Source organism: Hevea brasiliensis, chromosome 5 (genome assembly GCF_030052815.1).
Source record: "Hevea brasiliensis isolate MT/VB/25A 57/8 chromosome 5, ASM3005281v1, whole genome shotgun sequence".
Taxonomy (NCBI): domain Eukaryota; kingdom Viridiplantae; phylum Streptophyta; class Magnoliopsida; order Malpighiales; family Euphorbiaceae; genus Hevea; species Hevea brasiliensis.
In genome coordinates, this window is record NC_079497.1 from 108577841 (window position 1) to 108649929 (window position 72089).

Consider the following 72089-nt stretch of genomic DNA (forward strand, 5'->3'; position numbering starts at 1 on the left):
TAGAAAACGCGGTGAACACAGTCGTTTCAAAGCATGGAAAGCTTGACATAATGTTCAACAACGCAGGAATCACAGGGAAATACGATCCAAGCATATTTTCAACAGAAGCTGAAGATTTCAAGAAAGTTATGGACATAAACGTTTATGGTGGATTATTGGGAGCAAAACATGCTGCCAGAGTAATGATACCAGAAAAGAAAGGCTGTATTCTATTTACGGCAAGTCTTGCTGCGGTGATTTACGGCGGCGTTCCACATGCTTACACAGCTTCAAAGCATGCAGTTGTTGGGATAACCAAGAACTTGGCTGTAGAACTGGGGCAGCATGGGATAAGAGTTAATTGCATTTCGCCGGTGGCTGTGTTCACCCCTTCGGTTGGGCGAGCTATGGGTTTGGATGAGAAGACGTTGGAGGCAGTGAATTTAGCTATAGCAAACTTGAAAGGAGTAAAAATAGATGTAAACGATATGGCTGAGGCGGCTTTGTATCTTGGAAGTGAAGAGTCTAAGTTTGTGAGTGGATTGAATCTTGTAGTTGATGGAGGATTCAGTTTGAGACACTCAGCTTTGGGCTTTGATAAATCTTGATTCACCCATATTTGAGTTCTTGAGTCAGCAGATTGAGAATTTGTTGGTTTTGAATAAGCAAGGGAATAAGGTCTTCAATAAATAAATATTTTTAGCATTTACAATCTTCATTTTTCACCGTTTCTAATATTTGATTCAGATCAATTAATATATTAATTCATTTTTTTTTTCTCATAGCGAATGGAGATGAATGGCTAGTTTCAGACGCCATATTCAACCCAAGTAGCTTCCTGATCTAGATCAGTATAAGGATAAGCAAATTCACGAGCAAACTAAAAAGATTTTTAAGGTTTACCAACAAATTTTTGTTTTATTGGTAATCTTTTAAAATCCATTGATAATTTGTCAACAGATTAGGTCGGTTATGGTAAACTCATTGGTAATTCTTTTATCAACAGATTTCAAGTCCTTTGTATTTACTAACGAATTTTAAATTTTGTTAATAAATTGAAAAAAAAAATAAATATTATAATATGTTGGTAATTTTACCTTCATTGATAAATTTATTGGTAATTTAAAAAAATATATTTTTAATTAAAATAGTAAATTTTATTATTATTTTTAAATTAATTTTTTGAGATTTAAAATTATTTTATTATTATAAATATGTTTTTATTTTGTGAGTACTAATTATTAGAAATACATTATAATGAGTGGAAAAAATAGTATTTAAAAAATAATATAAAAGAGAAGAAAATAAAAGAAAAAAATTGATTAATAATTTAAACAATCAATTCTTTTTATTTCATAAGATTTTGAAAATCGCTGATAATTTATCAATTGATTCGTAATTTATTAATAAATTAAACATTCATTTTTTATAAATTAATAATGAATTTCAAAATTCATTAATAATTATCAACGAATGAAAATTTGTTGATAAAACCATTGCCACAAGGGTTGTAGATTTTTGTAATGCTTAGCAAATGAATATCACATCAGAGGATTTTATCCGCACAATAGTCTGTGAGCATTACCAATAGTGTCGCTATTAAAGTCGTTCCCAAGAAGGAAGACTATGGAATTTTCTACTTCGATTGAAGCACAATGATAGGTAAAATAATATCAGCCACAACATTGCAAGTGACCCCATCACTAAAAACAAACCACTGCTCATAGTCATACTCATGCATACTGTAGACAGAAGGCCTACCTACGTTGATAGGGCCTCGGCTCATAGGAATTAGTGGGGGCAAAATACGTCAAATCGATTTAATTTCATTTTTCACTTTATTTTTCAGTTAATTCAATTTTATTTTATTAAAAATTTTAATTTTTTTATTTAATTCAATTAATTGAATAAAAAAATCATATTATTGAAACCACGGTTGGAAATTTGTTCAATGTCCCGATACTTAGCCCTCTTAAACGATGATGAATTAGGTCTCGCTCTATGATGATTTTTAAAATAGTGTATAATATTTTAATTATAATTAAAATATTATTAAAGTATTATTTTTTATTTATATTATTTAATTATTTATATTAATATAAAGAGGTGAAGAAAATAATTTATAAAAATTTATCTCTCTTAATTTTAAAAAATTAAAAAAATATTTTAATTAAAATTAATAAAATAATATTATTATTTTTATATTTAATAACTAATTTAATAATTATTTTTATTAAATATTTTTACTTTTAATTACTATATAAATAGTTAATCATTAACAGTTAATGGCCTTATCTGATAATAATTTTTAAAATAACGTTTAATATTTTAATTAGAGTCAAAATATTATCACTCTTATTTATATTATTCAGCGTTATAGCATTTATACTGAGGCTAAAAAAACATTTTGAGCAGGATCAACAAGATTATATCATAGTTTTTATATTTAACAGCTAATCTAATAATTATTTTTACTTAGCATTTCAACTTTAATAGCTATATAAACAGTTAATATCTAAATGGTTACTAAAACAGGTAACAACTAATATTGCTAAATATGATTAATATCCAATAAAAAATAACTGATAACTAGTAAAATGACTAACAATTATTAAAGCACTTAATATTGGCAAATAGTACCTTAGTCTCTCTCCACCATGATCTTCCGAAATCCTTCCTGAACTCTCCTGAAATCCTTCCCAATATTCCCTGAACTCTCACCGAGTCTTAACCAGGATGCAGCCTTTCACCCATCAGAACCTAATAAACACCATACAGTTCTCAAAATCACAAACTACATTAATTCCATTTACTTTGACGACTTTCCTCTGGACTGGGATGCTAAATTCCTTAGACAACAGCATTCTCAAAGTTTGATAATGAAAGAGTTATGAAAAATGTATGGGAACTAATTAATTAAGTGGATGATAAACAAATACTTGGGATGTTATTTATTTTAACCTTCTCGTCATATTCATTTGACTTTACACTATTCCAAGATAGGTTTGGTCTTAAAAAATATTATTTTTATAAAATAAAAAGATAATTTTCATCTATAAATAATCATACAACATTAAAATGATAAGATTGGGAAGGTTATGGTATGCCAGAACTATCAAACTCTTTCCAATCCCTAATCAGTGGACACTGAGTTGGACTGTGTATGTGCTATTGGCATGATAAACGAGGCCATCAGAGGCCCAAGTCCAAATGGTGGCTGGCGGGACTGATTATGGATTTCATTATTTTAATTCTGAAAAGTGTGTTTGTAGCAGCTAAGAATAATCGATGAAGGAAACAAAGGACTAAGGACATTCCCTTGTTTTTATCATCAGTGACAATGTTGTATACGATTTTTGAGAGTTTCAAATCAGATCGAAAAATCGTAGTCAAATGATAAGAATCATATCGAATTGAAGTTATTTTAATATTTTAATTTAATTTTAATTTTTTTATTAAAAATCGAATTAAAATTATGTAGGAATTGAATTGAAAACTAAATTCATACATATATTTTTTTTTATGTATTATATATTTTCATAATGATAACATATATTTATATGTATATATATATAATTATGAACTAAATATAACTTAATATTATATTTTATTTTATTTTTTTATATTTTTTTAATAATTTTAATTATAAGTACATTAAATTATCTTATAATTTTTAATTATAAATATATTATTATATTATATATATATATATTAATTCATAATTATATTTATATTTTATAGTTAAATATTTTATAATTAATAATTAATTAAAATGCATCTTATATGATATATTTACACTATTATATTATATAATATATTTAATCTAAATTATATATATATATAGTTAAAGATTATATAATCTATAAATAGTTAAAAGATATATTATATAATATATTATGCATTGATAACCCAATTCAAAATTTAAATACTAATTAAATATGACATTTTAAAAAAATAATTATATAAAATTGATTTACGAATCGAGAACTGAATCAAAATCGTATCAAATCAAAATAAAAATGTATAGTACCGAATCGATATCAAAAAAAATTAAAAACTGTACTAAATCAAAATCAAAATAATAAAAAATCGAATCAAAATCATACTAAAATTTCAATTTGATTTTAACTTTTAGACAAATCTCAAATTGAATTGAAACTGCACAGGATGTATAAGCCGTTTTAATTTTGTAAATATTAAATTAATTAAGCGATTCTCTTTTCTTGCTTGTTTTTTTCTCGGGACTCAGAGCAGTCTCTTATCTGCCAAATTAAAATTGATTTGAATATTAATATATACAAGGCTAAAAATTCTTTAAATTAAAATTTGCAAAAAAAAAAAATTAAATTTTAAATATTACAAAAAATGAATAAATAACTTTAAAAGTTAAAAATTATAAATAATTAGATTTATATTTTAATTAATCCAGTTGTGACCTTTGCTTGAAGTTTAATTATCTACTTATAAAATTAAATCTTTAATATATCTTTTCCATAATTAGCTTAGATAATAGATCCCAAGAAAGTGCCACAAAGTTTTGCTTATCTTATAATATTAGGCCATTAGTAATTGCAGCCCAAGTGACCTGCTCACTGAATTGAATTTTTTTTTAAACAATTTTTTTAATTATTTTTAAAAAATATTTAACTTAATTTATAAAAATATACTCAATGCATATAAGTTAATTTGAATTTATAAATATTTAAAATTTTAAATAATTATGTATTTTATTAAAGTGTTTATAAGTGATTAATAAATATTTAATTTATATTATAAAAAATAGCTTATAAGTATATTTATTATTAAATTAATTAAAAAAATATTAAATAAGATTTATTTAAAATTTTAAAAATTAAATAAAAATAATTTAATAAAATTTTTAGTCAAATCAATTTATAAGCACTAAAATAAAAAACTGAGTTAATTTATTTTTTCAAATTATAAGTTCAATTTATAAATTTAAAAATAATTATAAACAATCAAGTCAATTTATTTTTAAAACTTATAAAATAATTTAATTAATTTATAAATTAAGACAAACACCTTTTACCCTTCATCTATAATGGAATTTTATGGAAATACAGGCAGCTTCCTTTCTTGTTAATGCTAATGATATCCAGCTATATGCAAGTGTCATGGAGTTTGTCCAACCTAGCTAGCTACCAAATTAATGATACTCATTAATTTTATTAATTAATAGTTTTATTATAATTAAAAAAAAATTAGTTACCCACTTGCGTTTTGGGTGCCTTCATCACGCCAAAGAATCTAATTGTGATTATAAACCTAAAGAAGATTGTTATAAAGATTATATTTTTAAAATTAAAAATAACTATATTGAACAAGATCTAATCATCCACTAATTAGTGAAGACAAAGAATATATAAGGAAACACTAATCCACTTGCTTAGTGGCAATCCCATTTAACTCACACACTTATTAATTTTTAGTAATTTAAAAAAAAATTAAATAAGTTCATGTAATTTTAATTAGCATCAAATAAGTTTTAAATTAAATTTTAAGTCAAATAAGAATTGAACTTTTTAATTAAGTACAAATAAGTTTTCACATAATAAAATATTATTTATATAATAATAAAATAAATTTTATAATTTTAAACAATAAAATTATTTATTATTTTTAATTAAAATAAAATTTAAAAAATTAAAGAATATAATGAACAAACAATAATTATTTTTAAAATTGAAATATAAAATTAATATTTTAATATTAAAAAATAAAAAATAAAAAATTATTTTTTTTGAAAAATTAAATTTATTTAACATTAATTAGACAGTCCAATTCTTTTTTGTCAAAACTTAATTATGAGCTTATAGCACTGATTCTTCATTGATATATATTAATAATAATTGATATTAAATGACAATTTTTTTTAAAGATGTTCAAGAAAACATTTACCAGTTGACTCGTCAGTGTAATAGCTGTAATGTGTATATATATATATATGATATGCATGAAACAAGAAATCAACGGATAAAAATAAAGAACAGAAAAATAAATAATAATTGATATATAGAAATAAATAATATATAACACATTGCAGAGAAATAATGTGGAAAGCAATGCATTGAAAGTTAAAGCTTCTGGCTGCCTCTTTTTTCTTTCTTTTCTTTTCCTGTCATAGAAAAATCTCCTATGCTGTCTCAGTCATTTTCAATAATGATCAACTTAAAAAAATATATATTAAAGTTAAATATTTTTATTCTATTTATTAGTTCTTAATTTCCTTTTTTTTCGAGAGTTTTTTCTTTATTTTTTTAATTCTTTTCTTAGTTAGATTTTTTTTATAATAATATATTATAATTTTTATTAAAAAATAATTTATTTTTATATATTTTATAGTTACTTAAATATTATAATTTTAATAAAAATATTTATATTCTTAAAATTATGTATAAAATTTAAGTTTCTTACTTATAATTTGTTTTTTTAATAAAATAAATTTATATTGTATAATAATAAATTAAAATTAAAAAAATAAATTGCTATGTCTCACTTTTCAATGGAAAAGTTTTCACACCAATCCCAAGTTCATGCAAGGTGACAATTGGGAGTGTGATTTGCATCCGAGGCCGCCGGTTGTCATTCCTATGAGTAAGAAAAATTATATAATAAAATCGATATATGTATTATAATTTTAATATAATTATTAATTATAATAAAATTTTAAATAAATTTTATTATTTTAATAATTATAATTAAATTATTATAAATATAATAATTATATTAGATAAAAATTCTTATAAATAGTGAGTTTATGCTCTTTGCTTATGCATTAATTTTACTCTCATTCGAGCAATTTATATTTTTTTTTATTAGTGTGTTCATTAAAAAAATATGCATCTCAATAATTTATGAAATATATATTATAATGTTAATGGGTGACTCAGTTATCAAAAGCACCACCCTACTTTGGCACATTAATTATTTTTTCTTTAAATAAATTAAATTAAATTAAATTAAAATAGTTATGATGTATAATTTATTTTTGAAATAAAAAATATATATTATATTAATATGCAAAATTGGCATCTTAACATATCCCCATTTCATCACCTCCTCCTAGCTTGAAGACAATAAAAACAAGAACTTCTATGCATGCACAAGGACTTTACTTGAACCTGTCATTTTCTATTTCATTGTTCCTTTTTAAAAAGACTTGAATTGCTTGATGATTCCCCAGCTGATGGAAGCTCTATAACTTTAGAAATGCACATCTCCTTCGCACAATCCCAAAAGAAAAGAGAAAGCTTCTAACATATCCATATGAACCCAATAGTGGTGGAGTATGGTACATGTGTAGCTATAAAGAAATACAAAAGGTTGCCAAATCTGATGTGGATTGCAAATCCAACAGTAACATAAATACACAACTGCCTTTTTTTTACAAGAGACTTCCACTTGGAAAGCTCTCGTGCATGCCAAATGGGCACTATTTCTACTATTGCTCGACCGACACGTGTTGAATGTGACACCCTCATAAGAGTGGAGTGACTTTATATATATATATATATATATATATATATATATATATATATATTCCTCTTCTGTTATTATCAACACAAACCTCAAACAGATAAAAGACATTATAAGAAAAATGAAAATTAAAGCTGTAATATAAAAATATTTTAAAAAGAGTAAAAAATATCTTAAAATATTAATAGGAATGAAAATTTTCATCACATGAGATGTTATTATAAAAATTATAAAGTTTAATTTTATGATATTGAAATTATTTTTTAAGTTTTGAATTGGGATCTTAATTGAATTCATGGGTAATTAAAAAAAAAAAAAAAAAGCCCACAAGGATCCAAAGAGTGAGAGTGTTAGGACCACCTATGTTTGCTTAAAGGAGAAAAGTCAATTAAAAGAGTCTCCACTACTAAATTTTGCTAAAAACTATTGAATGATTGAGGTGACACATGTGGGTCAATTTTGTCTTTTTCATTGGTTGAGGAATTTTTAGTTAATTGAGATTCATTGGAATGGTTGTGGAAAACCATGTTTGTTTAACAAGAAGGTTGAATTTCAATTGTCCTCAAAATTAAATGTCACCTAATTTTTCAACATTTCAATTCATAATATAATTAAAAGCTTTATTTATTTTATAGAAAATATTTTTTTTTAAATATTTTTTATATTTATTTTAGCATTAAGACATAAAAAGTAGATCAATAAAAAAATTTCCTCATAAAAAAGTTAATTTTTTTAAAAAATAATTTTCTTTTTTTAAAAGATAAAATTATTTTCTAAACTTTGATAATTTTAATATGAAAATACTTATAAATATATGATATAAATAATTAATTTCATATTTTTTTAGAAAATAATTTTTATTAAAAAATATTTTTATACATAAATTATTTTTTACGAAATAAGCAAAATCTAAATCACATCTAGATAATAAAAAGATTCTAGATAAAATTTCGAGTTTGAATATAAGAAGTTTTTAACTCAATTGATTTAGATATTTTTAATTAATTGAATTCTGATCGAAATGAAAAGTAGAAATTGTATAATTTCAAAAATAATTTTAATTTCTTAAATTTCATAAGACCACATTTGTTTTAGCAAGAAGGTTGAATTTCAATTGTCCTAAAAATTAAATATCACCTAATTTTTAGCATTCCAACACATAATTAAGGCTTAATTTATTTTGTAGAAAATATATTTATAAACTTTTTTTATACTTTTTAATATTTAAGGAATATAAGAAATGAGCCAATGAAAAATATTTTCTTAATTAATAGAAAAATTAAGTTATTTTAAAAAAAATAATTTTTTTTAAAAAGAGAAAATTATTTTTTAAATTTCGATAATTTTAACTTGAAAATAGTTATACGTGCACAATATAAACACCTGCTATTAATTTAACATTATAATTAAATAATTAAAAATAATTTTATATTTTTTCAAAATATAATTTTAATAATTTTTTTTATGTGCAATTTAATTTTTACGAAACGGACAGTTTAAATCACATTCAATGGTATACATCAAGTAGTTAAATATTTTCAATTAATTTAATTATGATGGTAATTAAAATTAAAAATTTTATAATTTTAAAAATAATTTTAATACTAATTAATTAAAATTTATTGAGACATGATATGATTTATTTCATAAATGAAAGTTTTTATTTTTTATATTGGTAGATGATAAGTCAATTTAGATCAACAACCTTAAACTACATAAGCACGTGTCAACATCACGGAGAAATTAAGGAATATTCACAATTTAAGGAAAACCAAAAATGACTTTCAAGACTATGCCATTTGTATACTTTGTTTCTGTTTTTTTATTTAATTACAATTAAAAATCAAATTTTAAAATTTTTCATTTTAAAATAATTATTAAATTATTAAATTAAATTTATTATTATTCTAATTTTTCTTCTTCACAGTTGTGGTTTACCTTTTTTTTTTAAGGCTAATTTGAATACATATTTTTAATATAAAAAATAAAGAATTTCGATTTAATCAATTATTTCTTTTAACAAATTTTAAAATTAAAAATTAATATTAATTTATTAGTATCTCTCATATATCCCTTTTTTATGAATTAAAGCCTTTTATGTTGAAGTTTGAAATTTATTTTTTCAAAAAAAAAATATCATTTGAAATGTTATAAAAAAAAAATTTAAAAATATTTAACTATTTCAAAATTTTTATAATTAAAACGTGTTAAATATAATATAAAAATAAATTTTAATAATAATAATAATAATAATAATATTCATCGGAATTTTAATTAAATATCACGAAAGGTGTTTTGTTTAATTATTATTAGAAACAATTAATAGCTAATAGACATATAAATAATTAAATTAACCTATTTGATCATCGGTTGATTCCATTAACACCATTTTTAGCGCTTTTTAGCTAACTTAAATTAATTTTTTATTTAAAATATATTATTTTAAAAAATTTATTAATTAATTATTTTTAGCAGAAGAATTATATTTTTAATTTTTTTATAGTAAATTAATAATTATATATCTATTTCATTAATAAAATAAATAATATAATATATACCTTATTAATTATTTTATATATCAAAAGCAATTATTAAACATAATTTCATAAAATACTTAGATATATCGATTATAATCAGTCATTAACTATCAGCTATCGACCATCAATAATAATTATCAATCATTAATTATATTCAATAGTTAAATTAAATAGGCGAAGGGAGCCGCTGCAGGTTTTCCAAGATGGTGCCTATGGCTGAATCAAAATAAAAGACAAAGGAGATTGTCTGATCCTCAATATCGTGTGATCAATACAAAGCAATAGCTTTACCTACCCTGAAAATGGGACACTAAGTGAAAAACATAAAGAAAAAGTAGGGATGAAAATGAAAGATGTGGACGTATTTCTTCAAGACTGAGTTTCCTATTCCTAATCCTACCTGCACTTGTAAAAAATCCCAATCATGGACCACTAGGATTTAAAGCATTGATTACATTATTATTCATTTTCCTAGCAGTGCCTGCAATTCTTGCTTTTCATTATTTCATCTTGACAAAGTATTTTCTTTTAATTAATCAAGAACCCACTTGACAATACATAAAAATCTTAAGAGTTGGCAGATGTCAATGAGAAAAGAAAGAAAGAAAAAGAAATTGAGAAGAAACCAAATCTTTTTTGACAACTAGAAGCCTCATTCCTGAACTTGCCATATTTAGATGAGCTATCCATTACATTTTGAGACCAATGCAAGTAAAGAGAAAATGGACTTTAACTTGCCTTTTTTTAATTAAGATAATTCTAATGATTATCAAATTAAATTAAAAAAAAATATTAAACTAAAAATAAAAAATATAAAAATATAATTTTTTTAATAGGGGAATAAAAAAAGAGTAGAGACTCAAATCTGATAACTTCAACTGCTGAATAAGTCAGACTAAGTAAGAATGAAAATTCTCTTTTTTTTTTTTTATAAGTGAAATTTTTTTTTATAATATAAGAAAATAAAAAGGGAGGAAAAACCAGCTATTGGGAATCCTAGATCAGCAAGTTTACCCAATTATACCAACCTAACAACTAAATCCAAAAGAAGATAGCAATAAGAATGACACATTACCAAGGCAAAAATAAAGTAAACCAAACATTACATGATAGCAACAAAATCCTACTGTCTTAAGGACTGTTTTTGATAGATAATCAGTAATGTGATTAGCTTTACACATAGTGTGGATAAAAGAGACATCCGATAACATAGCCACCAAATTTAGAACTTCTTTAATGCTTTCACAAAACCTCTAAAACTCCTTTGAATTGCTATTTAATCATGATACTGCGTTTTGAAAATCAAACTGAATAACCAGTCCTTGAATGCCATTTGAGGATGGCTGCATTTGCTTGGTAACGAGAAATTCAAAGTAATAGTCAGAACTCAAAACAAAAAAATTTCTGCCACACCTAGGTATACTCAGTAACTCACTACTCACTACACACAAAACTCTAGAAAGAAAAGAGATCTGGACATTTTAATAAGCAAAGAGCCACGAAAATAGGTGGTGAAACCAAGGTCTAGTTAAGGGCTGATTTGACGATAAATGGTTTTGGAACTCGAATCAGTCGAAATTTAGGGAGAAAGGTTGATTGTGGTTCGATTTGAAACCAATCAAAATTACTAAACTAGAATCACTTCAAATTGATTTAGAACCAAACTAGAATCATAAGAGATCGGTTTCTTTCAATTCAGATTCACCATTGATTAGGATTTAAAATCAGCAATTCTAAATCAAAATTAACCCATGACTAAACCTAGTGAAACCACAACAAAGTTAAGATGGTAAGAATAAGATGACAGAAATAAAATTAACATATAATAGAAGTGCAATATAATACTTGTTTCTCATATAAAGGTAAGGATTTGAACACAGAAATTCCTGGGTATGATTAATTAGAGTATAATAATAAATTATAAATTTCTGATTTGAGAATTGATTTTGTTTTATTTCCAATTAAAAAATATCATAAAATATTAAAATTGCTTGTTGTGATATACTATGGCATGGAAAGCTAATGCTGTGTGTTAGCCGGCACAGCCATTTCTATATATCATTTCAACCGTCAAGATATTAATTATCCATCTTCATTGTTCACGCTAATATTTAAGATTCCCAATTTTGACTGCCAAGAGAATAAAATACTTATAAAATTTCACTTAATTTTAAAATAAGAAAAAAAAAAACACTCTTTTTGGAAAGATATATATATTAGCCAGTATCTATAATAATACAATCGTTTATTTTTATTTGTGGTATTTAAATTTTTTTATCTAATATTATTTATCGCATTTAAAAAATAAAGAGTATTATTTTTTTTAATTTTATCCTTTATTTTAATTAAACATAATAAATATCTATATAATTTTTTATGTGAAATAAATAATAATTTAATCAATTATTAGGATGTTTTTTTTTAAAATAACGTTATCCAATCATTTCTTTATTCACTGAGTGAAACTCAAATGCAACAAATAAAAATAGATGAAAATAGTAATTATTCTCATAATTGTGAATTAGATAATTTAATTGATTTTCTTCCATTTTTAAGGTGTAAAGAAACTTTTCATCTATCTATTCTAAAATTTTTACATTTAAGATGTGTTTGGTAGAATATTAAAAAATCAATGATTAAATGTTATCTTTATAGGTTTTAATCTTTAAAGAGGGTAATTATTAACCTAAGCCTCTTAAGATTAACATTTAACCCCAATAAGGCATAAATATTAATGAAAATAAAAGTTTACTTATTTTTTTTTAAGTATCCAAATAACATTAATGAAAGTTAAAAGTTATAAGTTTAATAATTATCTTTCATTAATCTTATACCAAACAGTAAAACCCGAAAGACTATAACTTAATTAACTCGCTTCTATTAAATAAAGAAAATTATTCCAAAAGTTGGTGAACCCATATATTTTGATTAGCTCCTCCAAGCTAATTAGACTTATTCCAGCTGCCTGATGATTGTTACTCTAAATTTGATATTTGATAAACGAAAGTTGACCTCTCAACATATATATAATTAGAGAACTTCAAGAATTCGTCAAATTAATTAATAGTGAAATTTTCTTTTCATAAATAAAAAATGCTAGGAATTTATAGTTATCATCACCAACCTATTAAAGACAATTTACGAAAATTATTGATATATTCAGAGACAATCAAGATATGAAATTGTGAGTGAGAATTTATGTATAGTGGAAGTATTTAATAGTATTTTAAAAGAATAATAATTATATAATTTCAAGTATTTTTTCAGTTAAAAAATATAAAGAAAAATCTTATGAATGGGATGGGAATTAGAATGGTGATAATAACAATGATTTAATGATGCGAATATATATTTTAAGGATCTTTACACATATGTGAATTAAAAAGAGAAAGAAGACGATGCGTAATGGCTAAGCGATGTTTTTTTTTTTTTTTTTTTTTTTTTTTTTTTTTTTTTTAAAGAAAAAGAAAATTGAACTACCTTCCAAGTCCAACAATAATTCTATATATATATATATATATATATATATATATATGGAAATGATATGGAAATGAAGCTTGAAGAATCCATTTTTATTTGTTAGATACTGCTATCCAATGGGTAGAGGTTGACAATCATCATAGGATTCCAGTTTAAATATAATATAAATATATACATTATGATCAATCATTTATTTTGCCTGCTTGTTGCTTGATTTAGCTTAGTATTTGATTAATAAATATATTTAATTAAAAGAGTGTTTATCTTAATTTATAAGTTGGTTAAATCAATTTATAAGTTTTAAATATATGATGATCTGTTTGTTTATAATAATTTTTAAATTTATAAATTAAATTTATAAGTTAAAAAACAAGTTTGATCATTGAATAATAATTTTTATTTATTTATTTATTTATTTATATAATGTATTTGTAAGAAGTAAATTCTAAATAGTTAGGTGTTGAACCACTGAATTATTTATCTTAATTATTGAGTAAACTAAAAATATACGTGCTTTCATTAATTTGAAATTAATTTTAGAGAAATGAAATTATTTGTATGGTGCCTTTTGATTAATGATAACAAAAAATAATTAATAAGTTTTAGTTTAATAATATTAAAATTATCTATAAAATTAAAATTTCTCAAATCTAAATTTAATTAAAATTAAATGAATAAAAAAATTAACAAAATTTAAAGTACAAATAGTTTAACCAAAACAATAAGGAAGCATTTTTCAATACTTTCTTCTCCAAGGCATCACCTCTCTGCTTAGCACTTTTCCTTTAAAAAAATTTAAGAACAAATTTTGTTTTATATCTTTAAGATGTAATGAGTGGAAAGTCTCGAGTTTAGTTTATCTATTTATTTGTCTAAGATTATTTATTCTATAATAAAAAAAGATAGCTAATCCTTATTATATAACCTATTAATTATTACTCAGATTATTGTATATTCACCAAATAAAAAAAAGAAAATTTATAATTTAATTCTTAAATTTTAAAAAATTAGTTATTTAGATTTTCAGTTTTACTTTATATTACACTTTAGTCTCTAAATTTTTTAAAAATTAATTATTTAATTTTTAAATTTTGTACTATAATACACTTTAGTCAATGTAATTCTAATATTAATCTTTCTGTTAATAAATAAATTATTGTAAATATTAAAATTTCTAGGACTAAATTTATTTTTTAAAATTTAGAAATTATAGTATAATATAGTATAAAAATTAGAGATTATATAATTAATTTCTAAAAATATAGGAATTAAAGTATAACGTATGAAAAAATTTAAAAATTAAATTATAAATTTTCCTAAAAAATTGAAGGGGAAAAGTGATAATATTGGTCACCACCCAATAGTAATTATTAATTCATACACTAATTTGAAGCAGGAATGGATAGTGATGGGCATGCAAAAACCACTGAAACTAGGTGAAATTGTCTGTAACCCACTTGTATTAATTTAGAAAAGTTAAGAGAGTACAAGGTTGCCAAATATAGATGGCAGGCAGGTAGTTATGCAATTCCAGTTGCTTGGCCGCAACCACCATAATCATCCATTTTTAGATTCTTCTCATACATAATAAATTAGAGCCCGAAAACTGGATATTGCAGGTACCAAAAAAAGTGGGGGAATTTGTTTTTGTTTCTGTATTAAAATATTTGGCAGGATTTGATTTCTGCGGAGATCTTAAGTTATTGATTTATTTATTGAAAAAAAAGGTTTTTTTTTTAAATTTAATAATATTAAAATTACCTGAAATTATGAGATTATAAATTTAAATTTTAATAAATTTTAGGAATTGAGTGATTTTGTTTCTGTTTAGTATTAAATTTAAAGAGTCAAAATTATTTATTTAAATAAAAATATTATTTTAAATATTATAAAAAATATAATTTAAAAATTATTTTATTATTTTAATATTTAAAATTTATTAAATTTAATTTTAAATTATTTTTTAATATTTTTTAATTAACATATTTAAAATGATGATATTCTCTATTATAATAATAATAATAATAATAATAATAATAATAATAATAATAATGCCAAATAAATCTTATGATTATGAATTAAATTCTACTCAAAAGAAGTTTGACAAAAAAAAAAAAGAAAGCCTCCCCACTGCACAATGTATTGTCGTGTTTTAGCAATAGTGTAATGTTATATATACTATGTTATTGCATGTAGTACAAAAGCCTTGCATGAAAGCTAAAGCTTATTGGTGGCTGGCCTGTAGTTCCATCACACTTGTATGCATTTATCGCCCATGTCCTTTTTTTTTTCGTCTCTCTCCTTTCTCTTCGTCCTCTTTCTCTTTTCTCTCTCTCTCTCTCTCTCTCTCTCTCTCTCTCTCTTCTTTCTGTTTCCAGCTTGAAATTATGCCGACATGGCTCCTAACAAATGGGGTTTGTCTCTGCTTCTGTTTCTGTAAGACTTGAAGCTGCTTCTTCTCTGCTACTGTTACGTGAACTCTGCATCTTCAATCTTCAACTATTTCTTTCAGTTTTCTCTTTTATCTGAATCTTTTAGTTCCTGTTGGTGTTCTTTCTAGGCAAGGTTGGTTTTTTGGTTATCTCTGGTTCATTTATCACTATCTTAATATGTACCCTCATACTCTTGGTTTCTTCCCTTTTTTTGCCCCTCTTGTTTTGTTAGTTCATTTGTCACTATTTCTTTTTTTGGTTTGTGTTAAATGGTTGTTCCAGTTTGGTAATGATCTACTTCTTTTTGCAGATTTTGACATTTGGTTACATCTGTTTTCTTCTTTCTTTTTCCTTTTCGGCCCAAGATTTTATTTTCTACTTCACTTGTTTTTGATTTTGCAATTTAATACGGTTGTCCAAGCTCAGATCAATGAAACTGATTGGGTTCCATTCTGACCTAATCTTGTTTTTAAGATCTTTGGTTATGTAATTTGTTAAGAACAATATTATGTGTTTTTTTCATATCTTCTTGAAGTAGAATATTGCAAAATATAGGTGGAAATTTTGATTGTATTCTGCAAATTGCAGGATTTAATTTGAACTATCAAGATATAGCCTATAAAATCCATTGTTGAGATCATTTTGGTGGGTTTTAATGGCGGTGAAAACTCTGTATTTCAAAGAACATGAAGGAATTGTCCATAATCCAATTGGGCAGCTGTCGTCGGTGCCATCAGTGCCTTGGTGGAGTACTTTTGGATCTCAATCTGTTTATGGCGAATCCTGTGGGCTAGTCAAGGCTTCTTCAATAGAACAATCATCAACTGGTGGAGACCAACTCACTGCCATTAAGCAAGCCAGTCGCTGCACTGAGAAAGGGCTAGATAAAGGGAATACCACTCAATTCACAATCTTTCCAGGTAATCTCCTCCTTTATTGTGCAGAACTTTCTCATATGTCTTTCCCATGGATTGCTTACGTTTTTGCAGTAGATCACAGAAATATAACTTTGAAAAAGTTACACTGTGCATCTTCTTTTGAGTTACTGTTACTCTTCAAAATCTTTAGAGAAGCAAGTTCTCCTGTTATCTGAATAAGAATATTACTGTATTTGAAAGGTCTTGAGTTAAATTCAACTAAGTATATTGTTATGTGGTTTGGTAGATTGGTCCATTGAATTGGATGGAGAATCATCCTACTCGAGGACAAGGAGGCAAAGCAGTTCTGAAAAGGGAAAAATAAGTTTCTGAAATGAGTTCATATACTTTTTATCCCGTCAATAAACATTTACACAAGGGGCTGGTACAAATATGCTTTTCTATGCTCAAGGATTTTTATTTCCCTTATTTGGTACACTATGCTTAGGGATTTGGAGCTTATGGCTCCAAGATTTATAATAGCACAGTTGTCAAATTAGTTACTGTAAATGCTAGTACAAGGAGTAGTTGTCATTAATTTTACTTGTAGGTACATAACAGTAGTGTGTTGGGGTAATGTCGGGGTAAGGAACCTGACACCTAAATTATTTAATTGAGACAACTCTCAAATTATTCGGTGCATTCGTTGTTTGTACAACACGTTCACCATGACATTTGATTACAGTGGGATCCATATAAGATCCACTATAATCAACAGTTACGATAAATCCGTTATATATACAAGGAATATACTTTATAGTCTAATTGAATGGAATGAAAATTGTAACAGTCCATATTGAGAATGAATCCTATAGTAGAAGAGATGATCATAATGCTAACTTTGTGCATTCTGAGCTGTTTGGTGATACCGATTGTTTGCCTTTAAGTTTTACTGTTTAGCTTCAAATTGTTCAAAAATTTTATAATTTTAAAGCTGTAGGTTTCTGTTAGTGATATTATGTCGAAGTCTTTCCTTTTTTTTTAGGGGGGTCCATTAGGAAGCTCATTAAGCTTTTGGCGGGAAGCCCTCCCTCTCCTTAAACACCACCCCACCCACCTAAATCAATTAGAACAACAACTCCCCTTATTTACAAGGAAGTTGTTGACTTTTTGATGTGATCACAGTAGTCCCTCACACTAAAGTGCTTTGGCTTGTGTCACTGAACCACATTGAAGCTTTTCTTTTTCATTTGCTAAGTCAAAATTTTTCCTAAGATACATATGAACATTGTTATTTGATGCTAGAAATATAAGCTAGATATATGCGTTGTCACTGGAATAATTGTTGGTTCATTCTTATCATAAATTTAAAGTACAGGCACCGAGGTAGCTTGATAATAAGATAGTCGTATGCTTGCTGAGAAAGATGGAGAGACTATGATGATTGTAAATTAGATCTATTTGCATTGACAAATACATGGTTCATTGGATGAAAGGAATCATGATGAATGAAAAATTTCATCTCAAGGTCATTTCATCACATGAAAAAGCATAAAGAAGCAAGAAAAAAAATAAGTTTATTGTCCATTTCCATTCCTCCAAAGTTGTGGTGCTTTTGAAAGTTATGGTAGATTTTCTGTCTAGCATAGTCATTGGGACAAACAGAGGCTCTAGTTCTTCTTTGGTAGTCCTAATTTTGTAGAGGAATGGATGAAGTTTTGCCTAAAGAGTGAAACTATTTTTTTCCTTGTATTTCTGCCTTTCCCAATTTGTTCTTGTTCTCAATTTAGCCCCCAACATGAATTTGTTCTTATTTTGTAGCAAGCCACTTCTTGTTGACAGAGGCTTCAATTTATGAGAAGATTTTTATATACCATATATTTTACTATGACTTTATTAACTAGACAGGTCATTTTTCTTTCAGGTGACTGCAAAACTTCAGATGAAGGACAAAAATCTCCTCAGACAGCCATCTCTCTGCAAACAACTTTGCCAGAATATCGTTCTCATATTGACCTGGGATTCGGACAGCCAATGGTACGGCCACTTTTCTCACAATAACAATTTCTCATGTACGTCATTCCTAATTACTAATTAGTTTCTAGCTCTGATGACTGATTGCTGCTTTTTGCTTCTGAAATGACTGCAGATCTGTGCAAAATATCCTCATATGGATCACTGTTATGGAGTATTCTCAACTTATGGACCTCAAATATCAGTAAATGCCCCTTCCTTTCTAGCTCTCTTGCCCTATATGTGAAAATTTATCTTATGCAATTATATTTATATAATCAATAACCTATTATGGCTAGAAATATAACAACTGCAGATAGCTTCTTCTTCTTCTTCTTTAGTACATGGCTCATGGTAACATGTAATCAATAACCTATTATGACTAGAAATGTAACAACTTGAACTCATTCATATATTTTATCATCACAATATAGGGACGAATTATGCTGCCAATGAACATGACAACAGATGATGGACCGATATTTGTAAATCCTAAGCAGTACCATGGAATCATCAGGCGTCGAAAAACCCGTGCAAAGGCTGTACTGCTGGAGAATAAGTCAACAAGAAAACGCAAGGTATGTTCTATCAGGCTATCAACTCAATCTAGTAATTCTGCTAGATTAGAAAATTCCATATCATATGAGGTTTATTTGTGGCCACGCAAATTGGAACTTCTAGGTAACTCCATTTCTCAATCCTTGCTCTTCCCTTCATCTAAGATGCAAATCAGTTCAGTTTTTATTTTATATCAACTTTAACAAACATCAAATGGAAAAAAATGACTAGTTTTAGCCCTCTAGTACATAATCTTCTCTGTTAAATCAACCACCAAACCTGATATGGCCATTTAAATAAGTACCTGGGTTTGATGGTCATTGATCTGATTGGTCAACATACGATAACTTGGGTTGAGTAATTTTTATTTTAGGGTACTTACTATGGTTTTCACAGTTAACATGAGATTCAACTCTCAAGCTTGTCTGAATGTTCAACCAAATTCAACTTCCTAGCTATAACATCATGTACATAATTCTGGGTTATTTCATTTATCAAGTTCAGTGTGTTGTAATTCTGGAAAGATTCTAGTCTTCTTGAAAATGAAGGTCCCCCTCTCCTGAAGTTTTATTTTTCTCCACAGCCTTACATGCACCTTTCACGCCATCTTCATGCAATGCGACGACCAAGGGGAACTGGTGGCCGTTTCTTGAACACACAGACTTCCAAAAATGGAATACATGAAATCGAGGCAAAGAAAGCTACTGGTGGTAAAATATTTCAGCCAACTGGTTCTCAGAGTTCTGAAGTCTTGCAATCTGACAGTGGAACTTTGAATTCATCAAAAGAAGCAAATGGTGGTGGATCAAATCTTTCAGGGTCTGAAGTCACAAGTATGTATACTAGGAGAGATCTCGATCACTGTTCACTCAATCGCCTTACATCGCAAGTACAATCTTTCTCAATCATGATGGATAGTGGGCATAGCATTGTTATGCCCAGTAAGTGGGTTGCAGCAGCAGATAACTGTTGCAACCTGAAAGTTTAGTATCAAGGGCATGGGATTGGGGCTTGGTGCTTGCACTATGTACCAACCCCATCCCTCGATGCATCCAAATGAAAAAGGTCTGTTGTGTTGGCAGGGCTTTGTGTGGAGATTGACTTCCGCCATTTGGGTGCTGGGCAAATCATTCTTGGCTCTTACGCATTAAGGTCATCTCTGTCTTTCCATGCAATCCGTTAACTGGTTGATCAGAGGTGAACATCTTAATGTGGTATTATATTAAAAAAAGAAAAATTTAAGGAAAGAAAAGGACTAGAAAATAAAATGGGTCTATCCCATCTTGTAAGAATGATGTGAAAGTCTGGTTGTGTGTTTGTTATCCTACATTATGTTGAAACATGATGTTTTAGATGTTTAATATCTTCTGTCTGGCTTATCACTTCTCAAAATAATGTATTCTGGAACTGAACTTGTGTTATCACCTCTATTTCTGTAATCACCATGTGTTTGTTATCCCATGGAATTTTATTTGTGTTATCACATACTTCTTGTGTAATCTCCATGTGTTGTCCTATTTATTGAAGGAATACTTCAAGTGCAGAGGACAGTATTAATTGGTGAATTCTTTTTGATTCCTCCTATTGGAACAACAAAAGTTGAAGTAAAGAAACTTTGCAATTTACGTAAGGAAATCATGGATCATTTGGTTATTGCATGTGCAGTGTTGTGATTGATTACTGGGAATGAGCTGAACCCTCTGATTGACTTGCACAAAATGATAAAGAATCTTCTTTCAGCCTTCCCCTCCTCTGAAAGAGTGTTGTTCTATTTGGTTCAGGGTTCAAACGTGTGGAAAGAAATGAATATTCTAGCCTTAAGTTGATAAGTTTTTCTGATCCAACAATATAAACTTAGATAACTGCAGCTGCTTGACGGCATGGTCCCTCTTAGGTGAACCAAAGAAAAGCATCAACAAAAATAACATGTTCATATAAAACTAAGGTGAAAAGGGAGGTAGCTAGTGATATGCTTTTCTTGAAATGCAGCATGAAGAAGTATATAAACGACTCGAGATGTACCCGAAAAACCATGGCAGTTGCATATAAAAGATATAGTAAATTTAATTAGCAAGAGAAACATCAGAAGCAGAGGCTGCTGTGTCATTCTTATCTTGCTGTTTTGCTTCTCAAGGACGCAGTTGTGGTAATGAACAAGCTGGGAAATGAACATCCACTGCCGGTCACATGAAGATGATCTCGGCTATCTATCTGTTGCAGAAGGCTTGGAAAATCCTGGGTAAAGATAATGGAGGCTGTAGATAAGGGTGTACAAAAAAAACTGACAAACTGATCAATTCGGCGAACTAGAATAAATCTAAACTGAAATTAATGATTTTATATATTTAAATATTGATTATAATTTAAAAATAATTATAAATTAAATTTTCGATTTGAGTTTTTGGTAAACAATATATATATATATATATATATGAGAAATACTTAAATAGTTTTATTTTATTTTTTATTTTTATTAAATAATACACTTTAAATTAATATTTTATTTTTCAATTAATGCATGATAATATATATGAAAAAGATTTAATAAGAGTTTGAATTATAAAAACAAAAAAGGCATTAAAATAAGTAAAAATCACTCAAAATAAACCCAACTCGCTTATTGTAAAAATCAAACATATATAGTTTTATAATTTAATTTATTAATTTCAATTTAAATACTATCAAAATCAACTTTCTTAATTTAGTTTGGTAAAATATATCGAAGCCGCTTAAATTGCCCCATGTACACCCCTACTTGTAGATAAGTTATAAGCATTGAAATTGAATATTTCTCATGTTAACGGCTTTGAAATTTGATAATTTGTTGGCCTGTATAATCAAGGCCATCCTCCTCTTTTCCATAAATTTTCATTATAGCTCCAGCTAAACTTGAAATACTAGTAAAAATTTTGACATTTAAACAAGAGAGTCTCTTTTGAAAGGAGATTATTCAATTCACTCAATTTACGTGCATAATTTTTATAATTATATAAAGTTTTTTCTTCATATTTTCAAATGAATTTCATATATTTGTGAATATAAAATAAATTATTTTATGTTTATTGAAGATATGTAATACACATTTTTCATATAAATTTTATAGGCTTAAACTTCAATTACATCTCTATATTTATTAGAGAAGTTTAATTTAGCTTATTTTTAATTTTTTATCTAATTTAATTCAAAATTTTCAATTTAAGCTCAATTTAGATAAAAATAAAAAAATTAATAAATTTAGCTTCTTAATTTTTAGGTTTAAATCAAGAAATTAAGAAATTTAATTTCAAAATTAAGAAATTGAATTTCTTGATTTTTTTATTTAAATCAAGAAATTAAGAAATTTAGTTCATAAATTTTAATTTTTAAATTAAATGGAGTTTAAATTGAAACTTCTAGTTTAATTTGGACAAAAACTTAAAAACAAGTTAAATTAAACTTCTCCCATAAATGTAGAGACTAAATTGAACATTTAACCAAACTTTTATATATTCAAGTGTCCTATTGACATAATTTTCTCTGTTTATATGCATTCATATATTTAAGTGTAGAAAATAATTATTTTTCTTATCGAAATTTGATTTATTATAAATCTAAGAAATAAAATATATAATAAAATTTATTTATTAAATATGAAATATATGTAAATATTTTCTTTAAAGTAAATTATTGCCAAAATATTTAATTTAATCTTTATATTTATTAAAAAAGTTAAATTTATTTTATTTTTAATTTTTTATCCAAAATTTCAATTTAAATTCAATTGAGTCTAAAAATTAAAATTTATAAATTAAATTTTTTATTTTTTAATTTAAATAAAAAATTTAAAAATTTAATTTCTTAATTTTAAAGCTTAATTTTTTATTTTATTTTATTTTTTAATTAAATTAAATAAAAAATTTTAAATTAAATTAAATAAAAAAATTAAAAATAAACTAAATTAAACTTTCAACATTTAATGATTTTAATTTCTCTCCGTTTGTAGCCCAACCCAAGCCAGTGGTTCGTCAGTTGTTACTTCACAAACCCAACCAGAAACTCTTACACCTGCACCAATTAAGAACCTTATCCACCACTCATTTCCTCTCTTAACATTTCCTTCTCTATTTTTTTTTTTTCCAACCCACAATATCTTTCCGGCAGAAATGTCAGCTCTTTCCATGGCAACCTCCACTGTTTCTTCTTCTTCACTTCACACCAAGATCTCCAGCCTCTCGTTCACTTCTTCTCCACTTCCACTCCCTACCCACTACTTATCAAAGCCCTTTAAACCCTTAAAACTCTTCAAACTCAACATCCATTTCCGCAATCCTCTTTCTCTCCTCTTCCCCCATCATTTTCACCCTGCTTTCGCCTCCTTTGAAAGCTTTGAAGTAGCCCAAGATGATAACGTAACGGCTCAAGATGACCCACAATCTGAAACTGAAGCCTATCAAGAAGAAGAAGAAGAAGAAGAAGAAGAGGATGATGAACTGAAACCCACAGAATCAAACGAAGAAGGGAGGCTTTATGTAGGCAATTTACCCTATTCTATGACTTCTTCACAATTGACCGAGGTTTTCCAGGAGGCTGGTCGTATCGTGAATGTCGAGGTTTGAGATTTTGTCATTTTAAGATTTTTTATTGTTCAATTGCAGATGTTTTACTGATTGTTTCCTTTTTTTTTTTTAAATATTTTCTTCTTTTTGCTGGATTTGTTGTATAGATTATTTATGATCGTGTCACAGATAGGAGCAGAGGTTTTGGCTTTGTTACAATGGCAAGTGGTGAAGAAGCTAAAGAAGCGATTCGGATGTTCAATGGATCAGTAAGTGCCACTCTTTTGTTCACTCGTAAGTTTCTGTTTTTTGCAGATGGTTCTTACATTTGTCTAATATCAAAATCAATCATATGTTCATTGCTCTCTGATTGAATCTTAATGTAATTGTCGCATGGTTCCAAGATATATTTTAGCATATTATGCTGGTTGGATAATCAGCTAATACTAACAATGAAGTCTGGGAAACTTTACACTAATAGAAGACTGATCATATATATATATATATATATATATATATTGCTCACTAGATTTTTCACTAGCTAGTAATAATAATAATATTACTGCTCTATTTGGTGAGAAATATCTGAACTGTAATTTTTCATGCTTTTGTATCATTGCCATAAAGTTACTTTGTGGAAGTGTTCTCCTGATGTGGGCAGTTGAGCATAACTCAGCTTCGTAGATCCTTAATCCAGCTAGAGGCTTGAATGTGTGTGCAAGTGCATGGACTCCAATTTTTAGTAGAAACCAAAACTATAGTTATATTTTGAATGCCGTTAATTGAGCACTATATGCTAAGATGAAAATGGCAATATTGTACTGATGTTGATGATCAACAGCAAATTGGAGGCAGAACTGTGAGGGTGAACTTCCCAGAAGTGCCAAAGGGAGGTGAGAGGGAAGTAATGGCACCAAGGATTCGGAGCGCCTACAAGGGCTTTATAGATACTCCACACAAGATCTATGCAGGAAACCTTGGTTGGGGCCTCACATCTCAAGGTCTTAGAGATGCTTTTGCCAACCAACCAGGCTTATTAAGTGCCAAAGTCATCTATGAGAGGGACACAGGAAGATCTCGAGGTTTTGGATTTGTCTCTTTTGAGTCTGCTGAAAATGCAGAAGCTGCTCTAAATGCCATGAATGGAGTGGTAAGACAGAGTTGGCTATTGATTTTGCATATGTGAATTATTTTGCTTCTTTGTCAGTTTTTCTGATCATCTATTTGTTATTTCACAACCAGGAAGTGGAAGGGCGGCCTTTGAGATTGAATTTGGCTGCAGAAAGAGCACGTTCTACTCCAACTTCAGAAGCAAATAAAGAAGATAATCTTGAGAGCAGCGAATTGCTTTCTAGCATTGGCTCCTGAGTGAAACATTATTTAGGCTTAATGAGTGCTTAAATATGCAGTAAATGGAGCATCAGAGGAGCAGTACGAGAAAATATAGCATAGTACTTCCAGGTCTTGATCCTTATGGTTCTTTTTGTCTTTCACTGCTCCCCTGCCCTTTAAAAAGGATTCGTGCAAGTAAGTTGGCAACAATGTTAATTAAAAGCAGCCCTCGTGCATTTTTGAGTTATGTAGCCCTAGACTGTGCAATATTTTGCATTGTGCTATAACCTTTTAGCAATTTTAGAATAATCCGTTGATGGAAATGCTTCAGCAACGCTTATGATGCATGATACTGGTGTTTTCAAGATTTAACTCGAAGTGAAACTCCATTGTGGTAGACTGAATGTACAATGTTCGCACGCATCTTAATACATTAACTGCTCTTCCATCGTACTTCCTAAACTAATCTTGCTAGAAGGATGGATGGGGCGACATTCTTTTGTAAAGTGTTGATTGCAATGGAGTTTTCAATGTCAAATGTCAAGAACTAGGTTTGATGCAATGTCTATCTTGGCCTTTTTCTTCAGTATAATTCACACGCACAACTCTATGTTTAAACCAAAGTTACTGATTTATTAAGTCACTTTAATTAGTTTCCACAGTTACCTTTCCGTGTTGGATCCATATGCTACTTGGGGTTAACCAGTCAAGGGATCATGAGAATGATTCAAATTTATCATTCAAAGCAAAGCACAAAGTGAGATTCAATCTATGCTGTCAGTTGTACAAGTGAATTTATGGAATTCAGGGATCTGAGAAAAAAAAATTGGAAAACTCCTCTGGAGTCTGGGGCAGTTACACAATCAACCTCATGGTGAGATTAACCAACTTTGATAAGCCTAAATCCCCCAGTTTCATTACAACACCAAAATCCTTGAATGATGACGCATCAGTCATGGTTTCAATTTCCACACATTAAGAAAGGGGTTAAGGATCTCGCCCTCCAGTAAGAAAATTTTCTTTAACAATCACAAGAACTTCACTGTGAATTATGACGACCAGCAAGAATAGCATCTGCAGCAGTATCCAAGTCATGGGGAAAGAAAACCCTGCATTACGTAGAAAAACATTTAAGCTAAAATGAAACTGGCTCTTGGTTTATGCTCTTCTCAGAGGCTTTCTTGCCATAGCTACAACCAAGATATCACATCTTATTCAATATTCCAAGAGAAGAAAATCATGAAACAGCCAAGATAAAGAAAATGGAATAGTATCCATCCTAAGGAGATATTTTGCTTAAGAATCCTTTGCTGTATGCATAAATTAGCAATTGACGAATCTGGATAACTCTGTAAAAGTTCTTACCTACAGGTGTTATGATAAATGGTCTTGCTCATTTGATCTATGTCACTGACACCTTTACAGCCAGCCACAACCTCAAGAACTTGCCTGAGAACAACAGCCACATTGTTACAGGAAACAGAGAAGGAGAGTTAACACCTGAACAAATGCATAAATGGCTGAATGTTTTACCATCACTCTCTGTAAAAGTTTACCACCTTATGGCGGCACTTATGAAAAAGGCATGATAAACTTCCCCAACCAAAAGAAGAATGCTTCCTCAATCTCTAGGTGTGACAGATTAGATGGGTGTTTAATGGATACTAGTATTTTGCTGGAAGGCATAGCTGTCCCAACTCCCAACATAAACTAACATACATAAACACGGAAACAGATAACAATCTAAGGCCAATATTTTTTGAAGGGCAAGCTTTACATTGAAAAAGAAAGCACGGCAATACCCAAATATCATTCTTAAAATATTAGCAGTAATTTTGAAGTTAGGCCCATTATAATTGTGATAGAAATGTCTAATGCTAAATTGTAAGTCTCCATCCAAAGACATTCTCCAACATGCATAGTTTCCTTTGCAAAAATTAATATAACAAGACATACATATTCATCTTCAAAATTAAAATAAAGTGCAGGAACAAAATGTTATAAGGAGTAATTAGACAAAATTTCCTCACCGAACCAAACAAGGCTCATTCCGGCCTTTGACAATGCAGTTCTGATCATACTTCTCTTTCTTCTTAGAGGGACACAAAGATTTTACGAAATTAATCCCTGCATGAGTATTTTTGATTTCACAATATGGAGAATCTGTCTCAATCATCATTCTCTCAACAGGAATACCCTTCACGACATCAAGGTTCTCAATTGTCTTCAATGAGCAACCATTTAGACCTGTTTGCTAAAACCTCAGTAAAGAACTATAAGCATATCCAAAGATATATCCAGAGATAACTTGAAAGAAAAAAAGGTGGTTTTTTTAACCTATGTACATATTATTGAATGAGAGAATTTTATCACAATCTTCTGCACTGCCAGTAAACGAATGAGTGACCCCAGCACTGAATCTGTAAAATTAGAAGGATCCACATATATTAACCTGGATATATAGTCACAGCCAGACTACTATGCATAGGTGAAATTTTTTTTTAAGTTTGACCAAAATTTTCTCTGGAATTAAAGAAGAATCGAAGACATAGATAGACAGATATATAGATTGATAGATCATTACATCATTTCTGAAAGATCATTATATCATCTACCACTTACCTTGGGGGCATTTTCTTGGGACATGAAATGGTTTGCCCTATATTGCATTCAAGGTGAACCATTAACGCACAATTTGGTGGCAACTAATTTTCTTTCCTTCTCATAGAAAATGATAATAATGGTCTAGAACTAAATATATGATCAATTCACATAAGACTACAAGCCAACACAGAGACAATGATAGGAAGGCAAAATTATTGCAAAGCAAGATTTAGCAGAGTTTGGCAAGCTCACTTATCCCTGTTGCGCTCCACAATCTCACAGAAATCATCAGCAGCTGCACGCATATGTAGAAACATAGGCAGCTTTGTGGCGTGTGCTAATTCAAACTGCTTCTCAAAATACCTATACACATGGATAACAATTGCAAGCAGGAAATCACTTGATTAGATGAAACAAGCAACAAAGTGACAAGAAACAGATGGAGTCCCCCAGAAGCATTTCCCTCAGCAATGACTTACTTTTTCTGAATCTCTGCTGGACAAAAGTGAAGCCTATCATAATCCAATCCACACTCACCAATGGCCACCACCTTACGTTCAACATCCGATTGCAAAGAACATCATAAAGAATAACGTAAAAGTAGACTGGACTTATAATACTTTTCTAAGCATAAGAAAAATCCAGAATAACAATTAACCCAGAATATTAGCATGGATCTCATGGTTAAACATGTATTGAAATATGGAACATCTCAACCATAAAAGAAACAGATTTAAAATCCAAGAACGCAACGTGATGCAGTCAAGAAAAACAAAATTTAGAAATTATTTTGATTTGATTTTTCATTATAAAATTAAGATCTTTAATTCAGATTTTTAGTACAATTATGAAGTTTAGGGTTTTATTTGGGAATTCTATTATTATTAGGAATATTTAACAAGTTATAGTACATTTAGAATTTTACTAGTATTGACTTGGTGTTTTCCTATTTTGGAATTCATAATCCTAGTAGTAATAGGATTAGTTATTAGTCTATAAATACCTATGTAATCTAAGTATTTTCCTATAGACCATTATTATTCACAATCAAGAATTAATCAAAATTTAGAGAGTTCTGATCTTTTCCCTTTGATTATTTTATTGGATCTACATCACAAGGACATAACACTTTCCAGAAACATGCATTACTTGAATTTGTCTCCACAAACAAAGGGGCTAAATTTCACCCACTGTCCTTCAACTTTGAGTGTTATTTCAGTAATATTCTTCAACTTCAATTTGTATCACAAAAATCCTCTAACTTTAATTTAATATAATCCAAAATCCCTCAGACCATTTTTTGATGAAATCTCCGGCTAAAAGCTTAGGTGGATACGCCACGTTGGCAGTTTACAATAAAAATAACAGTCTCTTTCTTACTCTTTGTCACCTCCTTCCTCCCTCTCCCTCTGTCTCCATCTGATCATCTCCTTCCTCCCTCCCTCTCTCCATCTGATGAACCGAAATCAACAATGAAACAAAACCACAATCCACAAACCAGTTCATCAAAACACTTAAAAACCTCAACTTAAAATTCATTAACGGTTTAAAAAATCTCTATGTTTCCTATTGTCGTTCGTTTGTCTGTCCATATGAAGAAACAATTTTCTACCTACATATATATTTCTTTTTTTCAAATAATTTTTTCTTTCTCTAACTCTATTTTCAGTTCTTTCATTCGTCTTCAGCAAAAAGCAGCTCATTTCAAGGACGAATCTAATAGTCAAATCAAATTTCCATTTCTAATCTGAAACGAATTTAAATCAACGAATTCATGAATTTTTATGGGTAAGTTTCAAAAATCTCCTTTTTCTCTCATAGTCAGTATAATTAATCTGAATTCTTTCTCAACACATCTCTTATTCTCCTCCTCTTGCTACTACCGTGGTTGTTGCACCTTCTATTGCTCCTCCCCCTCCCTTCTTGCCTAATAACCCAAATCCAAACATCCTCACCAATCAAAACTAGTAGCAACAATAACCTCTTCCCTCCACCAATCTAACCATGCCTTTCTCTTCCCCATCTTCTTTATCGACTATATCCAACTTCAGTGCTCCCATCCCTTTTACTCTGCCTGTCAGTTTGGCATCTCCAACTCATCAATAGCAGCAACCAAACCCAATGCCCGTGATGATGCTCAGTTACAAGCTCTTGATTGGCAACCATGCATGTGGTTAGAAGGGATTCTCGTGGGTATGGCTTTGTGCTAACCTTGGGGAGATGAAGATATTGAGCCGTCTCAACACTTGAGAGAGAAACGTGAAGTGGTATGGTCGAAGGAAGAGAATGGTATTTTTGCACATGATTTTATGGTTTTTCTTGTTTCTGGGTTTGTTTATGAGTTTGATGATGAATGGAGAGCAAGAGTGGGGGTGGGTCTGCTCGTCAAGGGTTTGATGTGTGGACCTGAATAGGGTGGGAGAGAGGTATGGGAGAGAGAGCAAGAGAGAGCTTCCCTGACCACAGAGAAAAGAGAGGGGAAAAAGAGAGAAAGAAATTTTTTATTGTTAAAAGGTCACGTGGCAGATAGAGAAAATTTTGTGTTATTTTTATTCCACCTATGCTTGTCCACCAAAGCTTTTGGCCGGAGATTCTATCGGAAAGTGGCTTGAGAGACTTTTGGTTGTGTTAAATTAAAGTTAGAGGATTTTTCTGATACAAATTAAAGTTGAGAGACATTACTGAAATAACCCCTAAGGTTGAAGGGCGATGAGTGAAATTTAGCCCAAACAAAGGTTAGCATTTTGGAACATGGATTTTTTTGGGGGGAATGTGCCATGATATTTTTGTCAAACATACATATGTATATGTAAATTAATAACAATAAAAGTGGCATGTCAGAAAACTACCAACAACTAAATTTCAAATGATGAAAAGCACAAAACTTTTAAGATGTAAGATACATATATCATACACACAATGACACAATGATGTTTACAATGGTTTGCCCTTACAAAGAGACCAATCAATTATACCTTCCCTTTCTGAATTCCCTCTTGGGCCAATGACAGAAGAGCCTGAAAATGCTGTTCTGGATCTGCACTTTCTTCAAACTCCTGAATATATAGAAAAAAAAGTTCAAAAAACTCCCCAACCAAACTGCACAACATGTAGATATATCTATATTATAATGTGCCAAAAGTCAACAAAGTAACAAACTTTCAAGGAACAACAATCAACCTTGCACCTTGTAGGGTGGACCCCAACTGTACAAAAGAGCCTTCCTGTAACAAACAAGAAACATCAAAATTTCGAATTAATAAAAAGCCCTGTCTGTAAAAACATATCTACAAATCCCTTCAAAGAGAACAAGAGAATACAGAACATATAGATAACAAAGTAACAATGGCCAAACCATCAGTCGCTGCAATGGCCAGAGCTGCTTTCGATTCCTCAAGGGACCCACCAGTCACCTGTGACAAAAAATGCAACTGTAGTTTTAAGGACACTACATAATTTTAACAAAAATAAATAACAAATTATTCTATTGTGAAATAGGTGCTGTAATAAACTTCGTTTTTCTTTTCCAACTGTTTTATCTTTCTGAGTCCTAAAATTTTGTAACTTATTGATGTTTCATGCTTTGAAAACTACGAAATCAGGATAACAATACATAGCATATTGGCATTAAATTGCACTGTCTAGTGAAACCTATTGGATATCTAAGAAGTCGACCTCCCTTGGGCAATCAGTAGAAAATAGCCTCCGCATAAGAGGGTATATCTCTCAATAAGCATACAGTGAACAAAGAATGAAAATCGATTCACAAGCTAAGAAATGTGCAGAGGGTATGAAAAGAGATTTACAATTATTCTATCAACACCAGCGCTCCAAGCCCGGCTTAGCACCGTAGCTACATCAGCTACATGGTGTTGCTTGCCATTGTAGATTCCTCTGAACATTCCATCTGCACAAATTGAATAAACAGTTCTCAATTTGAGAATAGAAAGTAAACAGGGTGGAATAAGAAGAGATTTTACTTATGCGTTCGATGAAATGTCTGACAGACCTGTGAAATTAACCGCTATATCTGCTTTGAGCGCGGATAAAACAAAGAGAACGTATAATTGTTAGCCACACAAGTTCTTGGAAATTAGACTCAGAGGGAAAAAGAGTAAAGATAGATTTTTGCAGTTGAAGTCACACTTGCCTATCATTCGTATTGACCCCATCGCAGAGAGAAACAGAGAATCGCAGTCTTTTGGGCCGTGATCCTTTTTCTCTGTTATCTGTAAACAGCACAACGAGAGAAAGGCCAACAGAAAAATTGAATAACCACAGAAATTCCATGGAATTAATGGAATCGACCAATTTTATAAGATTTTCATTTTTATAAACCTGTTGAATTAAAACGCATAAAAAATGTATATAATATTATGGAAAATTTATTTTTTAGTCCTTGATTTTGCTATAATTAACACTTGAATTTCTCAATTTTCAAAAATAGTTAGATTTAGTACTTAATGTTTAATTCGCGGATTGTCATCCATTTTAAAGCTAATTTACCGTTAAGTTAATAGTAAATGACCGAAATACCCTTAATAAGATTGATGTTCACCCTTGAAAAGATTGATTCACTGCCAGTCCCTCAATTAGGGTTGTGCTGAGTTCTTTATCAAACGAAACTTATTTTAATGGAGTTTTAATTTTTTATTAAGAATTAAGTTAAAATCGTATTAAAATTATGCTGAAAATCGGATTTACATTTAATGTTATATTTTATTTTTTTTAATTTTTTTAATAATTTTAATTATAAATATATTAAATTACTTTATAATTTTTAATTATAAGTATATTATATTATATACATATATGATCAATTTAAAATTGTATTATATCTTATAATTAAATGTTATATAATTAATAAATAGTTAAAAGATATATTATATAATATATTTATATTATTATATTATATAATATATTTAATATTAAATTATATATGTATCTTATAGTTAATAATTATATAATTTAAAAATAATTAAAAGATATATTATATATTAATAACTTATTTCAAAACTTAAATGCCATAAATTTATATAAAAAAGATTATATAAAATTATTTTAAAAATTTAACTAGAATTACAATTAAAAAATTGAGAATCATATTGAAACAGAATCAAAATAATAAAAAGTAGATTATATTAAAATTTTAATTTAATTTCAATTTCTAGGTAAATCCTAAATCAAAATTGAAGCCGAACACCGTTAACTTGAACAACTACCAATTAGGCACAATTTAAATGAAAAATAAAATGACTCAAAATGCTCTTTTCAACATTTTCCAAACAAATCTTTATAATTTTCTTTCCCCATTTTATAACATTATCTAAATATTTTTTATTGTACTTGAACCCCTTGTTATCAATCTTCACCTCATGAAGCATTTCAGATTTACATATCTCTCTCTTTCAACTCCATTCTTTTTTTCTTTCTTTTGCTGTTCATATAAATTATTATATGATATAATGATAATTTATATTTTTATGGTTAGTAATAGATGAAACTTTTAATAATATCTATTATTACTTCCTATATATCAAAGTATAGTCTCATGTTTAGCTAGAAATGCCATACAAATGCAACACAAAAATATATTTGTATTCAAGAATTTGCTCTTGTATATGCTGAGAAATTTTGGTTCAAATTTGATTTATTATAGATTTAAAATATAAAAAATAAAATTTATGTATTTATTAAAAAGGTATAGAGATTTGGGGAGACCAAAGCACTCCTTCTTGATGGGTTTTATAAAAAAATATACGTTATATTCAATCCAAAATTTTTAGACAATGAATTTATAAATTCTTCCGACTTATATGTCTTTCATTCATCTCATATTTTTTCAATATGAGAATTTTACACTTTGATATTAAAAAAAATAATAATAAAGAAATGTCTAAAATGCATTGAATAAAATATTTCTCCTTAATTTATGCCATTTGGTTTTGCCCTTAAACTCCCAATTGCCAATTGTAGTCATTGGAAGCCACTTTGTTTGAAAATAGATTTCAAATTCAGGTGAATCAGAAGGTCAATTGAATATTCTGAAAATTCTTAAACACCTGGAGGGTCATCTTTTCCTGTGTAAAAGAAAAGGCCCTTTGATCCAGCCAACAAGATAGAATCATTCTAGAATAACAATAATTAAACCCAAAATAATGAAAATTCAACCAAGAAAAGCCTAACCCTTATTTTTTTAATAATTAATTCGATTAAGTTCAAAGACGAATTCAGCATTCTTGGGCTAATCTATTTCCCTTTGAACAAAACTGAAGAATCAATGGCATTTCCTCTCTAAACATGGATATATGTAAACATGGTAACACTATGGGGTTTTTAGGAAAGGCTAAGCTTCTAATCTCATCTCAAATATCAATTCCACTGCTATAATTCATTTGTGCTACACTATGCATGTATTCCACTTCCCATCTATCAACATTTCCCATCAAAATTCAGCTCCAGAAAAGTTTTTTTTTTTTTGAAAAAGGTAAAGAAAATAACATAAATCAAATAATCAACAAAACCAATACTCAAGTTTCAAACTAACGAATATCCCCCCAACAAAAAAAATTATAGAACACATATGCATATGATCACCATGTATAAAGTAACAAACCCATCAATTCCTACGCCTATGGGGGTGGTGGTGGTGCTTAATTCTGAGCAGGGGCTGGCTGATGAGTTCCCGGCTCGCTATTCCCATGGTCTCACGGTGAACAACACCACAAACAAGATGATGACCAGCAAAAGAATGATAGCGTAGCAAGTCCATTTCCTGGTGTTCTTCTGATAAGCTCTCGCTGTTTGCAACTGCTGAGTTCCTCCGCGGACGAAGGAGCTTGCTCTCTGCATATTGCTCTCAATGTCATCCAATTGCTCACCTTGAGCTTGCACCAATACTGCCATGTCCAAGAACACTTGGTGCAACTCCTTTAGATTTTTCTCCATGTCCTTCACAGCGTCGTGCCTCTCCTGTATCTCATTTATGGTATCCAAAATCCTTCCCCTGCCCTGTTCTTGGATTGCCTTCTGGAGAAAAGTCTCACTCTCACCTGAAATTCCAGGATTTTTTTTTTTCAGTCGGTTGATATCCTATCAAATTTCCTGATCTGGGTTTATCAAAGTTGAGGTCAAAAATCAAAATCGAGCATCAATTTACTAACCTGTCGAAATCAAGCGATCGAGTGTCTTTTCATCGGGATTCTCGCCGGTCACAGTAAAATATCTTCTCTGTACAGTCTCTCTGTACTCTGATGATATCTTCTCTCTCAGTCTATTGAAACTCTCCATCGAATCCTTCAGCTTCTTCCTCAACCCGTTAACCACAGAAGTCCTGGTCCGATCGGACGAAGACCCTGGTCCACACCCAGGCAGACTTCGACTAGCGGCGTTGGAACTGTCCAGCGCCTCAAGCCGGACCTTGATGAGCTTAGCTTTCTTCAACGCTTGAGCAACATCAGCATCCATCCGCGACCGCAAGTCCTTGACGGCCTTGGCGTTGTGTAGAGTCTTGCTCTGCTCGTGAGCAGATTGGAGACTATCATTCAGCTTTTCCAATGCCTTCAGCTCGTCTTTAACAGACTCAACATCCTCAAAGAACTTATCAAGGTTGACGCCATCGGTAGACGGCGTCTCCGACATCTGGATTACATGGTGATCAGGGGAGGCTTCCCCACTGCGGAATTGAGAGAAAGACCCTGAAAACAAGTCATTCATCTTTCCTTACCCTCGTTTTCTTGTCTGACGGATTCCTCTGTTTTCTTTTTTTTTTCTGATAGACTTCAAGAAACAGGAGGAGATTATAAGGGGCAGAGATTGGATGGGACTTTCTTGGATGGCTGGCTACTAAGGATGAGGAAGGTGGGATTGGTCAAATGCCAGCTTCAACAATTCTAGTATTCTTAGAGATTGTTTGATAAGTCAATTGAGTGACGAGTAGGAGATGGAAATTTCATGGGTACCGGAAAATCAAGAAGGAAACATATGGGAAAGTGGAAGTGGAGAATGTTTGAACCAAGTAAAAGGGTTTAAATGGAATGTTGTTGTTTTGATTTGGTAGAAAACGCGCGGGGTTTTTGGACTTGTATTTTTATATTTTATGCAAGTCGGAAATATAAAAGATTAATTTAAAAGACTTGGTCGCATTAATTTGGAGTTCTTTACATGAAAGCGTGTATTCTGTTTGACTCTCTAAAATAAAATTAACTATTTAATTATTATATTTTTAAAAATATATTATTTAATTCATATATTTTATTTTATTAAATTATTAATCTCTATCAATTTTTATATTAATAAATATTAATCAAATTATTATTTAGTTAGTTATTATATTTAAAAAAAAAAACTAACTAATCATTATAATGTGATTTTAGTAACTATTTACCCTTATAATTATTTTTAATATATAAACCATTTTAATCTTCTCTCCTATTTCTCTCTTTTTATTTTTTTTTTCTTCCCTTCACCTACAATTTTCTCCCCCATCCTCTCTTTTCTTTTATCTTTGGATAAAAAAGGGTAAAATTTATCTATAATAAAAAATAATAATTTTCTAAATTTCTAAGTAATCAAAAAAAATTATTTCTCCATAGAGAAAAATATAAAAATTTTATCTAAAAAATTGGATGAAAATACTTGAATAATTTAAAAAAAAATTGTAAATTCAGATCTAGTCTTTATATAATAATATTTCTGTTGTATTTTTCAAAATATTATATTTTTTAAAATATAGAGACTAACTAATTAGATTCACTAAAATGAAGAGATGAAATAGTAGTATCTTTCAAAATATAGATATCGATTAATTCGTTTTTTTAAAATAAAAAGATTAAGTAATATTTAACTAGTATTGACTAATAAAAAATTAATAAAGAGATTAAATGGTTTAACGAAAAGTAAAATTTAGGGATTAAATAATATATTTTTTAAAATACAGGTATCAAATAATTAATTTTACTAAAATATATAGACTAAATATTAATTTTTCAAAAAAATTAATTCTTGATATATTATTAAAATGGTTGTTAATTTTATTATAAAATATGGTGACATTCATAATACATTATGATTTTTTTTTAAATTATACATTATGATTTTTTAAATTATGATTGATTCGACATATATTAAGAATTTTTTTAAAAAATAAATAGATTTTTTACATTTCAATATAAAATCTTTACCGTTTAATATTCTTGTATTCGTAGTAAAAAAAAAAAACTTTAATTTAATTTTCTTAAAGATAAAAAGGCATATATAAGTTTTTAAGTATTTATGATGTAAACAAGCACTTTAAATTTTCAAATATATTAAATAAATCTTTTAAATTTTAAAAATAATTAAATAAATCTTTCAAATTTTAAAAATATATCATTTAGGTTCTTTTATTATTTTAGAAATAAATAAATCTTTTAACTTTTAAAAATAAGTATAAAAAAAATTAAAATATAATTTACTTTTTAATATAAATCTAGCTAAAACAATGCACAAATCACATAATTCTCAATGATGTATATTTGATTTGCAATATTTTGTTTAGTATTTGTTACATCCCATAATAGATTTATAAATTATTTTTTATCGAAAAAAATACTTTTTTGTGAATTTATTATCTTCGCCATAGTTTCTACAAAAAAAAACTACTTGAATTATTAGATAAAAAATAACTTATCAATTTATTACATGATACAATAAATATCTATCAAAATATTAAAAATTAAATATGCAGAATTGATGATAGAGATCTTTGTGCAAATTATATTTTAATCTTTTTTATCTAAGTTAAAGGATTTTTTTTTTTTAAAAAAACTTATTTAATTTCTTTTTAATTTAAAAGACTTATTTAATTTTTTTTTTAAGTTGAAGGACTTAATTGGATGTTAAAATATTATAAGAACTTATGTGACCATTTGAGAATGGACTTTTTGCCTTTCTTAAAATTTATGAGAGTGATTTACTGCTTAATAATTAAGATTTTATTATTAAATAAATTTTCAATTTATTTCATTAAATCAATAGGATAAATTTATTTATGGGGCTTTTTCACTTGATTGCTAACAGGGAATTCTTGAATCTTCATTTCATTAAATCAATAAACTATTGGTGTATAAATCATGGGACACTAATAGAGAAAAAAAAAAAAAAAAAGGCTTATAAAATGAAAGTGAAATAGCTATTTTGTGGTAACATTTCTTGTCATCTATACAAACTAATTATCTTTTTTTTTTTTTTTACTGAAATTATCAAATTTTTATATTAATAAATTATGAGCTCGTGATTTGTTGGAGTTCAATTTTAATAATATTATTGAATATATTAATTAAAGTTTTATATAAAACATGTAATAAATTTATTATTAAATATTTAATTTTATATTTATTAAAGTAAGATTGAATTAATTTAAAATCAATTAAATTAAAACTATCAAATTATTAATATGAGCTGAACCTTTGTATATTTATCTTTATTGTTTCCAGTTTCAAATATGATCTTTTTGCTGTTTTTTCAATCAACTTGTTTCTGTTATACCCTTATTGTTTTGGGCATCCAAAAAAATTTACTAGAATCTCTGTAAATTGATGAAAAAAAAAAAAAAAAAGTCCCAATACACACATTCATGGTCAATGCTTAAATTCTTTTTATTCCCACTATTATTCTGAGGGACAAAACAATGTAGTTTGTTTCCTGTTTTACTGTGCTTTTCTTCGGTTCCTATTTTTGTGAAAGAAAAAGAAATCAAATACATTGGAATAATAATTTACAAGCCAATGTTACAAAAATTAGTACATTGAAGATCCTCTATCTGTCACAGAAGAAAGGAAGCCGAAAATTCAATCCGAGATCTCAATCTGATGGGAGGACAGTAAGATAATAAGGATACCCTGGGCTTGTTCCAGAGGTCTGTTTTGTTTTTCCTACATTTTCTTCGTTGTTCACATGTAGAAGATTCCAATTCAAAACATAGTTCGACAAATCATATGTACCAGGGGAGAATACGCAAATCTGAAGAGGAATTTCAGTCGAGGACATTGGCTCAAGTTGGACTCTGGTAGAGCTTGTGCCAGACCAAATGAATGGAGAGACGCTTTCTGGTGATTGTGACTTTCCAACATTGCTTCCAAGAACATCAGAATTGATTTTAATATCGTCCACTGGAGATAGACTGTGCCACCCTGCTTGGTTTCCTGAAGCAACTGTGTTTCCATCACTTAATTGAACATTGCCACCAGGGGAATCATGGGTATTAATGCCCACAGATGCAACAGCATCTGACGCGTTGTAAATAATCATTCTCAAGTTTATTTCACAAAATGAAACAGAGAAGTCATGACATTTGGTCCGTGGCCCAGCCACAACCCATGATATTGGGCTTGCGCTGGCAGTACTGCCAAAGGAAAATTAGAAACGACTGTCAAAAGGATGGAAAAATCGCCTAGAAAACCAAATAACTGATACTATTTCAATTCCACAATGAAGTGAAAATTTTATACACTTGCCTGCAATGACATGCATGATGAGAAAAGAGACGAGGTGCATCAGACGTCCCAGGGTTGATATCACTTTTCAGTGGCCTAGAGATCAAAATGAAGTCCACTGTATTTGTGTCTTCCTAATAGAAGCCAAAGCAAAAGGCTGGAATTATTGATAGGGCAGCACATAAAGCACAAATAAATGAGAATTAAGCATTCACAATTATCATGGAAGCTCTAAATATTTTTATTTTTTATTTTTTTTAGATGTAGTTGACTACTTGCATTTTTAAATAAACATAATACCGAACACAAAATATAGGAAACATTATTCAGTACTTTATCTTAGAATGAATAGCTCAACTTCTACAGCAATTCCAGAATGGTGACTTGAGAATTTAAATAGTCCTAGTGGTCTGAGGGGGTTAAAATAGCAGTGGGAGTATCACCTGTGGTGATGGCCAAAATGGCAATAATGAATGGCAAGAGAAACACAATCAATTATAAAAGAGAAATTACCAACCTGATTTGACAATTCATGCTGCTGCAATCTTTCACAATCATGGAAATCAGCCAAAGGTGAGCAACATATATCAAAAAGTGCATCTTTGTTGCCCTCAGGAGCCAACCTTACATCACTTCCAGGGGAACGGGAAAGAGAGGAAATTTTTTCTTCAGTCCTTGATGATTTCCTAAGACTCTGAAGCCAAAGAACAATCATACCAATAAGTTTAAAAATTAAAAAGTATATAATTGATTCCAAGTTTAAAATGAGTATTTAGATGTGTTCTTAAAGATTAACCAACAAGTCTTACGCATTTCATAGAACCTAAACTATGAATTGATATAGAGTGTCATTTTTTATGATGTCAGAGGGAGGTAAAGTATAGGGCTCAAGTTTGGATCTGAAATCACCAAGTAGAATGTGGTCTAATTCTACAATATCATTTTATCTTTAAATATATCAGAACAAGGCATCAGATATCATTAAAAGATTTGGAGGGAAAAAATGAGAGAGTGAGAGAGAGATATAAAATGTGCTTACACAATAAGCAGTTATGCAATAGAAAACACGACCACAAGAAACAGTATGATGCTTGACCACAATAAAACATAGACAATGAAGACAATCAATGTGTTTTCCCCAAAGACATAAAGGGGGAAAGAAGGTAAAGAGGAAACAGTTCCACCTACCTTAAGCATGAAGAAACAGGATAATGCTTGACCAGCAATTAGAGATTGTGAAGGAAAGATGGCATCAACAGCTTGAAGCAGTGAAATTTCCCACTGCCATCCAACAGATGATAACTGATTAACCTGGAAGCTCTCTGAACTAGTTTTGTTGACAACATCCATGCGCACAAGAAACTCTTGCAATTTTGATGGACAAGGACTGATTGTAAATGACACATCCAGCGATGGCAATACCTATTAACAACAAGTTTTAACAAATTAGCATAGGTTGAGTGAGAATTTGCATCAAAAGGTCATCACCAACTCAACAATACTTGGATTTTTGACAACAGAAAAAGAACAAAATATTCTAAGAATCAAACTCATGATAAATTGATAACAAACAAAGTACATATATGCTCACTTTATCCATAATATTTTATTTTACCATCATCAAGAAGATCCATTCAATATTTACATCATTAACCAAAAGGCAATTTTTTTTCATAATAAAAAGCGAGAAAGAACTAATTGAACCAAGAATCTACATCTGTCTTATTCTAGTACACACCTGCAGATTATAATGCATGCGTAGAGTACGGTATCTCATGACACTTGATGCATCCCCCATCTCATAGTATATAACTATATATAAGGAAATGGTTCCAGGAACAGCAGCTCGAAGCCAAAGAGGCCATAATAAAGGTCTTTCCCCCTCTATTGAGATGTCCTGAAATAACAAGGCAAATGTAAGACATATAACTAAAGGCACCTGACATTAAATTGGTGATAATTGCCAAACAATAAAAGAACATGGACTTCCACACAAACCTCTGGAAATAGAAAAACGCCATGAGACACTTTCTTAGAATCGGCAGGTACATCAGTTTGTTCAACGTTCGTCTTCTTTTCTAAGCAATCAGGAATTTCTAAATTCAAATCTTCATGATCCCCAATATTAAGGAATCTAGGATGACTGATCTTCATTTTCAGATTCTGCCAGAAATTTTACAAACCACATAATAAAGTTAAAATAGCCATAGATCAATGCATCTTACAAACAGACAGTTTTACACTAGCAAATATGGGAAAAGAAAACCCAGCATTCAGCATACATATTACATAAGCTGGACTCTGTCCTTCAAAGAACAGAAGTAATTCACAGCCAGTCTTTCAGCTTAAGCACTAATACCAAAAACAAATACAGGACTGCTAAAATCATCAAAAAACCTGATTTTGATTTCCTAAGGAATCAAGAAGTTGCACCACACTACCCATTTGATACAACATAAATACACAATACACATTATCGGATAACAAAAAACAAATTATTATTAACCAAGACATGGAAGATTGCAGGGGAAAGGTATACCTTTACAGAAAACTCTGATTGGTTCCTCAACTCTAAGACAAGATGTCGTAAATCTCCTGCATATGCCTTTTCAGGTAGAGAATGAATGAATCCCTCCAGCTTGGGTAGACTCTGGACATGAAGGAAAATAGACTAGGTAAATGTCTATCAAACTTGATCTACAATGCAAATTCAATAGGAAGAACAAGGTGATGGGAGAAGGGGTGTTTTCCTGCACCTTGATCACTACAAATTTCAGGTCATTGCCAGGGGAATGCTTAGGTTTCCTCCTTCCCTTTGCAGTTTTCCTCTTCCCAAGATTGGACTCTAAGCTATAATAACCAACCACTGAACCTGACAATTTCCATCTAATTCCAACAATTCTTAGACTGCCTTCTACTTTAGGAGTGACAGTTAGTTGCACCTGAGAAGGAAAAATGGGTTGTAAAGAGCACAGAACTTCCAAAGATAATAGTTATTAAGAAAATGAGCTGAGCCAACTCACCCCCAAAAGCTAGTTCAAAAGGGATGAGTGTCAAAGGCTTTATAAGGGGCACAATACCCCTATCCCAAACCAATATGGAAATTAACACACCTCATTTACACCCAGTACCAAACAATTGGAGCGTGAATGTGAAACACTTATAAAAGGCCCAACATTGGTTGAGAGGCTTTGATACCATCTTAAGGAAATGAGTGGGCCTAACTCACGTCCAAAAGGTAGCTCAAGGAAGGAGTACCTAAAGCTTTATAAGGGGCATATTACCCCTATCCCAAACCAATATGGGATATTAATAACAGTAACTAACAAACAGGATATCACAATAGCACATTGCAATGGAAACAAATTTCTAGACAACAAAAGAACACAATACATCCTTTAGCAATGATAATCATCTTGACATAAAAAGATGAACCTCCAATGAGGAAAAAGAAAAATACCTCCTTGGACAAACATTTTCCACACTAGATTCAGGCTTAAACAAATGTTTTCAAACCCGAAATTGGCCATTGGACCAGAGGAGGGAAAGGGTCAAAGGCCAAAGGTTCAAATAGGGTTAAACAGGAAATATTATAATATAATGAGTATTGGGTTTACAAATACAAATAATACGTATACTGCCAATGATAAAAAGTAACATAATATGTTAACAAATTATACACACATACACATGCTAGTCATAATTATTGAAGGTGGCAAGGCACAAAAAGATAAAGAGGTTAGACAACATGGCAATCAATTTTATTTAATATATAGAAGCATTCTACCACTGATATAACTAATTATTTTATGCAAGTCTTTTATTCATTGATGGTCACATCTTTTAAGTATTAAGTTCATTCTTTTACAGCCAAATCCGTTATTTCTCCTATTGTAGTACATGACCAAGATGTCTAATGGTGTTTACGTTTCTTTTTCTAAACAGCATTATTAGACTATAAATACACTTGTTTGCATGTGCATAATTTTGTCAACTTACTCATAAGTACCGTCTTACAAAAATACACCTACATCTATATATGCTTCAAGAGAGAGAGAGAGAGAGAGAACTCTGCTTTTCCTTGTGGAATTAATTTCTAACATTTCTAATCTAATAGGATATTTTTTTAATAGGATATATCTATTAATAACAGAACTTTCTCCATTAATCTAGCCTTATAATAAATTTGCTAAAATTCTGGCCGCTTGAACTATAGGCACCCATAGCCAAATTTCTAGCTGCACCTCTGGAGCAAGCATGCAGTACTAACATATAATACCATGGCACACAGATTAATGTCCACAGTGCACACAACGAAATCTACTCACACAGAGAAACACAAGTTATGTACCCGAGTCCCTTCTATTTGTGGTGTGAAGAAAGGAAAAAAATTAATTCACCAAAGACCAAGGCTATCACAACCCAAAAAAAAAAAAAAAAAAAATCAGAACATTACCGATTAGCCAGCTTTAAATAGGAAAAAGTTCCTAAAATATTTATTTTCCCCAGGGTCAGGAAGCACTCACCAACTTGGTCTCATCCCCTCCCAAAGTGAAGTCAACTTCTGACAAAGTAAATAAAGAAGCATCTGAGCTCATATCCCTACAATCATCATGCAATAATATCTAAATTGTCAGCTGTAAAAATGGGAGAATAACAATAACCTGGAAATATTACAGCACAATGATATTTAGGAATAAGTGAAGTCCTGTTCAGATACATACCCCAACAATTTATGTTCATCATTCCAAAGTTCAGTGGCGGAGTGACTTGTATCTACATCATTAAAATATTAATTATCCAACTGCATAGACTAATTACAACGATCCAAACTAATAGAAGGAAGAAAGGGAAAAGAAAATTCACACACATTGACAACAACTCACCAGATGTCATCTCATCTAACTCTGAAAGCTCACATATCAAAGAAACACTAGAGATTGAAATAGGGATTTTCAAGGGATTCTCAAATTCAATATCCACCTTTATTGCCTCTGCAAACACAATGCAAAAAATTTATAAGTATCGGTGTTAGCAATGCAACCCTTTCGCCCCCTCTATACATTTTTTTACAGTTTCAGCATGTTGCAGATCAAAGTTATTGAATTGTCTTCATGTACTGCTGCATGTGACACAGCCAACCAGATAAAACTCTTAACAACTCCAACATGTCTTCACTCAAATCAAACACCAAGTTTATGAACTGACTTACACTACGATACACATCAAGTAAAGAGACACTTTTTCACAAGCATTTACATCAAGCCCATGTCTTCTTTTAGAATGAGTATGATAATAAAATTTTATAAGGAACAAAAGAAGCCCAACAATACACATCTGAGAACTCTTAGAAAACATTAAAGGATCAACTTGATTTAGAAATATCTTTTCCTAAAATTCTTGGGTTATAGAAATGGATTTTAACTCATCACAGAAATTTTTAGAGGGTAATTCTGATTCCATGTCTTTGAGTAGAGTAATTCATAGCACTTCCAAGCAGTAAGATGGTTGTAAGACGGCTTTCATCCATTTTTGAGGTCACGTTACTGTCATTCAAGAATGTTCTGTAGTCTGTACTGCTGTATTTTTATTATTTGAGCAAGATTCCAACTATGGCATCTTAAAGAATTGAGAAAATTGTGATAAATTTCTTTGGTCTGGTTCTAGATTCAATAAAATGTGTTAAAACTAACTCTAAGGAAGCTTTAGATGATGATTGGTTACAGAGATTTCCCTGAGAACCAAAGTAGATACAGCCTTCAAAAAAATAGGTAGGGTGGAAGGACTGGAAAAAAAAAAAAGTCAATCATGGTAACTCCTAGAAATTTATCTCCCACGTTTATCTTTCCTTTCTTCTACACTACTTTTCTTTTCTTTTCTAGAATAAATAAATAAATAAATATCGAGAGGACCCAGGTAGTATGTCCAACCATTAATCCAATAGTTCTTTATCTAGTTGGTGAAAGGTTCCCAATTCAGATTTTGGAAATGTATGGGAAGAGAAAAATCAATTTTCAGTAGTCTTTCCTTCCTTTTTATCATCTTTCAAGTTTCCACCAAGTACCATTGATGCAGTCCAAGAAGACTAGATTGGGGATTGTTTTGATTTAATCTTTCATTGTAAAATTAGGAAGTTTAGAGTTTTATGAATTCAATTATTATTATTATTATTATTAGGTTTATAATTTTCCTAGTTTAAATTTGTTTAGTATTCGTCATTACTATAGGATTTAGGGTTCCCAATCCTAAATCCTAATGTTAGTAGGACTCCAAATACTTACAGACCTAGGTTCTCTACATACTTTGGGGGACTTTTATTATGACATTATTGACAATTGAGAATTAATAAAGTTGAGAATTTATTTGTCATGATCCTTTTGTTTTCTTCTTTTTCTGCATCAAGCATTTTCAGTTTCTATGCCTCCACAGTTTCCAATGTTGTTTAGGATCTTCATTTAGGAATCTTAATTATTAAGAAATATATGATCTTTCGTTGCTTCTTTATAATCTTAGTTCTTTTAATTTTCTTGAGGGACAACGAAAGAATGCAGACCCATTTCTGGATTCAATAATCAACAAATGTAGACCTTTTTAATTTTTATAATAAGAAAAAAATCAATCAATCCCATTTCTGGATTCAATAAAATTCCAATGAGTATACATGTTTAAAAATAGAAAGGCTGTATTACACCTGTTCCAAATCCTATGAGTACTCAACATTAAAATCGACATGTTAAAATAGTATTTATTCAAATACACTTGAATCACTTCTCAAACAAGCCTATTCTGGTCTATTCAGTATAGAATGAAATTATAATCACAGAAAGTTAATGCTAGAATCTTTAATGCTAGAATCTTCAAGAATAACCATTTATTGCGCAGTTATTACAGCACAAGATTTTGTACTTGGCTCCGTTATGGTGTCCTCATGATTTGTTCTAGAAGAAACTTTGTAGTGAAAAAAATGCAAAGGGAATGGAAAGCGTTTTGTTTTCTCATATGCATCTTTGAATTTTTTTTCCTGGAGTTGGATTTCTTACCCTCTTTTTTACAAGAACTTTTTTTTTCTCTCTCTTCCAATATAGTTTCCTTTTTCATTAAAAAAAAATTATACATAGAAGATAAAACTCTTAGAAACTCCTTTAGAACACTACTCAACTTCATTACAAGAATATCTCCAAATGATATTCTGCATTGGAAGTTGAAGGAAATTCATAAACTGGTTTATATATATATATATATATATATATATATGAACCTAAAGAATTTATGGAATTTTATGCAGAATACGATCACCTTCATACCTCCAGCCACACAAATGTTTGATTCCTTATATTTTTTTGGCAGGAGCTTTGATTGTAATTCCAACCAGTTAGTCCTAGCAGTAGACAACGATGGAATCATGTCCTCCTCTAACGAACGCCACAAACTTTCCCTAACACTAGCCTGGAATGAATGGAAAGAAACAATAGTATCAAGCACAACACAACTCCTAATCAGACAGTCCTTCTGCATAGAAGATAAATAACAGTACTATGAAAATCATAATCAACAGAACATATAAAAAATAATACAAGATATTTCATATGTTAAAATGATACTTTACAAATTGTAGCACCCAAATAATCAATCAGGTTGTCACTTAAACAATTAGTAAATATAAAACCAATTTGTAGATATAATGTTAAACAAGGAATTCATAGGAAGTGACATGAATCATCTGTTTTTAGATTCTTAATGAAATGAAGCAAAGATCTATCCAAACCCTTCCTGAAATTTTGCCACCATAATTTTTATGAGGATCACTCTACCCATATGATACAGTCAGTTTTACAAGTCTCTAAAAATTATGGTCAGACCATGTCACATGTAAGCTGCACATCTTAAAATGTTCATCAACAGAGAAAATGGATCGTCATCTCCATTAGGCATTTCAAGCAGCATAAAAATTAATAAGCCTCTCAATTTACAATATATCTAAGCTTGTCTCTAGACAATTAAAAGCTTGCAACTATCACAATTTTTCTTTTGCTTCCTTTTTTAATTTTGGTTCATTGGCTCTCACTGGCTCTCAAACTCAAGACCTCAAAATCCTACAGACCACTCTAGTACCACCGAGCTAAAGCTCGTCAGTTTTTTTTTTTTTTTTGCTTCTTTTTATTCCTCTATTAGACAAGACAATATCCTCTCAAACCAAATGAACCAATGAAGAATTGCCAAAAGCACACTCCAACATACAATTTTCTTATTTACGGCCATTTACTCAACAACACTTCCAAATTGTAATTATCTGAAAATCATACTTCTCAAAATATATAGAATAAGATATGCATATTGCCATTAGCATTAGGGATCAAAGTCAAATTTAGTAGTTATCATAGTTTCCACCAGAAATAAGTAGCTTTCATCTTCCAATTTCCGTACTATCTTAGCCATTTGATAAGACATGATGCCATATTGTCTTCAAGGACTTCACATTCTGCTTTTCAGGAATAGTATGGTGTAAGAATATGCTATTAGTGACTGGCAATTACAATGTATCACCTTCCAAACTTCAGCCAGAAAGCAGTCATTTTATGCATTATATATATCCTACATGTTGGACAGTCCATGCTGCTTTAGGAATCAGAAAATGTCAAGATGGTGGAAAAAGATCATAATACAGCCATCAATCCATCATGCAATTTAGTTGTACTGTGCAACCATTGAATATTATAAATGTGCAAAGCGAAGTGAATGTCAGGCACCAAGAAAATACTATAAATATAGCAGGATCTTGATGGTAAGATTATTGTGATTTTAAGGTGTCAAGAGTCAAAAACAATGATAGGATACCAATCTGGTGTTCGTGAAGTTGCATGAAAAGACAACAACCAAACTGCCAATTCATAAGACAAGTTACTGAAATGAATGTGATGACACAGCAGAAAAAAGAAACAGTCCATCTCTGTTAAATGATGCCCAAAGAACATGAATGTATAAGATTCCACAATAGAAAGTCTACAACTAAGCCAAAACACAACCAAATCAGGGCTATTTCAACCACACTAATTGCATGTATATAATATTATAAAGTATGTGTTGAGATTGTAGCTCATATCAGAGAAGGTAGTGCATACTAAAAGCTCCAAGCACCCCTCCTGAAAACTTGAAGAAGAATATTCTTTTGTTTGGCCTACCAGTAGACAGGTGGGAGTGCAGACCTAGCCATGGGCCTGTTCCAGTTTGCAACCAGCCCAGAACTGGCAGTTCCGGTTCACCAGGGGTATGAACCAAACTGGTCCTCACATGGTTCTGGTTCTGGTTTAACCCGATTTGATCTGGTTTTGTTCAAATCCAACAGTCCACATTTTTTTCAAATTTTATATTTTTTAAAATGATAAAAAAAATCCAGTTTTGGCCAGTCTGGTTCAGTCACAGTTCAAGTTAACCATATCCAGCTCAGACCTGGCCCCTGGCTGGGTCTATGGGAGTATGCCCTCACTATCTAGTTACACTAGTCTCATTAGCCTAGGGCACTTCTAATTATGGGGTTATTGTTGTAATTTTGAGTTTCTCCTACTATATAAAAAACCATTTGTAACCTTATCCTTCATAGTGAAAAAGTTGCAGGTGGATCTTATAGACATAAGCCCATTGCCAAAACACAAAATTACTTTTGTCTTATTTTTCTCTCTTTCTGCATTTGTTATCCTAATCTCTGCATATGTGTGTATTATTTGGGTTATTTTTAACAGTATGTACACTGGTATGTACAACAGGTGTTAAACTAACAACTTTTACACCAATCAACAGTTTATCATGTTATCAAAGTTTTACAAAACAAAATGCACTATTGATACAAATTATCAATACCATCTTTGAGCTCTATTACTGATAAGTGATATAGCTATAAGACTCTCAATACTGAATTTTACCTTGTATTATTGATAAGCACAAACATAAACATATCAATATCTAATCAACTTGAGATTTGGCTTACTGTACTTCAGATATATAGATGTTATATCCAATTGATGCGTAACATAAAAAGAAATCAAAAAATAAAAAGAAAGCAAACCAATAATCTGGATTAACTTAGTTATAATTCACTAAAAATACAATCTAACATTAAAAGAGCCATAAGAACGCTTATAAATTCATAATAAAATAAAATATGGCCCTAATAACTAAGCGAAATATCAAAAATACCTTAAATAAACAAAATACTTACAGTAGAGTTTACAGCCATACTTGATAAAGCTAAAAGTTTTGGCTAAAATTGGAAAAACAGATAAAATTCAAGATATATTTTATCATATGGCCTACATACTAGGGGTGAGCATTCGGTTCGAACCGAATTAAATTATAAAAACTGAATTTTAAATTTTAGAAACCGAACCGAACCGAAATGGGTGAAAAACCGAATCAAACCGAACCGCTCTATTTCGGTTCGGTTCGGTTTAAAACAATCGGTTTTAATTTTTAATTCATTTTTTAATTTAAACTTGATTTTCAAGTTATTTGATCTAATTTTGACTTTGGTAATTAAACAATTAATATATATATAATTAAATATAATTCATAAATTTCCCATAAAAATAAATCAATTCAAAAATCGATTCGGTTCGATTTGATTTGAATATATAAATTACTATTCGGTTCGATTCGGTTTAACCAATTTTTTTCTCTTCAAACCAAACCGAACCGAAATAACCAAAATTTTTATAATGTAAAACCGAACCGATTGAATTTTAAAACTTAACCGATTGAACCGAATTGACTCGGTTCAGTTTGATTTTTCGGTTTGAACCGAATTCTGCTCAGCCCTACTACATACATGTGTATGTGAGTATGAAAATGTCTGTGGATATACATAATTTTGTGTGTGTGTGTGTGTGTGTGCGCGCGCGCGCGCGTGTTATGCAACATGATAAAAAATTTTATAATGATAGCCAAAGGAAAGAGAAAGAAGCATAGAAGAGAGAAGAGAGAAGACAGGCCGGGGGGGGGGGGGGGGGTGTGGTTGGTGGGGGTGGAGGGTGGATAAGGAGGGGGGAGAGAGGGGAAGGAAGCATCTTCAGATAAGGAAAAAACAATCTTCAGTACAGTAAGAAAGGAGATTAAGTTTTAAGTTTCAGATAAGAATACTTTTTCAACTTACCACAGCAGGCGATGCATAGGTTCTATGGTCTTCAAAAACAACTTTGAGCGATGAGATATTGATAACAGGCAACTGAAGTTTTAACGCCTCAAATGTTTTCCCTGTTCTCTATGATATCCAAGAATAGGACTGTCAAGTTCATGAATACTTTACAAAAATAAAAGGGAACAGAATTTCTTGCTTATAATTTGATGGATGACCATCAGATTAAAAGAGACTCACAAAGTACCAACAGAATAATAAAGATTAACACAATTTATTTATTATGTAAGCATTGGTAGTTTTTCAAACAAGAATGCCCCTTTAATTTCATGCTAGCATCACAGCAAACTTAGGATTTTCACCAATTAATAAATACAAAAAAAAGGATATCAAATGTTTCAGCCATGTAGATTCTTTCATTTTAAACCTTTCAAGATTGTAGGAATTACTTGGATAATTGCCTTAATCTTGGATAGGAAGAAAACGCAAAAGAATGTACAAGCATTTCAGTACATTGAAAAAATAAGCAAATAAACAGCAAGAAGAGAAATGGAACTTCTTTTCCAAAATAAATAATAGGTAAACGAGTAAAATAAGTTGTTAAGAAGGGGAGGGAGAAACCAGCAGTTCAGTATCAACAAGCGAGCCTGCTCAAGGCAGTCCTAGACTCCTAGTCATATAATGAGACGTTGAAGTCTCTGAAGAGTTCAGTTTTTAGCAAAGTCAACTGATGGTAAAGCACAGCACTCTTACAAGGCTTGTAAATTATATTAATTTACTTAATATATGAGGTCTTGCATGGTAGGCACAGAAATTATGTGATTGCTAGTAGAAACTAGAGTATTAATGTCCCAAAACCAAGAAAATAATGAATTAATGATAATGATCAACTTGCATACTTCTACACTGAAGTCTAAAAATTTTAAAAAGGGAAGGGGAGAGGAGGAGAAGAAAAAAGAAAAGCAGAATAATTGTTAACACGCGGTAGCTATCATTGTGCAACACCGAAATATAGTGCAGCTTACAATTATCACAGGTCATATCACACTTCCACAATTTAAAGTAAATTCATAGGTAGTCAACCTGCAGCATGCAGCCTTACTATATAAAATATTGAACACATTAAAAATATTTAAAAATGCATTAGATACAATTACGAGGGTCAAAGCAATTCTATGGGATTCTAGACTCACTTAAAAGCAGGGAAAGGTGGAATATAAGGATTAGACCTTGAAAGTCCTAAGAATCTTGGGTTTGCTTTCTCTAACAATAGCTATTAAGCACAATAACTAGAACTAGCAATCACCTGAACAATTTGAAGAAACTCTCTCAGGAATAACTCCTGTGTTGTCTTGGACTGATGGCTACAGGTCAAGACTTCCAACAAATGTGTGAAAGCCACATCATACATGCCAAGAAAAGCATACCATCTGCATCATGAAACAACCATATGAGTACTGTCAAGAATCTTCTACATTACAAATTCCGAAATGCCAATTTTTCAATCATGCAAATTCTAGAAGAATGAAGTCAAAATAACTTACTGTCCAATATGGAAATAAACATGATCTTTGATGTAGCTCCATGTGGTTCCTTTATAAACAGAGATAGCACTCCTATATGTGCGAATTGCATGTTTAATCTAAGAGAAGATGAACCAATGAAGTAAGAAATTTCTTCAGAAACAGGTCAAGCAGCAAATGTATGATGGACATATGCAAATATTTGCATAACTATAGGTACCTGATCACATTTTTTGTAACGATCACCAGAAAGAACAAGATGAAATCCATACTTATGTAACATGCGTGGTTGAGACAACAAGTAACAATAAGATGCTTGCTCAAGCATAACAGCTGAATGCAGCGACTCCTAAGATTTAACAAAAAAAAATGGTCAACAACACAAGAAAGATACTCTCATTCACCTTGATTTGTACAATAATATTGGACTTACCTCACTGCAGATGCGAAAGTAAACAGTAGCAGCCTCTTTGTATTGATCTCTTGTCTTTAGCATTTCTATCCACCAAAGACCACAACGTGTAGCATTTTGCTGACCAGATGAACCAATTTTCTGCATCCATACGAGATTCAATGTATTTAAACAAAGTTCAAAGTAGCATTCTAGATTTGAATTTACTTGTTTTAAGAATAATCAGCCAAACTACCAACAAAAAGATCCAAATAAGTTGCCCCATATATGATTTGCCAACTGGTCATCTTATTGAAACCCTACCAAGCTACAATGCCAAAAGCAAGGCCATTTAATTAAAAATGTTCTATAGACTCACTATGCTTGTGTAAACAAAGGATATGCTTAGTTGAACTTAGGTAAAAAAAAAAAAAAATGGTCCCTTCTAGAACCTAAACATAAATCTGTTACTCTGCAATAACTCTTAAACTCATTTTCTAAGCTTGATCTTGTTAAGTTTGTGGCTTATATTTTAAGATGAAATGCTTCACACCAATAGCTCCAGGCAGATGGTGAGGATTTCGCGGAAAGGCTGTGCCCTACATTCACAGTATTGTTCATTGTTACTATTCACATGTACTGTTCATTCCTTACTGTTACCATTTCACAGGGCCAATCTACAAGTTGTCCTACTTCAAAATACTAATAGCCTTCATTTATAAATTTAATATTTTTACAAATTCCCATACAGAAGAACCATCAGCAGGAAAAGGATTCCAAAACAAAGCTGCAGTAAGCATTTTTCATTATAAAGACACCAACAGGAACAAAAATGACAATATAGTAAGACAGCAAGAAAGAGCTATACATACTAAATAAGTATTAAATGCATTTTCCATGCAATATTCTGCTTCCTTTCTTGATTGATCCAACATAAAGTACGCAAGACCCATCATTTCCTGCAGCAACAAATGTGACAAATAAAGAATGTTTTAACGGGTGAGGATCAGTTAAGATTACAGTCTCATGGTCTGATAGAGAAAGCAGAAAAAGGAACCCAGGCAGATAGGCAAACCGATAGATAGAATATTTTGAACATGAAGGTTTTCTTTTCAATCAAAAAGAAGGTTTTTGATTTTCTAGATTCAGTACGTTGCAAATAAAACTTCCTTCACACACAAGTTCCCTCTCTCCAAACCAATGCATACCTTTTATTAGTCTTTCATTAATTAATAAAAGATTAAGAAATAGCAATGATTGTATAAAAGCCTATTGCAGACCGTAAGTAGTAGAACAAAGCACACTTCATGATGTTAAAAGCAAACATAGAAAAAAACAAAGTACAAAAACCATAGCAGGTCCAACAACATGGTTTTCCACAAACATTACTTAAAGTACATGTATTTTGACCACATTGCAAGATAGAAAACCTAATAAAATACACACTTTCATGTGAGGGAGAGGGAGAAGGCACAAAAATGAAGAAAACCACTCTGTATTAAAATGTTCAAAGTCTTATAGATTAGAGAATGACAGACAGACAGACTGTCAAGATCAGCGAAAGACAAGAATTATTAAAATAAATATATGAAGTTACCTGCACCCCGGCATAGCGCTTCCAAGCCTTGTCAAGCTTATAATCTGTGGAAATAAGCCGATAGTTTGACAATGCAAGTTCATAATCTCTTAACATGAAAGCATAGTCGCCCAAAACTCTAATCTGAGACTCAATAGAGCTGAAGGTATACCTTCAAAAAGAAATGAAAAACCTAATATTAGAAAAAGTCAAGTATGAAGAAAATAGTGACATGACAAGAGAAGTTATCTGCACAACATACATGAGCCCACTAGGGGAATCTGGTGTATCTTCTTTCCCTTTTCTCCACCACAAGTTTTTAATTTGGTTTCTAAAACCTTTCCTTGTAGCAGATACCTAATCATGATAGGATATGACATGAAAAGAAAATTGAGAAGACAGGAAAGGGATAAATTTTGATGGGTTAATATACTGCAAAGAAAAAAATTCCCCTAATATATAACCTCAAAAAAGAAAAAATATACGCTGGAGGTTTACTACCTGCTGATTTAGCGCACGCACTTTCTGCTCCATGTAAGGAATGATGTGTTTAGATGATAATTCTTGCATCAGATCTTTTATCTGTTCCCAATTTGGACAAATTGAAAAACTTAATTAAAGCCTCTACAGCAATTTATTATTTATTAAAAAAAAAAAACTCAGTAATGGCTTAGACCATTAGCTAATCATGACGAAAACAAATTACCTCATTAAGATCATCGATATTAAGGAGACAACCAAGATGCTGATTAGGAGAAGCAACAGATTTCTGTCACAAAGTGCACAAGAGACAAGCCTACAGCCTTAATCTTACTCATTTGTCCAATAATAAAAACTATAAATTATATATCAGATGAATATCTTCGAAACATGAAAATATTAATATAAATGTTTGGAATGGCTTACACAAGGAGCCCACAGGCTATCTTGATGTTCTATCTGCCCATCTTGTGATGAATTAATGCAAAGCATATGACAGTCATTTGTCCCAAATGTATTTTTCATCTCTGTTAGAAGTTTTGTTGCCCTGCAAGTAGAGAAACAAAATTCAAAAGCCATTCACATTGCTATAGATTTGTCTCAAACAATGGAATCCTAAAACTTGGCAGAATGAAAAGTCGTTAGATATTAATTAAAAGCAAGTATAGGAAGGAATAAAGGAAATGGCAAACTAAAGTGTAAATAATACAAGTGGCATATGAAAATCTAGCCAAAGTTTTTTCCCCCTTTACTTCAAAAACTTCAACAGAAGGGTACTTTCCCATACCCCATTTGAGACCAAAAGAAAAAAGAAACTTGACTCTGAAATCATAACTATGCAGATCTAATCTGAGTTGTATCAGAGTGAAAGTCAGATGCGGATCAAGATGTACGTCAAATTATATAAAACAATGCATTTCAAATAAAAAAAAATTACATATAAAACAGATATTTTTACAACAGATAAATATAAAATAATATTACTTTTCTCTTTTGAAAACTTTCAAGTAGACCAAAATTCCTATTGCCTCAAGTTGGGTGTCAACGTTATAAGGTTAAAGACGCTTTCCATTCATATATTTTAGTAGCTTATCCACAGATTAAGATCTAGTCTCTCAGATTTCCATGGATATTCATTTTCTTTTTATTTTTGGATTGACAATGTCAACATCAATCTCCGCTTTGATTCATACAGTTCTAATCTCCCTTTTTGTTGCCTTTTTATCCATTTCTTGCCTTTTTATAGGTTCTTAATTTTTTTCAGACCCACTGTTAATCCATTTCAGATTGCTTTCCAGTTTCCATTCCAGACACCCAGTACAGTTCAAAATACCTACAATAATTTTATTCATTTCAGATTATTTTCCATTCCAGACGGCTAGTATAATGCAAAATAACTATTAATTTCCTTGAAAGAACAAATACCTTACCTTTGCTACTCAAGTCCTGAACACTGTCTTTCATTTACATAAATTGCAATTTTCAGCTTTCTACTAGATTAATTCTATTCACCTTCTTTGCGATGGCACCAAAACACTTAATCTCATAATTAAGTTTACCTCACACTCACAGCTAACTTTAGTTTCTGTTAAGCACAGTTGATTATCCATTAGCTTTGCTTACCTTTGTAGATGTTCTTACTGTGGATGCTATAATATAATATAGCAATTTCCGGTTTTCAAGGGCTTTCTGAAGATAACTTCAACTGAGTTTTGAATGCAATCAGTTCCTTAATCATAAATCATAATAACAGAATGGGCAGTTCATGCATAGAACCCACCTCCCTCTTCTTTTCTATTCCTTTTCAATATCTTCTGCAGATCAGAATCCCTATTACTCCCATTTCCATCTCATTCTCACTCCCCATCTTTTAAGCCAAGCCTATGTGAAATAGCAGGACCAAAAGGCTACAATAGTGAACAAGGAAAGTATCTCATGTTCCTTTGACCTTAATCTATCATATGTTTCTTACTTCAAGTCCCAACATTCCTGTACCCTATTTCACCATTATTTCTAGATACGGCTAACTGCTAATCTATGTTTTGACATTAAGATTTAAAAAGCAAGAATAACAGACAAAGAGAATGAGAGCAAAGGAATATAACATATAGCTGATTCAGCACCTCTCGCTAACGCAACTACATGCCCATAGTTATAAACAAACAATTCAATAAAACAGAAAAGAAAAGACTGCAATACTTCTCTGAGGAACGATCTTGATTATCATGCACCAATAAATAATGTTTTAAAATCTTTGGGTCCATTGCACCATCATTGAGAAGAGACGGCAACTTGTTAGTGTTGAAAAGGTCAACAAATCGGTTGATAGGTTGTTCATCCTTTGAAGAAACAACCAAAAGGCCTGCAATTTAATTTAAACAATACATCTTAAATGATGTCCAGAAGAATATTTGGAATTATTATCATTCCATAAGTAAAATGAACTAAATTGAGCTTCATGAAATACGATGGAAAAAGAAATAAGAAGTACTACTTCCTAACAATATTTGGAAGCTTACATGCCACAGGGTGGTCAAAAGCTTCATGGTCTGAAAAAGACACAGTACGTACAAGCTCTTTGTTAAAAAACTCAAACCATGAAGGTAGAATTTCAGATTCAGAGCCTGCAAAAGTTACAATCAAGTGTATCAGCTTAAAGCAAGTCTATAGGTTCAACTCGCCAATAAAGACTTGATTAGAGATACATTTCTTAAAAAGTTTTGACTAAAAACAAGAAATGTAAATGATAATAAGACCGCTGTTTGTCATATATATATATATATATATATAGAGAGAGAGAGAGAGAGAGAGAGAGAGAGAGAGAGAGAGAGAGAGAGAGAGAGAGAGAGATAAATAAGCACATTTGCAAGAACAAATGCAGTGCAAGAACAACTCATTTTCCATAAGAGTGTAATGCACAAATAATAAAAGAACTACACATGACATCCATGTACAAATAACAAATTTAAATTAGTAGCTAACACATTACCAATTGGAGGTGGGTCTGAGCACAATTCAGAATTATCTTTCTCCCCAGCCTGGGTAATAACTTGCTTCAGTCTCTCCTTTGCTACCTAGTTTAACCAAGAATGTTGTTATAAAGATACAAGCAATAACATTCATACCATTGATGTTCGCAACAGAGAAACATGTAACATGTATAGTATTCTTGATTCTCATTTGCATAAATTTAACATTGTGTACCTAAAGCAACATATAATTGCGGTTCCACATACTTTGAAAATGTGATGGTAAAATAGAAAATTCTGCCTACATTTCTCAGGACACAACCATGTTTCTAGTTCTAGATGAAAAGCACTATCCATCTCCATTAAAAAGTTAAAAAAAAAAAAAATGCAGCAGTGGGCATATCCCAGTGGAAGCTGCATATATGTTGGACCTGAAAGACCAGAAGTAAGGAAACTAAATCCAAATTTATACAATCATTCCATTGACATATGTGCTCAGCTTACTAAACAACATTTACCTCCAGATTTGGCTGCCGAATATCTGATTCATAAAATAACCTAAGCTTGAACTTCTGTAGCCTGTAGGGTTGGTCACTCGATGTCCGTACTGGCACTGCATTAACGACAGAGAAAACCCTCAATTTCCACTGAAAAACCCCAATTATGCCATACGAATACATTAACGTATATATGCATTGAGAAAGAGATATAGGGAGAGAAAGGGGCTTAACCATCGATGTTACTGAAGGTGCAGAAAGGGCTGAGCATTTGGATAAAGGAGAGATCATTCTTGAGGCAGGCTTCTTCTACGAGAGGTGTGCGGAGCACCATGACCACCGGAGTGATTTCCTCCAATAGCATTTTGCCCAGCGGCGTGGTCCCTGGATCCATCGGTTACAAGTAGCTAATCACTCAACGGGATTTGTTTGATCGGATCTGTCTCTCTCCCTCGGGACTGACTAGTGAGGGTCGAAGAAGATTCTTTGCTTGCAATGAAACGGGTTACCATTTTTGAAAATGGCTGTAGCCCGATTTGTTTTTACGCCCCGTTTGGCGTGTTAGAGGGTAAATTTTCACGTTTGATACGCCAAAATCATTTTAAAATAAATATAAAATTAAAAATTTATTTACATTTACTTTTTAAAATATGCTTGATATACTAATTTTATAAAATAAATAATAAATTTATAATTATATTTATTTATTTATAATAAATATGCCATTATTTTTAAATTCAAGTTGTAATTTGTTATGATCAAGTATCTTAATAACCTTTAAACAAGTTGATCGGTCAATAAAAATTAATTAAAAATTAAATTTAATAAATAAAATAATTTAATTGGTGATGCTTATTATTAATTAACTTAATATATAAAAATAAGAGTGAAAAATGAGTTTTGTGAGGGAAAATAAATAAAAGATATAAGTAGTTTTGTCATAAAAATTTTGTGGTAAAATTTGGTGGAATTCATTTAAAATTTGTAGTAGTTATATTTAATTATATAAAATTTAAATCAAAAAATTGAAATTCATATTCTTTTAATTTCCAAATATAAAATTTTAAATATAAAAATAAATTAATTCATTCATTTTAAACATGCTCTTAAATCAATTTTTTTTCTTATTATTTTTTTTACCGAGATTTTGATAGTGCAATATCTTGAGATATAAATCCAAAATAGAAAAAGAAATGCAAAAGATAAAATGAGCAAAGAAAACTGCCTTTGATTGATAGTTTCTTAATTTATACACAAAAAGTATGCAACTGGAAGTTACAACCATCTTCTAGAAGTTATAACATCATCTATAACAAATTCAGTCCAACTTAGCTTAATTGTTACAACTACTTTTACTATCCAGTTAATTTCTCACTATTGTATAACTTAAATACTTCCTATAGTTCTCAAGATGAAGATGGGGTCAAGGAGACCAATCCCATCATGGAGAAATTGTGATGAAAGAAGAAGTTGGCAACTGGTTTTGTGGGTAAATTAGCAAGCTGGTCTTTGGCTGGAACATTAGTAGTAACAATAAACTTGCTTTGAACTTACTGGTGAACTACGTGATAATTAATGTCCAAGTGTTTCGTTCGTTCATGGAAAACCCGATTTTCAGAAATATAGAAAGTAGCCTTATTGTCACAATAAAGGGGAATTGGCAGAGAAAGAGGTATTTGCAAGTCATGTAACAAATATGAAATCCACTGAAGCTCGCATACTGTCATTACCATACTTTGATGCTCTGCCTTAGCAAAAGATTTGCTTATGATGGACTATCTCTTCGATTTCCAGGACAAAAAGGAAGACCCAAGAAGATACAATAACCTGTTAATGATTTTTTGGTCATTGGGCAGGTAGCCAAATCAGTATCACAATAAACGCGAACAGACAAGTTTGTGTTTGCAGGGAAAAATAGTCCTTTAAAGGGAGCTCCTTTAAGATAGAGCAACAAAGCTTGAAGAGCATCCCTATGAGCCTTTCTTAGTTGTTGCAAAAACTAGCTAAGATATTGAACCACATAAGAAATATCAGGGCGTGTGAGGTTCAAATAGAGTAAACGACCCACTAAGGGATGGTATTTTCTGGTTCAGCATAGACATCTCCAATTGTGTCATCAAGCCATCAATTTTTACTCATTAGGAATTCTTTCGGCTTACACTTCATGAGACCAGCATCATGAATGATGTCCAATCTATACTTGCACTGGCTGAGAAATAAACCAGATGGTGGTTTTGCAATTTCAACACCAAGGAAGTACTTGGCATTTCCCAAGTCTTTTTATTGTAGAAGATTGATGAAGAAATTCCTTGGTAGCAAGAATATGAGATTCTTGGACTTTTGTGATGAGCACATCGTCAACATAGACAAGTAATGCAAGAAAAGAAGCATCAGAACCCTTCGTAAACAAGCAATTGTCATGGGCAGATTGTGTAAAACCAAAAGAAATCAACTTAGACATTGGTCTTTATTCCATTATTGATCAACTTGTTTAAGGCTATAAAGAGATTTACATAATTTGCAAACTTGTCCTAGTTTAGCTTGAAAATACCCTTTAGGTGGTTTCATGCGTAATTCCTCATCAATGAATCCATACAAGTACGCGTTATTAATACCTAATTGGTGTGTGACCTAATTCTTTGAAGTGGCATTAGTTAAAAGAAGTCAGACAATGACTATTTTTGCAATTGGAGAGAAACTAGCTGTAAAATCAATTCCTGGTAATTGATCATAGCCCTTGGCAACAAGACGGGCTCTATGTCTATCTACCGTGCCTTCTGGATGATATTTCACCTTAAAAATCCACTTTGAATCAATTGCCTTCTTGTGAGGCAGCAAATTAGTGAGTTCCTACATTTCATTATTCTCCAGAGCCTATAATTCTTTACGCATAGCATCAACCCAGTGTGGGTCATCTTTAGCTCTAGAGTAGTTGGTTGGTTCATGAATCATAAACACATTTGCAAAACATTGAAGATAAGATGGATCAAATGTAGGGTGAGAAAGAAAAGTACCTGGCTGGAGAGGTGGATCCGATGTACTAATATATTATGGTTGATTAGGATCATGATGAGATGAGGTGCAAAGCTAAATAGTAGCAATGAAATCTCGAAACCAACTTGGTTTAGAAGATGTCCTTGTAATATGTCTAGTAGGTTGGATAGCAGGTGAAGATTCAGCATGTGTTAGGTCATTAATAGTGGACTGAAAAGCAAGAGATAAGATATCGGGTGGTGTTGGAATAATATTGGTAGTATCTACTGGACCAATAAAAGAGTCTATGGAGAGGGATTTGGTGTGTGAATAATAGAATTTGGTGTAAAATCAATATTGTCATGGTTGACAGTGGGAATAACAATGGAAGGTGTAGGTCGTGATGGTAAAAGAACAAGTTGTGAAGTGATAGGAGAGTAAGGAAATATAGTCTCTTTAAATATAACATCTCGAGACATACAGATGGATTGAGTATCAAGGTTGTAAAGTTTGTAAGCTATTTGGCCTAGTGGGTAACCAAGAAAGAAACAACGATAAGCTCTAGGTGCAGACTTTGGTTTATGTGATGTAACATTAGTAGCATAGCATAGGCAGCCGAAGGTCTTTAAGAGGGTATAATCAGTGGTTGGCCATGAAGTACTTCGAATGGAGATTTCCAGTCTAACGTCTTTGTTGGTAATCTATTGATGATAAATGTTGTAATGAGGAGTGATTCACCCCAAAACTAGCTGGGTAAATGGGACTGAAACATTAAGGAATGGGCTACTTGCAGTAGGTGTTAGTGTTTGCGTTCAACAACCCCATTTTGTTGTGGGGTGTGTATACACAATTTTTGATGAATTATTCAGTGGTCTTGAACAAACGAGTGTAGGTAGTGTTTAGAAATTCATTGCCATTATCACTTCTAACATCTTGACCTTGACTTGGTATTGCATTAGAACCATATTCAAGAAAGTGGTGAGGATGTTTGGGGTTTGAGCTTTATTATGCAATAGAAATGTCCATGCAGCTTTACTGTAGTCATTAAAAATTATGAGCGTGTAGCTGGCATTTGTTATGGACTTCACACGATACGGCCCCCATAAATCGATGTGTATAAGATGAAAAGGTGGCTCCAAATATGATTGACTAGTTGGGAATGACAGCCTGTGCTGCTTTGACATGTGACATATATCACAATTATCAATGTTTAAATGGAAAGTAATGGTTTGTCTATGAGAAATAGCACTAACTGATGTGTGTCCCAAACGATAGTGCCACAATATTCTATGGTCAGAGAAGGTTTTATTTATGCCAATACATGCACTGTGTGATGACATACACTAATCAGTAATAGCAGGGTGTACAGTATGTAGTCATTGATGTAGCCTTTTTGGATATAGGAAAAGTTGCATTGTCCAGTTTGTACAATCCTCTCACCATATTCCTAATAGCAACCACTTGTTTAGTCATCAGTCCTAAATAAAACATTGGTTAGGAGAGAAAGTCACAATGAGTTGAGAGGTATTGGTTAATTGACTTACAGATAAAAGGTTATACCTAAAATTGGGTAGATAAAAAACATTTGTTAATTTTAGTTTTGAATGTAAGGTTATTGTTCCTATTTTTACAACACACTGTGTAAAGCCATAAGGTAAGTATACATTTTTGTTTGTTCTAAAAGTCTGGTTTGAATCAAATAAGGATGGGTTAGAAGTTATACGGGTATATGCACCTGTGTCAATAATCCACTCTCCTGTCCATTTACTGCTAGAACTAAGATAACAATGTTTAGTGCACGTACCTGCAAAGCCAGCTAAACCAAAAAAATTTTGACAAGTATCATCTGCAGTCATCTTGCCTTTCATATATTTTTCTATTTCCAACTATACTGCATTCGAAAAGTCTTTTCCCCATTCCTCAGATTTCTTGATAGTTTCATTACCCATATTAGCTAATGGAGTATTATTCTCCGGCAACAAAACCAATCTCATGTTTAATATTATCTAACAACGGGCCATTGCTCTCACTAAACTGTTGTTCTAATTCATTCCATAGATCTCTTGCAGTAGCAACACATATGAATGCATCTACTAAATCTTTAGAATTATAATTTAATATTCAAGAAAACACCATGCAATCCATACGCCTCCATTTCTCATATAGTGATGATTTTTAGTCACTTTTTAGATCTTACCAATGAATCCCAGCTTATCCTTTGCACACAATGCAATTACCATCGAACGACTCCAAGATAAGTAATTCGCTGTATTCAATGGCCCACTTAGAAGAATCATGTCCGGGCTATTAGAAGTCTGTAATCAGAATGTCTCTTCCATGGATTTGTCCACCAAAACATCACTTGTATTATCAATTACCATGATTCAGTATCGATTTGTTATGTAATTAAAAGAAAAGGAATAAATCCTTATTTACACAGGAAGAAAATGATCTAATACCATCTTGAGATACAAATCCAAAATAGAGAAAGAAATGCAAAAGACGAAATGAGTAAAGATAACTGCCTTTGATTGATAGCTTCTCAATTTATATATAGAAAGTATATAGCTGGAAGTTACAACCATCTTCTAAAAACTGTAACAACATCCATAACAAATTCAGTCCAGCTCAGCTTGACTGTTACCACTATTACCGTCCAGCTAATTTCCCACTATTGTATAACTTAAATATTACCTACACGGTATTGTGGCATGTGTTTCGCAATCTTATGAATCGCAGTAGAGGGGTTGGGGTGGGCAACCTATCGTGGAGTTGAGTTAAAAATTTTTCAATTGTGAGGGCGGAGTCGATTTTCTATGGAGATTTTTTTTTATTTTAATTTATTAGTGTATAATATAATTTTATTAATTAAAAATAAAATATAAATTTAAATATAATTTTAATAATATATATTTTTTATATAAATCATAATATTTAAATATAAATAAATACATATAAATAAATTATTTTAATAAATGAATAATAATATTTTATTATACGAATCACGGAAATCGGGACGGAGAGAAAATTTTTCGTCCTTATTTCATTTAATATCAAAATCAAAAAAGAATCAAGAAAAATTAATTGAATTCAGAGTAATTCTGATTTAAGAATTTTTATTATTTCTATGCATTTTAATATTTTTTTTTAATTTTTAAAATATAAAATAGTTAAAAAGAAAAATCTAATTACTGCAAAAATCAATTAAAAAAAAGGTGTACACGACCAACAAATTTTAATTTTTTTTTTAATTTTTTATTTGCTGTTAAAATATTTTCAAATTACTTTATATGTAAAAAAATTATTTTATTAACTAAACAAATATTATATGTCAAAAAGGCATTAGAGACAGTGTTATTAGATTCAGATCCCCTTGATAAATGAACTAGATAGTCAAATTAAATATTTAATTAAACCGAATAATAAATTCACTTATAAAAAATTAATTAACTTAATATTTTTTTATTAACCCGTATAATCACATCTAAATATTAATTAACTTTATAATTGATAAATTAAAAAAAAATCAATATATTTAGTGGGTGTTGGTTCACCTTTGAGTGTATTTATCAGTTGTTACACATTAGCTGTATTTTTAAGGTCTATTTGGTTTAGTTATTGGATACCACTAATGAATGATGGCGGATAATTGATAGTTGATAACTAGTAGTTGCTTGTAGCCTGAAGTTCTGTTTGACATTGAGTTTCAGAGCCTGAAACTGCTTTTTTGAATAAAAGTACCATTTTAGATGCTATTGAGAAAGACAATTTGAAAAAAGCTGTTTTGTTATTTTGGTGTTCTTATGACTAAAATGATAAAATTTAATTTTTAATTATTTTTTAATACTTTCTAAATAGTATATTTAAAAAATAATATTCTCAATAGCAGTTTTAATAGTAATGTCAAATAGGCCTTAAGTGTTTAGTAAAACCATATGAGGAGTTTCAGAAAGTGAGAACATCTTCTAAACTATGGTAAAAAGTTTTAAAAACCTTTTATATTTAATCCCAATGAGTATAATTTAAAGCTTTTAAGCTTGTTGATATACATCAAAATCAATTAGCAGGTATTCATTAGAGAGATATGTGCCAATTATCATTGTTTAGATAATAAAGTCAAGGAAAAATGTATCCCAATGGGTTTTTTTTTTTTTTTTTTTTGTAATAAGATTAGTCATAAATACCATTTCTATATGCTGCACGAAAATATTCAAAATGAGAAATTAGTTTTGACTTTGACTCAAATTATAATTATAATAGTCCGAGTCATTAGAATCATATTTCTTGTCATATAGGCTCTTATACCAGGGATATGAATTATTTTTCTGTTCAGGAACAGATGCACTATTAGTAGTTTCCTTTTTTTCTGCTTTGGTGGGATATTGAGGATCTTGCTAGATTGGATTAATATAACTAAGAAGAAGATTTAAATTAATAAGGGTATATATATATTATATTATTTATTTTATAATTAAAATGAATATATAATTATTAATTTAATATATAATACATTAAAATATAATTATTTTAAAGTATATATAAAAATACACACTACAATTATTATATTTACAATATTTTATATTTGTTTATTATAATTTTAAATAAGCTATTGGGATAAAAAAAATTATTATTCACTCACTTAAAAGAAGATATTTTTAGCTATAATCTCTTTATTTACAGTAATATAATAAATTTTATAAAATAATATATTTATTTTTTATCTAAATAATATTTCATATATATTAAAAAATAATTATTCATTTATAAAATCATCATGTATTAATTATAAATATTAAAAGTATTTCATAAATAAAATTTATATATTACTTATAAAGGTTAAAAATAAATAAATAAATATATATATATATATATATTAAATTTAAATATTTTACATAAGATTTAAAATATAATTTAATGAATATTGAAGGTTTGATTTAAAGAAAAATTAGTGAACTATATGTATTATTTATTAAAAATTAATTTAATGGATTTGATTAAAATATATTTAATTATTATTTTTTTTATAATTCACTAATTAAATAAGTGATTTATATAATCCTTCCACTGAATGAAGCTTCAAATTATTTTTTTTTTTTTAGAAAGCCAAAGAATATTTCATTAATAGAAGAATAAAACCCAAGGCCCAGTAGAAAAGAGCCAGTCTCACAGTACAACATTCAGCATTACAAGATAACGGCCCACAGCCCAATCAAAATAAAACCCTGGCTAACGTTGGAGCCTGACCCGAAATAGCAGGCAGACTCGAAAATGCAGAACGCTCAAAATCAGAGCCAAGCTTGGTTAAGGATAGATTAATGCTAAGAAGAGGTCCCCAAGAACAATGTATCTTCCCCCAAAAATCGAGTAATTGGAGTCTGAAACGTAGAAGAGATGAAGAGCACAGCGGCCATGGGCAAACCAACAACAACGAGGTCATGGCAAATCTCATGGCATCTCAATTTCATATGGCCCAACCTCATTTATCAATTCCCAAATTGAAAACTTAAAAAAAAAAAGTTACAATTGAATTTTTATTTTATATTATTTCCTTTTTATATATATTGTAGAAATTAATTTACTAATGGAAAATTAATTAAAATATTCATAACGACTAATTTTCTATTAATTATTTAAAATTAATTTAATAAGTTAAATATTTAATATATATATATAATTAATTAATTAATTAATTTCTTACAATTTACTAATCAAATCAGTGATTCATCCATATTACCTTTAACTGAATGAAGTTTCAAACCGTTTACTAATTAAATCAGTGATTCATCCATATGACCTTCAACTGAAAGAAGTTTCAAACCGAGTCTGATAATTATATTATCTCCTTTTTATATATTATACCAAACAATTAATAATGAAAGTTAAATAAAATATTCATAACCACTAACTTTCTAATAAGTGTTTATTATGGTTAAAAAAACATTAAAAATGAGTTATTAGATATATTTGTACTTGTTTTTGTCAACCATAATCTATAACAATTAAAATATAAACAATTTTTAGTGACAATTTTTTATAAAAAAATGCAATTTCATCTATTAATTAATTGATTTTTTACAATAGAGTTGATACGAGTGGTAAAAAAACTTTGTATCTCTTACAGAAGATCAAGTGTTTGATCTTTGAAAATCTCCGAGCTTTTTGCCTTTATAATGAACCTCGTGCCGACTTAATCAAGCTAGGAGATACTTGTGATCTACTAAAAGAAAATTAACAGATCTTTAAAATTTTAAAACGTAATTAAAATATCATTAATTTTTTTTAATAACAATGCTCAGTTCTTCGTTCAAAATTTATGAAAAAATTTGTTAATGGGATGAAAATAACATTGCATCTTTAAATGTTGAAGATGTGAGTGTAGAATAGGCTTTGAGGCGTGATAAATCACTATCTTTAAAGTATTAATTACCCCTACTAGATTGCTACAAAATTATGACAATATACCTCCAGGATACAACAAAGCCTGAAATCTGTAGACAACAACTCCTAATAACTTTTTATACGAACCGAATTTAGAGAGACTAAAGAAGAAGAAGAAATATAAGTAGTATATATCTAGATTGAAAAACTCATCCATATTTATGAAAATTGAAAAGTCATGATACCTTTTTTTCAGAAAGACACATTTGTCTATTTCCAATAAATATAACTGCTTGTGTAAAAGATACGTCTGTTTATTAACAGACACCTATACAAATAGTTGTGACTGTTTGTATAGAATAGGCATGTCTATTTATTAATAGACACCTATACAAACGGTTGTAACTGTTTGTATAGAATTGACATGTCTGTTTATTAATAGACATATCTACTTGTTAATAAACATATTTGTTCGTAATGTATTTATAAAAATTACAATAAGATAATTATTTTATTTCACACATATATGTGCTAAGTGCCATAATAAAATAATATATATATATATATATATGTATAATTCTATACACATCTCACTCTTGTCATTCATTCACTTTCTTATATTTTAACAATATAGGAATTCTTTTTCTCTATACTATATAACATACAAACTATTTATAACAATCTCTCACTTAGCTTGTATTGTTAGATCTTATTGTTTCATACATAATGAAAAATATATTTCGATTAAAATTTTTCTTTAGTGTAAATATTTCAAAGTTCTAAAAAAATCATGGTGGCCTTAGTTTAAACTTAGATTCCTATTAAATAAAACTAAAAATACTACATATACGAATCAATTAGTTCGACTTAAAAAGTTCACTAAAATTTTAGTACAAATATGGCCTTGTGCTACCTCCTGTTTTCATGAACATTTACAAAAATTATTCTCACTTTTGTTGAAGTGGCATCACTTTATATATTCATATAGGTGAAGTTTCCTTTGTAATAATATTAAACTTCTTTAAAAGTATAAATACTCATCTTCATTCCATTAACTTAGTATACTAAGTACTTAATTACAACATTTACTAATAACTTATTGTTACCCTTTAAACTTTATTCAGTAATAATACTATAAAGTAAGGTTTCCATCAGTAGTAAATTTAATCAAATATTCTAAATCCTAATCAATACGTGTACTTATGATCATAACTCTCGAGAGCCCTTTTATTAAAGGATTTGCTAGATTATAATAGGATTTAATATAAACATGGTAATAACACAATTAGAGATTAATTATCTTACATTTTCATGCCTTAAGCTTATATGTATATACTTTCAATTATATATTTTACTATAAGCTTTAGCCATCATGATTTGGCTATCACAATATAAATAAACAGATGGCACAAGTTGTGACCATAACTTAATATCTAGTAACAAGATTTTCAGCCATTCTGCTTTTTTACCAACATTTGCCAAAGTTATAAATTTGGATTCCATCGTAGAATAAGTTATACAAGTTTGTTTCTTTGATACTCAAGAAACAGCACCTCCACCTAAAGTGGACACTCAACCAAAGGTTGACTTATTATCCTTAGCACTAGTTATCCAACTGGAATTTGTATAACCCTAGGATCTCTACTATAATTATTTTACTAGTCTACCATACAATCACATGTTTATAACATGAACTACATAAATAATTCACAGTCTAGATATGTACCTTATTTACAGAAATAAATTTCTCCATAACTTGTTTAAAATGAGAGCCTTCAAAAATAAAGAAGCAAGGCCAAACTTGCACACACACAAATGCATACTCATTTGTCCTCTTGTCACTCCTTACAAATGACTTGCAAGGCTCTTATATTTACTACTCAAAATGTACCAACCTTTTGTCCAATAAATTCATCTCTTCATTCATGTAATTATTAAGAAGAATTGAATCTTTTCATTTAGTTCCATCTTTTGGCCAAGGGACATAACTCTTTGCATCGATATAACTCTTTATATGGTTTTAGTACAATTAGAAATTTATCGCAGAATAATCTATAGTTTATAATTCCTTTTTTTTTTTCTAAATATCCAAAAACCCTTGAAATTTCTTTTCAATATTCCACACTAGGATTATTAATATATCTTGACAATTTACATACTGCAAAAGTAATATCAGGAGTAGTGCAATGCATAACATACATTAAGTTACTAATAGCACTAACACACTCAATTTGAGTAATTATTCTACCAAAATTTCTAGTCAATTTGCAATAAAATATCATATAGAGTATTTGCTTCCCTCAATATAATGAAATTGACAAAGAGTAAAACCCCTCACTATGTTACAGCTAGGTAGTTTAGGCAGATCCTTTAAGGATAATAATTAAAATATAAATGTAGACAGTAATTTTAAAATTCTCCCAATAATAAATTAAAGAATAATAATGTTGATTGTAGGTAAAAATGAAGAGAAGAGACAAAAAAGAAAAGTTAATAGATTTTTGTTTCAAACTGCTATTTGTAAAGCATTTGCATCTCTTTGAACATATATAATAGTTCACTTTGTATCTATTAGAATAATTACATCTATTCACTTACACCTTTTAGAATAGATACAACAGTTCTCTTTGTATCTCTTAGAACAATTACATCTGTTCACTTATACCTTTTAGAACAGATACAACTATTTACTTTGTATCTCTTAGAACAATTACATTTGTTCATTTACACCTTTTAAAATAGATACAACTATCGGTAATAAATAGTTCATTTTGATGCCTTTTAATGAACATACATAAATCTTTCAAAATGAGACAAATTTTCTATCACTAATATTTTAACAATATCCCCACCTAGTTAGTGATAGACACAATCAATATGAATTAGGATTTATGCATACAAAAAATGTTTTTCAACTTATGCACATAAATCTTATTACCTTCTTTAACACATTCACCATGAGCTTTAGCATCATAATATAACCTTATATTTCTTCTAATTATAAACATGTCATCAACATAAAGACAAATTATTATATAAAAAACTTTTAATGTTTAAGTGTTTCTGAATCTGTTTAAGAGAAAAGTTGTATGTGGTATACAATAATTTCTTCCTATAATCATTCAAACTATAAGTATGATGTGCTATTATTCCTCCTAATTGCAGTGATTTAGGAACTACCACTTTCAAATTCTTAAACTTTGAAATAAAGATATGCAGCTCATAGACTTATCCATAATAGGCATATTATCAAGTATTTAGAATTCAAAATATTCATAATGAGAAATTTATCTATACTTTTTTTTTTTCTGTATTGTATTAGAATTCTAACGAATTTCAGATTTCCTTTGGAGACTTGACAGAGGTAAACAAATCTTATAGCCCATCTGATGAGTTGTTGAGAATATGACATTTGCATGACAATTCATCTTTTTTTCTTGATCTACTTTCACCTTCTCTGTGAACATAATTTGTTTCTTAAAACGATCAAGTTTCACGAACTCTTGATTCATCACAGAAACAGTCTTAGACTCCATTGCGATTAATACCTTAAAATTATTGAAGCAGTAGGTATAGAATAGGCTTTGAGCCGTAATGAATCACTATCTTTAAGGTATTAATTGTCCCCACTAGATTGCTGCAAGGTTATGACAACATACCTCCAGGATATAACAAAGCCTGAAATCTGCAGACAATAACTCCTGAAGATTTTCCTTAAGAACTCTTTATACGAACTGAATTTAGAGCGACTAAAAGAGAAGAAGAAGAAAAAATAGAAGTAGTATATATATGGATTGAAAAACTCATCCATATTATAAAGAATGAAAAGTCATGGCACATTTTTCTAGATAGACACATCTGTCTATCTCCAATAAATACAACTGCTTGTGCAAAAGACATATCTATTTATTAATAGACACCTATATAAATAGTTGTAATTATTTATATAGAATAGATATGTCTGTTTATTAATAGACACCTATACAAATAGTTGTGACTGTTGTATAGAATTGACATGTTTATTTATTAATAGACATATCTACTTGTTAATAAACATATTTGTTCGTAATTTATTTACAAAAATTACAAAAAGATAATTATTTTATTTCACACATATATGTGTCAAGTACTATAATAAAATAATATATATTTATTTATATATATATATAATTCTATACACATTTCACTCTTGTCATTCCTTCACTTTCTTATATTTTAACAATATAGGAATTCTTTCTCTCTATACTATCTAACATACAAGCTATTTATAACATTAAATGCAGGGGTTCATCTTTTACCTCACCTTATATGGTTTACAGTGAAAATGTAAAAACAACTGGCATTTATATTTGGGACTCGACGAATAGATCAGATTATGCTTTGCTTCTGCTTGGTGGTAATCTTATTCCTAACAATTGAGGGGAAGGTACTGAGATGCTTGTAGGTTACCTTCGTTTTTCTGCATCAAAGAGCGTATTGGAGTTGATACAGGTAAAGCTTGGTTTTTTTCTTATTTTCATATTTTCCTGAAACGTTTAATCATATGAAGCATGTTGAAGATGGTAAATGGTTGGGGTTTTGCAGAATTGCAGGCAAAGCTTGAAAAGCTTATGTGGAGGAAGATTGAGGACCCAAGCTTGAACATTTCTATGGAGGGAAAGGGGGTTGTTACAATGTCTATAAATTGCTTTTTGCTTATAGGAAAAACATTTTTTAATAGCAATCGTGTCATTTGCCTAAATTATTATCACTTCTTATTCAAAAATCATGCAATATCACCGTTTATTGCAACAAGATAAAAGAAGTTTCTTTAGAGGTATTTGTGTTAGCCATCACTCAGAAGTTTCAGAAATTATCGGGTAGAATCAAATAAAACTCT

At 30.0% G+C, this 72089-nt stretch overlaps 6 protein-coding genes across 9 annotated transcripts in view; 3 read left to right on the top strand and 3 right to left on the bottom strand.

Annotated features, from left to right (window-relative positions):
- Nucleotides 1-684, top strand: part of LOC110670679 (short chain aldehyde dehydrogenase 1) — a 1291-nt gene extending 607 nt beyond the window's left edge. Inside the window, exon 2 of the mRNA XM_021832798.2 lies at nucleotides 1-684. This exon is cut by the window's left edge and continues 203 nt beyond it. Coding sequence (XP_021688490.2) covers nucleotides 1-587 — 587 coding nt within the window. The 3' untranslated portion in view covers nucleotides 588-684.
- A 15068-nt stretch (nucleotides 685-15752) lies between these two features.
- Nucleotides 15753-20833, top strand: LOC110670690 (nuclear transcription factor Y subunit A-10). Of its 3 annotated transcripts, none has more exons than XM_058147357.1 (6): nucleotides 15753-16058; nucleotides 16514-16845; nucleotides 18707-18819; nucleotides 18932-19000; nucleotides 19230-19373; nucleotides 19937-20833. In XM_058147357.1, exons 2-6 carry the CDS (start codon nucleotides 16581-16583, stop codon nucleotides 20339-20341), a joined length of 996 nt encoding a protein of 331 aa, XP_058003340.1. In that variant the 5' UTR covers nucleotides 15753-16058; nucleotides 16514-16580; the 3' UTR covers nucleotides 20342-20833. The 3 variants fall into 3 exon arrangements, with proteins under 3 accessions (XP_058003340.1, XP_058003341.1, XP_058003342.1); XM_058147358.1 differs by having other exon boundaries at nucleotides 15776-15961; XM_058147359.1 differs by having other exon boundaries at nucleotides 15779-15929.
- Nucleotides 20834-23383: 2550 nt separating this feature from the next.
- On the top strand, nucleotides 23384-25543 carry LOC110666072 (33 kDa ribonucleoprotein, chloroplastic). The gene is made up of 4 exons (XM_021826449.2): nucleotides 23384-23942; nucleotides 24056-24157; nucleotides 24730-25038; nucleotides 25131-25543. The coding sequence occupies exons 1-4, from the start codon at nucleotides 23496-23498 to the stop codon at nucleotides 25254-25256; spliced, it is 984 nt and encodes a 327-aa protein (XP_021682141.2). The 5' UTR covers nucleotides 23384-23495; the 3' UTR covers nucleotides 25257-25543.
- Nucleotides 25544-25934: 391 nt separating this feature from the next.
- LOC110666073 (uncharacterized) lies at nucleotides 25935-32450 on the bottom strand. Its single transcript, XM_021826450.2, has 12 exons — nucleotides 31975-32450; nucleotides 31834-31854; nucleotides 31631-31731; nucleotides 31180-31237; nucleotides 31005-31048; nucleotides 30800-30880; nucleotides 28304-28374; nucleotides 28077-28187; nucleotides 27558-27640; nucleotides 27251-27467; nucleotides 26586-26669; nucleotides 25935-26329 (listed from the first exon to the last, which is right to left on the bottom strand). The coding sequence occupies exons 1-12, from the start codon at nucleotides 31994-31996 to the stop codon at nucleotides 26260-26262; spliced, it is 963 nt and encodes a 320-aa protein (XP_021682142.1). The 5' UTR covers nucleotides 31997-32450; the 3' UTR covers nucleotides 25935-26259.
- A 1723-nt stretch (nucleotides 32451-34173) lies between these two features.
- Nucleotides 34174-35798, bottom strand: LOC110666075 (syntaxin-121). The gene is made up of 2 exons (XM_021826451.2): nucleotides 34988-35798; nucleotides 34174-34876 (listed from the first exon to the last, which is right to left on the bottom strand). The coding sequence occupies exons 1-2, from the start codon at nucleotides 35538-35540 to the stop codon at nucleotides 34518-34520; spliced, it is 912 nt and encodes a 303-aa protein (XP_021682143.2). The 5' UTR covers nucleotides 35541-35798; the 3' UTR covers nucleotides 34174-34517.
- A 2642-nt stretch (nucleotides 35799-38440) lies between these two features.
- LOC110666076 (uncharacterized) lies at nucleotides 38441-58435 on the bottom strand. Of its 2 annotated transcripts, none has more exons than XM_058147360.1 (28): nucleotides 58094-58435; nucleotides 57881-57975; nucleotides 57383-57467; nucleotides 56913-57017; nucleotides 56593-56755; nucleotides 54820-54940; nucleotides 54620-54658; nucleotides 54415-54495; nucleotides 54176-54270; nucleotides 53935-54085; nucleotides 53210-53296; nucleotides 52380-52499; nucleotides 52167-52295; nucleotides 51968-52065; nucleotides 51730-51853; nucleotides 50442-50549; nucleotides 46603-46744; nucleotides 44185-44292; nucleotides 44023-44074; nucleotides 43825-43900; nucleotides 42055-42240; nucleotides 41838-41948; nucleotides 41297-41461; nucleotides 41037-41195; nucleotides 40487-40720; nucleotides 39816-39992; nucleotides 39320-39432; nucleotides 38441-39207 (listed from the first exon to the last, which is right to left on the bottom strand). In XM_058147360.1, exons 1-28 carry the CDS (start codon nucleotides 58251-58253, stop codon nucleotides 38667-38669), a joined length of 3825 nt encoding a protein of 1274 aa, XP_058003343.1. In that variant the 5' UTR covers nucleotides 58254-58435; the 3' UTR covers nucleotides 38441-38666. The 2 variants fall into 2 exon arrangements, with proteins under 2 accessions (XP_058003343.1, XP_021682144.2); XM_021826452.2 differs by having other exon boundaries at nucleotides 54620-54682.
- Between the last annotated feature and the right edge of the window lie 13654 nt (nucleotides 58436-72089).

Coding starts and splice junctions, on each gene's coding strand:
- LOC110666073 (XM_021826450.2), bottom strand. CDS start 31,996: ATGGGGTCAATACGAATGATAG. Junction 31,732..31,833: donor TATAGCGGTTAATTTCACAG/GTCTGTCAGACA, acceptor CAATTTGTGCAG/ATGGAATGTTCAGAGGAATC. Junction 26,330..26,585: donor ATTTATCATAACACCTGTAG/GTAAGAACTTTT, acceptor TACGTAATGCAG/GGTTTTCTTTCCCCATGACT.
- LOC110670690 (XM_058147357.1), top strand. CDS start 16,581: ATGGCGGTGAAAACTCTGTATTTCAAAGAACATGAAGGAATTGTCCAT. Junction 16,846..18,706: donor TCAATTCACAATCTTTCCAG/GTAATCTCCTCC, acceptor TTTTTCTTTCAG/GTGACTGCAAAACTTCAGAT. Junction 18,820..18,931: donor TGGGATTCGGACAGCCAATG/GTACGGCCACTT, acceptor AAATGACTGCAG/ATCTGTGCAAAATATCCTCA.
- LOC110666076 (XM_021826452.2), bottom strand. CDS start 58,253: ATGGATCCAGGGACCACGCCGCTGGGCAAAATGCTATTGGAGGAAATC. Junction 52,500..53,209: donor ATGCATTTAATACTTATTTA/GTATGTATAGCT, acceptor GTATGGATGCAG/AAAATTGGTTCATCTGGTCA. Junction 44,293..46,602: donor AAACATTTGTGTGGCTGGAG/GTATGAAGGTGA, acceptor TTGTGTTTGCAG/AGGCAATAAAGGTGGATATT.
- LOC110666075 (XM_021826451.2), bottom strand. CDS start 35,540: ATGAATGACTTGTTTTCAGGGTCTTTCTCTCAATTCCGCAGTGGGGAA. Junction 34,877..34,987: donor CGATCGCTTGATTTCGACAG/GTTAGTAAATTG, acceptor CTGGAATTTCAG/GTGAGAGTGAGACTTTTCTC.
- LOC110666072 (XM_021826449.2), top strand. CDS start 23,496: ATGTCAGCTCTTTCCATGGCAACCTCCACTGTTTCTTCTTCTTCACTT. Junction 23,943..24,055: donor GTCGTATCGTGAATGTCGAG/GTTTGAGATTTT, acceptor TTTGTTGTATAG/ATTATTTATGATCGTGTCAC. Junction 25,039..25,130: donor TAAATGCCATGAATGGAGTG/GTAAGACAGAGT, acceptor TTTCACAACCAG/GAAGTGGAAGGGCGGCCTTT.